The sequence below is a fragment of the Brachionichthys hirsutus genome, chromosome 20, assembly GCF_040956055.1.
Source record: "Brachionichthys hirsutus isolate HB-005 chromosome 20, CSIRO-AGI_Bhir_v1, whole genome shotgun sequence".
Classification (NCBI taxonomy): Eukaryota; Metazoa; Chordata; class Actinopteri; order Lophiiformes; family Brachionichthyidae; genus Brachionichthys; species Brachionichthys hirsutus.
Genome location: NC_090916.1, coordinates 9017711 through 9074956, shown reverse-complemented (window position 1 = coordinate 9074956; position 57246 = coordinate 9017711). Strand labels below are relative to the sequence as shown.

The window sequence follows — 57246 nt, the reverse complement described above, 5'->3', positions numbered from 1 at the left end:
CCGTGCAGAGCGGATCGCGCCGCTCGGAAGCAGAACGCGGCCGGAGCTACGGCGCCCCGGCAGGGAAGCCGCGCCACGCAGGATGCTCCTCCCGCCCCCACATCCCGTTCCGGCGGTCCTCCTTCCGATATTGAGCAATGTGAGAACGGCGGACAGGGAGGATCTGCCGGGACCACCGGTTACCCCGCCTCATCCGAAACCATCACCCGCAAAGTCCGGGTCGCCCACAGACGACCCTTAAAGGCGCAGCTGAGCTCGTTGAGGGCGGCGCTCAAGCCAAGCTTTTGGGAAATGCACGAGAGGATCAAGAAGCGGGAGCTGGAGAAAGTCCAAAATGTGCCCAGGTAAGACTCTGGCATGCTTAGCCCCGCCTCCTCCGAACAGAAATGGTTGTTTCATCGTTTTTAAATCTGTGGTAGGAGGTTCGGCGTTCAGCTGGGGACGCCTCCGTCTGACGGAGAACCGCTGTCAGAAGGTTTCCACTGGGAGTCGGTCCCGGGCAGTCCTCCAGCCCCACAGGAAGCGGCGGCGCCGCCCCCGGGCGGAGCAGATGATGAACCGCACACGGAGGAGATCGGTGCGTCCGGCGCTCCCCCCGTGAAGGACGAACCAAAAACCGAGGATGAATATGACGAATTCAGAATCCGCGCTAGATCCCAAAAAAGGATGCGCGCAGGAGAGACGGTGAGTTCTACTCGGCGAGGCGCGGCTCACGCCTCCGGCTCGGATTCGTGTTTGATTTGGTTTTACTTCTGCTCCTCCAGCCTGAAAACCAGAGGCTGAAAAGGAAGAAGTCCGACGCGGGTAATCCGGATCGTAACTATGGTGCGTATCGCTTCAACGGGAGCCGGATCCATCATGAATATTTACACACACACATTCCGATCAATGACAGATGTCTGTTTCTACAGACGCGAGTGAAATCGATCAGCTATTGGCTGTCTCTGTGAGGGAGGAGGAGCTGAGCTTCTCCTTGCAGGATTTGGAGCAGTCCCTGATCCAGGCCCGCAGCACCCTGCAGGCGGCCTACGGCGAGGTCCAGAGACTCACGCTGGAGACGCAGCAGGTAGCGGCGAGCCCCCCCCCCCCCCCCCCCCTTGTGGCGCCCGGCGAGTTCGTACTAAACGACCTTTCCTTCCGGCGTAGTTCGCGGCTGAGATCAACAGTCTGAGAGCTCTGCGCATCGAGATCCTGCAGAAGCTGCGAGGTCCGGTACCTTCGCCCGCGGCTTCAGGCGGCGTCGGGCTGAACGTCCTTTCAGGAGGGCACGCCGGGGAGTTCCTCGCCTCAGAGGCGCCCGCCGCCTCCTCGGCTCCTCCTGCCAGCCGGCCGGACCCGGCGCCGGCCGCGGAAGTCGCGGCGGCGCCGTTACAGGAGTGCGAGACGAGGTCGGAGAGCGACGACGCTAACGGTCATTACGAGGATCCTGCCGGAGGGGGGTCTCAGCCGGACGAGGGTGGGGGGAACGAGAGCGACCCCGACCTGCTGGCCATCGACCTCGAGGAATCCGACGGCGAGAAGGCGGCCCCGAATGTCCCCGCCCGGCGAGACCCCCTGCAGGGGTCTGTCGGCGTGGAGTCGGACCCTGCAGCCCCACAGCAGGAGGACGCGGCGAGGTGGGGGGTCGCTTCGGACGCTGCGCCGACGCTCCTTCCAGCAGGAGGCGCCGCTGCTCCTCCTACAGGTGACGATGAGGAGGAGCTGGCCGTCGGAGCGTTCCAGAGCCACGCGGGCCCCGTCTACGGGCTCCAGGTTCACGAGGGTCTCCTCTACACGTGTTCAGGGGACGGCACGGCCCGGGCCTACAGTCTGACGGTGAGTGGGGGCCGGTTTAACCCCCCCCCCCCCGTGAGCCATGTTTGTGTCTGTTTCACGTTTGTTTGTGTCCAGAGCGGAGAATGCCAGGCGGAGTTTCAGGGTCACACAAACAAAGTCAACTGTCTGCTGGCGTCGTCCCCGTCCCCGTCCCCGTCCCCGTCCCCGTCCGACGCGGCGGGACGACTCTTCACCGGGTCCAACGACCAGACGATCCGCTGCTACGGCCTAAAGGTACCCGGCGGGTCCCAGAGGGAGGAGCCGCCGGGCGTGACGCTAACGCTGGGGTTTGTCTCCTCCTCCAGTCCCAGAAGCTCCTGGGCCAGATCTCCCTGCGGGACAACGTGTTCTGTTTGCACATCGCCTGGGACGTCCTGTTTGTGGGACTCGCCAACGGGTCGGTGGGCTGCCACGACGTAAAGGTGAGCGGTCGGCGTTCGCCGCGTCGCCCGGGGGGGGTGACCGACCCGTCTCTCTCTCTCTCTCTCTCTCCTCAGACCCTGAAGCAGCTGGACGTGCTCGAGTGCCACGGCCCGCGGGCCGTCAGCTGCCTGGGCTCGGCGCAGGAGGGCGCCCGCCGGGTCCTGCTGGTCGGCTCCTACGACGGCACCATCAGCGTCCGGGACGCCAAGAGCGGCGTGCTGCTGCGCCCCCTGGAGGGTCACACCGAGACGGTCCTCTGCATGGCGGTGAGATGAGCCTGGGCTCGGTTTGAAGATGAGTCGTGGGTCCTTCACGCGTTCCACTTCCTGTCTCGCTTCAGATGGTGAACGACTTGGTGCTCAGCGGCTCCAGCGACGCCTCGCTTCACGCCCACAACCTCTACGTGAGTAAATCTGCAAGTGGGCGAAGGCGGTTTGGATTTATTTATTTGTCTGTCTGTCGTCACCGCTGGTTTTGCCTTTTATTCCCAGACGGGGGAGCTGATCCGGGTCTACAAGGGTCACTCCGGCGCCGTCACGTCCATCGCCATAATGGGAACCGTGATGGTGACGGCCTGTCTGGATAAGCTGGTCCGGGTTTATGAGCTCCAGGTGTGTGTGTGTGTCTGTGTGTGTCTGTGTGTGTCTGTGTGTGTCTGTGTGTGTGTCTGTGTGTCTGTCTGTGTGTCTGTCTGTGTGTCTGTCTGTGTGTGTGTCTGTGTGTCTGTGTGTGTGTGTGTGTGTGTGTGTGTGTCTGTCTGTGTGTGTGTGTGTGAGGCCGTAGCGCCTAACCCTGAATTATCTGTTGATTTGCTCTTCGTCTGGTCCCAGTCCCAGATCCTCCTGCAGGTCTACGGGGGCCACAGCGCCGTGTTGATGTGCATGGCCGTCCACAGGAGCGTGGTACGTGGGCGTGTCTCTGCGTGGGCGTGTCTCTGCCACCTTTACGGGTGATTTCAAACATTCCCCTAACGCTCGTCCGTCTCGTCCAGATGTACTCGGGCTGCTCGGACGGCAGCGTTCAAGCCGTGAAGCTCGACTTGATGAGTAACTACCGCTGCTGGGTAAGGCCTGCCGGGGGGGGGGAGGGGCTAGGGTTAGTGCTGCAGGTCAACCTTTGACCTTCGCCGTCTCTCCAGTGGAAGGACTGCCCCCTGATCTTCGGCGTGGCGGCGCACCTGCTGGAGCACCTCCTCGGAGATCACGCCGACCCCGGCCTGGAGGCGGTCACGTGTCACTGGAGGGGCTGCGGCGCCGTCTTCGCCCCGGCTGAACAGGTAGGAACGGGCGCTGGGTTGAGATCGGACCCCCCACGGCGTCGGGATCTAACGCGCCGCCGCCGTTGTTGCTCCTGCAGGAATTGCCCGATCACATTCGGCGCCACGTGAGGGACGACGGCGAGGTTCAGCTCTGAGGGTGGGAGTTTTCATCCGTCGCACGTGGTCTGGATGGCGTTCACTTCCTTCTATTTTTACTTTCACAGAATGAAACCATCAATTTTCTTATCAAGTGTGTGTTTATTTGATTTCGGCTGAATTGGAGTACGTGCAGCAATAAAAACGTCCGTTCCTCCGTTCTGCAGAAGGTTTTTTATTCCTCGCCGTTCGTTTGGATCGTTGAATCGTTGCGTCACCACGCTTCGTGCCAAACGCTGACGTAACGTGACGGTCGGGCTGACCGTCGTTCGGGAATCGCTTTTGCCGCTGATCGGAGGTCAGCCGCCTCCAAATACGGCGAGAAAAGGCGACGCGTTGGATTCGTTACGTCCTCGCCGACTCGGCGCTCTGCAGCGGCGATTCTACGAATACATGGTCAGCTGAAGCCACTGGAAAGATCAAAGGAAAGATGAGCAAACGGGCTTTCAAAACTACTGCGTTGTATTACTGCTGTACAAATATACGATACCGGTACATTTACTTATGATTTATAGCTTTGAGTTTTAACGGATCCAGTCGGGATAAAGGGAGGCGGGTGAGAAAAGATTCTTCAGATCCATTCTCCTTTTAGAACACGAACAGTCGGGCTTTGATCTAAATCACATTTAAGGGCAGGAGGAAGTTGCGCACTCGCGCCTCTAGTGGCCGACGCGGGTACTACAAAAACAAACAAGGGAAAACATGACTTCCTATAAAATATAAAACTTGGATCTTTTTTTTTTTTTTTTTCTGACTTGCCTCGCGTATAGAAACGTTTCATCTTCATGATATATCCTAAACAGGACGTGCCACTCCGTTCCTCCACTCACCTCCAGGACGTTGAGCTTGATGACGCCGTCCCCGTCTTTGTCGAAAGCGTTGAAAGCCCCTGAAAGAATCGCAGGAGATGATCCGCCCCTCCTTGAAGCCGCTGTATTTGCGTTGAGAGCCTGGCGGCGGAGGCGGCGGCGGCGGCCTGTACTTACTGAACATGCCCTCCAGCCTCACGAAGCAGCAGATGAAGCTGTCGAAGCTGATGAGCTGCTCGTCTGCGTAGCGCATGGTGATGATGTCATACAGCTGCTTGTTGAGGTGGAACCCTTGGATTTAATCGGGGCGTAGCGACATTTTAGGATTCTACTGTCCCACCGAGGACCATTCTAGCGGCGCCGCGACCTCACCCGCGTCGCTCACGGCGTTCCTCATCTCGAAGCTGCTGATGGAGCAGGCCTCGTCTTCGTCGTAGCGTTTGAAGATGAGCTGAAACGACACGAGGAGAGGAAGGCTGAGCGAGCGGCCCTGGCGGTTCGGCGCTCGTGATCACGGGGAGCTGAAGGTGATCCCACCCGCCACGCCTTGATCTTCTTCCAAAGGTGCTTGAACTCCTGCAGGTTCAGCTTTCCCGTCCCGTCGGTCTGACCCAGGGGTCGGTTACGGAGAACCCGACGCCACCAGAGCGGCCAATCATGAAGCTGCGTTTTAGTTTAGTTGTAATTGCAACCAGCCCCTCTGGTCGCAGCGGCTGCAAGGATACGTCCATCAGGGCGATCATGCTCCGACACGTCTCCAGGCTGAAGCCTTCCGCTTTTATTCCCCCGTCTGGGAAAACGACAACAATCAGCTCGGAACTCTAAAAACGACCTTCATCATTTGAGCCCACCCACGTTTGGCGAGGACGTTCTTCATCACCGTCTTGAGTTCGCTGGCGCAGATCTGCATATCCTGATGGCGAGAGGGACAACCTGTTGCCCGTTAGCTGAAAGGTTAACCCCCCCACCCCCCCACGCTGTCCTCGTTATCTGAAACGTCCCTCTGAACTCACCTCACCAGAAATCTTTTGATAAATGGCTCTGAAATGTTTTTCTTCTTCCGTCTCCTCTTCAGGTTGGAGCAGTTTCCTCTGAACATGTAAGGAATTTATTTTAATAACTTATTTATTTGCTTCAGACAGACGTAAGGAGCCCTGCGTAGCGCTGCTAGCAGGCCCAGCTCACCGGATTATGTAAAAACCAAACTCATTTGTGTGGTTTGGCTCGTTTGAGACTTCGCCCACGACGGTATCGTGTGTCTGCTGCACTATAAATAACACCTTGCATTTAAAGATGAACTATCTCTGGATGCATTTCCTTATCCACCCAGAGTGAAGCACACAGGGGGGGGGGGGGGGCAGGAGCTGGCCGGTACACCGAGACCATGTGGGGGGAAACAGGTGCAGCCGAGCCACATGAGACCCGCTGGCTTCAAACCGCAATTGTTTTGTTCCCAATGAAGCCGCTCGACCCGGAGGCGGTTGCTTTTCGTAGCCACGTTTCACACACTCCAGACGTAACGACAGGGCAGGGGTCGCCTGAGCCGTTTGCTGTGTGGCTGCAGAGTTTTTGCCTATCCATACACGGCGGGCTCTCGCAACGGACAGGTCACCTTCGGTTTCTTCTTGTCCCCGCGAATCCCGTCGTGCTCGATTTCCTTGTTGGCTCGTGCTCTGTCTGACACGAATACAATAGGCTGGCATGTAGTGAAGGAGGGAGGGGGGGGGGGGTTATAAAAGACAAACAGAAGAGAGGTGAACATCAATGTAAAGCGACTCCGCCGTTCACGAGCTATACGGATAACGGAGACGGACGTGACGGCGGAAAGACGAGGGGGAAGTTCGGAAACGCGTTACCTTTTCCCTCTTTTTCTTGTCTTGCTGAAGGCCAATAAGACAAGGAGGAAGAGAGGGATGGAATGAGAAGAAAAGGTGGGGAAAAGGAGTATTTCGGTGAGTTAGTCTGGGGCGGGGGGGCAAAGAGTGAAGTGAAGTGAAAGTCATGATACAGGACTGATGTGGACAAGACTTAGAAAGTGAAGCTGCTCCTCAGACATGAGACGTTCCTTCACATCAATCAGAATGATCAATATCTTCATCAATCATGCTGCAAACCTGCATCTGCTCGGAGCCAATCACGTTCTCTGCCTCCCTGTGAAGAGAAGGAGACGCATGATGTTCACTGACGGGCTCTAGTTCTTTACACAATCCCCGTAAATAGCATCAGGCCGGCGACCCCCAGGGATCCTTACTCGGACGTGCTCTGCTTCTCAGAGAAGACCCTGAGGATGAACTCTCCCTCTTCGTGGGGCTCGAAGGTCGTGGGAATGACGACGTACTCCCCCGGGGGCAGGCGGATTCTCTCCGTTACCTCCCGTAAGTTGATGTACGTCTTGCATTTAGCTTTGGAGGCTGTGTACAGGAAGAAGTCCTTCTGCAAATGTTGGTTCTGTCCACGCATCTATGGATGGAAGGAAGTCAGAGGAGATGTGAAATGTATTCCTAAAATAAGGAAAGTTGTGAAAGAGCATGGAAGGCTCAGGACTTTTTGAGGCCTCTCCTGTCTATAGAGTCATTTTTACGATGATGCTAGCGGCTTGTTAGCTTAGCTGACTTCATAAACGTCCGTCTCCGGGACAGCCATACCTCCTGCGGCACCTGCGGCGACAGAGACGTTGGTTTAAACTCGCCTCCCGTGTTTCATTTGGAGAAAATGTCGGCGATTTAACGCGTCGCGGTCGGCACCTCGTAGATGGAGAATCCGATGGTGAGGAATCGCGGCCCCTGAAGGCGCTGCGTCCTCCGGCCTTTCTGCATCAGGGCAACGACGAAGGTGCAGGTCGCCTGGCCGTCCTCCGGGTCGTCGTCCTCCTCAAACAGCTGCAGCCGGTACTGAGGGTTGGTCCAGAATGTGTCTGTAAAACAACAACAACGAGGAATCCTGCGCGAAGGTTCACGTGAGAGAAAACCGATGAAGACGACTTTAAAACGCCTACTGGGGCAGTTCCTGCAGCCGCCGGCCGAGCTGCCTCTGACCCAGCGACCCTGGTTGACGGACACCGTCCAGCTGTGTCTCTCGTCGCCCTGCAGCGTGTCGGGCGTCAGGTTGCACATCTCCAGCTTCGTAAAGTTCCTCTTGAAGTCATCAAAGGACATCCTGGAAGGAGCATCGAACCGGATTAAACGCCGCCGCGACGCATTTTAACTTCCCCTTGTGATCGAATGAGGTTGTATTTAAATAAACCCGAGCCTCAGGTGGGATCTTAGCTTCATGCTAACATGCTAACGCCAGGAATAAGTGCGTCATTAAAAATGCTTATTTAATGCCAGATTTTCAGATGACGTCATCACGTATGTTCGTAGATCCAGAACCAAATGGACTCACCAGAACTCGCTCGATTCTACCGTCTGCTTTTTCAGGTTCTCCTTGTCTGCGATGGAAATAGTCGACCATTCCCCCGAGCTGTGGTGAGACCAAACCAGCGTAATTCAAAAATTATTAATAAACATAAACAGAATGATTTGTTATAATCCGAACAAATATCTCTTTGTTTTTTTCCAGACGTTAGCAGAAACCTCCGGCTTCTGAGGTTTTTACTTTGGGCTCCACGGTCCCTTCCACAGGACGCAGCCCCAGGGATTACGCAGACGAATCAGACGAGTTTTGCCGTCCTTTTCAACCGCGTCGCACTGTAAACAACAAACAAACTGTCAACAATTAGAAACAACAACAAACAACCTGTCGACAAGTTCCCAAAAGTATTTACAATATTGGAAAAACTAAATTTTGCATTGTTAGCAGCAAGTGGACAAGTTTACCTCCGCCAGGCCTATGATGGAGTAGGCGTGTCCTTTTACCAGCCCCTGATTGGTCTGAGCCTCCACCTCATTGGCTGAAAAAATCTGATCAGTCGGCAAAATTAAAGGTTAGGATTAGGGTTAGGGTTTTTCCCACGCCTTAAATATACGCAATAAATGAGTAGATTTACAGAAAATCCTTTGAAAAGGATTTAATTTATGTTATTTAGGTCTGTGCTATTTGAAACATGTTGTGAGTTGAATCCATCATCTATTAGAACAAGAACTACAACCAAAAACCTTGCATTTAGTCACATTCTTTCCACATGATGGATGATGGCGTGTTTTCCCACCCACATCGATGGAGCAGCCCATCAGGGAGCCTCTCTCCAGCGCCTTCTTCATGATGCCGTAGAGGTCTTTGGGCGCCTCGGGCAGGTCGAAGAACTCGGTAACTCCTCCTGTGAAGTCCTCCATGGCCTCCAGAGTGTTCCCCCCTTTCAGGGCCTCATAAGAGCCGTGCAACCTGAGGGGAAAGGAGGTCAATGGTTCTCCCAGGCTCGGATTTCTCACAGTCTCCGCATCCAATTTGTGAATCGTGAGGATGGAGGAGTGTGGGGGTGCAAAAAAATCAAGATGATTTCACTTGACACTAATAGACGGCGCTTACTTTGCGTAGGCTTTCTCCAAAAGCGGGCCCCAGAACTCGTTCTTTCTGAAAGACTTGGTGAAGACCAGGCGGTTGTTGCAGGTGGGGAGGCGGTCGTCCACGACCACGTCGATCCATTCTCCGTAGCGCCAGAACTACAATCAGAATGCACGCGTTATTCTGGAGAGGTTTGGTTTTCTTACATCTCTTTCTAAAGACGCCTTTGAACACCTGGAAATGGAAGATGCCGGCGTAGTTCTCGGTGAAGCTCTGGTCCGGGGGGATCACGCGGTACAGGAGCTTCTCGTTCACCGTCAGGCAGGCGATGGCGGCCAGCAGCCAGCAGTCACCTGGACAAAACGCTCCATCCAATCACATCGCTTCCGGTACACGCATCAATTAACAGACTATGCGTGCAGCCTTAGTGAGACGCAGACAATGATTTCCTGGGGGTCCGTGAACGCATCGTTCTGGGCTGCTGCACAGGAAGCTCCTGGACACTCGAACCAAAACAGCAAGATCCCGGGCAGCTTTGACACCCCTGCTTAGAAGCAGCAATGGTGCTGAAGTTACCGAGTTCTCCCTGGCAGATGTCTGTCCTGCTGGCTCCGTCGACAATGAACTGCGGGTTCTCACAGATTTCCTGTGGCAGAGAAGATGAAGAAGAAGATGAAGAAGGCACTGATTTGATTGAAATTCTCTTTCAAGGCTTAATATTTTACCATTCTTTTTTTTTTTTTATTAAATATTATTCCTAACCTCATTCTAGATCAGATCCAGAAGACATTTTTCATGATGGTTCATATCGGACCCCTTTATGACTGTGATTTTACAAGATAGGATTTTTCGAAAAAACCCTCCATTATAAGTAAATGGAAAAATCCAGTTTCTGGATCGCTCTCAAAATGTGATGGGATCTCAGTTAGACCCATCTTCGGATTTTTATTCATCAAGATCCATCCAACAGTTTTTCCGTAATCCTGCTAACAAACGCCGTCAAAAACGTAACTTCCTTGTCAAATGAGTCTGATCAGGCTGACCACGTCCGGTAAAGATGCAGCCTCCCGTTCCGAATTTAGAGCGCGCCCCACTGTTGACCCCAGAATGGGATTCAAGTATCACTGATACCAGCCGGACCTGCATTAGTCATCAAGCAAAAAAAGAACCTTCGTATTCATCCCAAATAGATTTTGTTTATTAAACAACATCAAATTGTTGTCAACTTTTAATTGTAGGGGGGGGGGGGGGGGGGTCATTTGGACCTGATTTTAGTTTCTGTAAGTGAAAAAGAATTAACCCGGCTGGCTTAACTCGCTTGGAATAGGACTTATTTCATTCAAGAGGCAGCCGTCTGGCGATTGTAGAAGGTGACAGCCCGCAGCTATGCCTCCACAAACATGCAGCCATATCAAGTTAACACCCGACCCATGCGGAGTGCAGGAAGTGATCAGATACACAGACATTACTGCTGTACTTATAACTCGGTATAAAGGATTAGATGAGGAATCCACTCACCGCGGGTCGCTTCCACTCGATCCTCATGGAAGGTTTGTGGCTGTAGAAGAGCGAGGAGTCGTTTGCAGGAAACAGAGGGTCTTCAAAAACCACCTTCTTCTTCACATATTTGTCTCGCAGTTCCAAAAAGGTTTTGAGACGCTTGGCATCCTTGACGGCTTCATTTCTGCTGAGAATAGCAGAGTAGATGGAGCTGACCCCAGCAGGAGGGTAGTCGGCTTTGTCATCCGGCTCGACTGATGCCTCGCTTTCAGGAAGCACTCTCGCTTGGGTATCTTCAACAACGGGCTCCTTCTCATCCCCCATCTTATCAGTGAACGGCTCAGTCTCTGCTGTTCCTGTTTCAAAGTCAATTTGTAATAATTAATGTAAGAAGCGAAAGACACACGAGTCCCTCCTGATTTGCAGAAACGGAACCAGAGGAACTTCCTGAGTCTAATCTCTTTTCACTTTTAGTTCCTGTATTTGCTGGGAATACTATCACTGCTCATGAGCAGTCACCAACTGACGGCTTGCCATGCCAACGTTCTCCCAATCACTGTGGGGTCTGGACCTAAATATAGGCCTCTGTGGAGCAGGGGAGGAGGCTCCTTGAAGGGACTCTTCAAAAGGGACTCTTCAAAAGCCCCCAAAGGGCCTGCATGTAACTCAAGACATGAGGAAACGCCTCAGTGGAAATGTTAAATATTCGCTGTGGTGCAGTTAGCACGCACTATATGCTTTTATGTATGTGCCTCTGGAATTAAAAAGGCCCACGGAATAAGATATAGGTAATTTCTTACTATATACGCTCTATTTTATTTTAAGGTGCAGGATATGCATCATCTTGTGAAATACTGGATTACTGGATAATTTACTTTAATTATTTGCGTTATAAAAGAAAAGTTGACTTTCAGTTGCTTTAAAGCAGGTGCGATGTCAGCTGGCCTTCATCATAATTCAGTGACCTCATTCTTTGTTAATCTAAGATCAGATCAGATAAAGGTGAGGCTGAGAAGTGAGAAGGTTGCTGGTTCGGTGTGAACTCTATTTGCAGCCGCTCTTTTTTGTCACTTTTTGTCAAATTATGAGAACATTTCTCCTAGTTTCTGCTACTGCTACAGCTAATAACAATTTTTTTACTCAAACAATAATATCCTAGACTTCTATTCTTGTGATGCATTCACCTAAAGTGCTATAGTAAAAACATTTTTATAGTATGCGGTACATCCTATTCGAGTGTGGCATTAAGATTTTTTGAACTTTTAAAATATTTTAGAACAGATCTATTTTATAACAGATCTATTTCTCTGACGTAACGGAGAAAACAGTACCTACCTAGGTTATTTTTAACGCGACAGAAAGGGGGATGACAGAACCTACATCTGGCAACCTCACTCGCATGTGACGTCACCAAGCGCGTAGCGCAGAGCAGTGTGGAATCTGGAAGTTGTCGCCATCATTCCTGGCTAAGCGTTAGCCTAGCCTGAAGTCAGTCCGTCGTTGTGTTTGACGATAGAAAGATAGCGGCGGAATGAGTCCGTTTTTCCTTTTTCTTTAAATACTAAGACGTCATTAATCGGCAAACGCTTGTAGGACCGTGTCAGTATTGTGTTATTCACACTACCCGAGGCTAGCTAGCATAGAGTCGGCTAAGGGCTGTCGCTAGCTAGCATAGAGTCGGCTAAAGGCGGTAGCTAGCTAACAGCGAGTCGGGTAAAGGCTCTCGCTAGCTAGCATAGAGTCGGCTAAAGGCTCTCGCTAGCTAGCATATAGTCGGCTAAAGGCTCTCCCTAGCTAGCATAGAGTCGGCTAAAGGCGGTCGCTAGCTAGCATAGAGTCGGCTAAAGGCTGTCGCTAGCTAGCAGCGAGTCGGCTAACTCCGATCTGTTAGCTGGCGTCTGTAGTTTAGGACGAGGTCTGCGTGCCTTGCTGCTGGTGAGATGGTATTCGGTTAGCTCGGGAGCTAGCATCACGAAGCTAACAATTGTAGCTGCTGCCTGAGAAACCAGGACAATCTTTTTCTTTATCGAACAAAGTTAACTGCGTAAACTGGAGCCGGCGGCGTCACATCTCCCGTCTTTAACACGTATGTTTGAATTCACAACACATTTTAATTCTATTTTCTGATAACTGCTGTTAGCTAGCAACACCTACAAGTACGTAACTCGTGACTTGGCGTTGTGTTTGTTTTACAGCTAGCAACTAGCAGGATGTCTGAAGGAGACACCAGACAGCCTCCTGACGCCATCCAGGACGGGAAGCCGGACGCCGCTGCAGCTCCAGCCGCTGGACAAGGAGTGGCATCGGTGTCTCCCCCTGTTTCCATGGTGACCCAGCCTCCAGCTGCTGCCGCCACGGAGGATGAGGAAGAGGAGAGCGAAGATGAGTCCGAGATATTGGAGGAAAGTCCGTGTGGACGTTGGCAGAAGCGCAGAGAGGAGGTGGGGGGGGGGTATATTATTTATTATTTTATAGGTAGGATATGATGTTCTGCCGCTGCTTTGCTTCCTGGTCCAATGGAAACCTGCAACCTGTAGAAGAACACGTGAGGAAGATGAAGCTTGGACGTTCCAGAAGGATGAAGATCCCAAGCAGACCTCAGAGTCCGCCTAGTTCCTGGATTAGTTCCAGGATCACGTCTCTGTCGTCTGACAGGAACATTCCAGAACTGGACGCTTGTGTCCCCGAGGGACTGATCGTCTCCTTGCCTCTCCCACCCGAAGGTGAATCAACGCAACGTTCCCGGCATCGATAACGCGTACCTGGCCATGGACACCGAGGAAGGCGTCGAGGTGGTGTGGAATGAGGTCATGTTCTCGGAGAGGAAGAACTTCAAGCTGCAGGAGGTGGGTGTGTCCCGCCGCCGTCTGGGGGGGAGGAGCCCGCTGCCGTTCTTAACGATCGATGCGTCTGCAGGAAAAGGTCAAAGCTGTTTTTGACAACTTGATCCAGCTGGAGCATTTGAACATCGTGAAGTTCCACAAGTACTGGGCCGACGTGAAGGAGAACAGAGCCAGGGTGAGGAGCGCTCGTTTCGTTCGCCATTGAAGCGGCGTGGGCTGCGGCGTATCGATAACGGCTCGCGTGTTCCGGGGCGCAGGTCATCTTCATCACGGAGTACATGTCCTCGGGAAGCCTCAAGCAGTTCCTGAAGAAGACCAAGAAGAACCACAAGACCATGAACGAAAAGGTGCGGGACGCGTCGCCGCCTCGCTGCGCCCGATTTAGAACACGAAGGCGTTTGTGACGTGGAGCTCCTGTGTTCATGTCTGACAGGCCTGGAAGCGCTGGTGCACGCAGATACTGTCTGCTCTCAGGTGGGTCCGACAGCGGTACCGACCCGTCTGGGCCCGCTGCTTGCCTCCGTTAACATCCTCCTCTTCCTCGTCTGCAGCTACCTGCACTCCTGCGAGCCTCCGATCATCCACGGGAACCTGACCTGCGACACCATCTTCATCCAGCACAACGGCCTCATCAAGATCGGCTCGGGTAGGGACCGGCGGGAGAGGCGGGTCGGACCCGGCGGGTCGCTTCTTAATCGGCCTTTTCCCCCTCAGTCGCTCCGGACACCATCAACAACCACGTGAAGACCTGCCGGGAGGAGCAGAAGAGCCTTCACTTCTTCGCTCCGGAATACGGAGGTAAAGTCCCCGCCGCCGTCCCCGCCGGCCTCCGACGCGTTTCCGTTCGCTCGGTGGATCCTCCTGATCGGCACGTTTCTGCCTCCAGCGGTCGCCGACGTCACCACGGCCGTGGACATCTACTCCTTCGGGATGTGCGCCTTAGAGGTGACGGGAGTTCAGTTCTGTGGTTCCGTTCGTGTCGGTTCTGCCCTTTATAGTCCTTTCACCGAGGTCACTTCTGTCCCCGCCTCTGTCCCCGACCGTCCCCTCAGATGGCCGTGTTGGAGATCCAGAGTAACGGCGAATCGTCCTACGTGTCCCAGGAAGCCATAAACAGTGCCATCCAGTCCCTGGAGGACCCGCTGCAGCGGGTGAGTGAGGGGAGGGGAGGGGAGTGGGTGGGGGGGTGGGGGGGGCAAACATCCCGTGACCGAAGCTTCTCGTCGTTCAGGAGTTCATCCAGAAGTGTCTGGAGGTGGATCCCGGGAAACGTCCCACAGCGAAGGAGCTGCTGTTCCACCAGGCGCTGTTTGAGGTGCCGTCACTCAAGCTGCTGGCCGCACACTGCATCGTCAGCCACCAGCGTGAGTCCAGCGCACGCGCACGCACGCACGCACACACACACACACACGCACACACACACACACACACGCACGATGACCGCCGCTTTCTGCTTCCCCAGATATGATCCCAGAAAACGCTTTAGAAGAAATGACAAAGAACATGGACCTGAACTTGGTGATTGTCGAGACCAAGAATGGAGTTCAGATGAAGTAAGTCTGTCAAACATGAAAGGCCAGACTGGACTTGGGTTCCATGGGGGGGGGCGTGGGGGGGTAATGATCCGTAGACCTGAAGCTTCAGCGCTGATGACGTCTTTCTGCTCCTTCAGGCTCTCTCAGTTTCCTGCTCTTGAGCTGGACAAATTCCTGGAGGACGTGAGGTGAGGAAACCAAAAAGCGGAACGATCGGGTGTTTGGAAGCGGCGAGTAGCCGGCTGGAAGGCGGCCGACGATGAAATCGTTCTCACCTTGCAGGAACGGGATCTATCCTCTGACCGCGTTCGGGGTGCCGCGTCCACAGCACCCTCAGCAGGAGGCGGTGAAGTCCCCCATCGTGCCCCCCTCGGTGAAGACCCCCACCCCGGAACCCGCAGAGCTGGAGACCAGGAAGGTAACGAAACACCAGCGGCCTAGATAGGAAGGGTCGTTCTTCCTGCTCCGCTGCGCCTCCGCCGACCTCTCGCTGGTTCCTTCCCGCAGGTTCTTCAGATGCAGTGTAACATCGAGCCGGTCGACGAGGGCAACAAGCATCACGTAAGTGCCCCGCCTCCAGATGTTGAAGTCGCCACAACGTTTCAGCGTTCTCACCAGATGTTTCCTCCCTTCCAGCTGACGCTGCTGCTGAAGCTGGAGGATAAACTGAACCGACACTTGAGCTGCGATTTGTTACCGAGTGAGTCTCTTTACTTCTGCGAAGATCTTTGGCATGCGCCCGGAATCAACGCGCTAAAGTCTGTCGCTGCGCAATCGCTTCGGGGGGGTCCTTCCTGCCCCGTGAAACATCTGGAGGGGGTCCTTCCTGCCCCGTGAAACATCTGGAGGGGGTCCTTCCTGCCCCGTGAAACATCTGGAGGGGGCCCTTCCTGCCTGTTTTTAAACGTTAACTCTCCTCCTTTGGCGTTCTGCAGACGAGAGCGTGCAGGAGCTGGCGGTGGAGCTGGTCCAGCTGGGCTTCGTCAGCGAGGCGAGTGGACTCCATCATCATCATCTTCACCGTCGTGAGGATAGAACGGTCTCTGAGACGATATTTAACGCCCCCCCCCCCCTCCCCTCCCTCCCTCTTTCAGGGCGACCAGCCACGGCTTACGTCCGTTCTGGAAGAGGCCTTCTCCAAGTTCTACAGCCGGACCGGTTCTCTCAATCCGGTGACCGTTTCCTCGTAGCGGCGGGCTTGCCGGGCCCCCCGGTCCAGCGCCACCTCGCCCCCCCCACACCCGCAGGACTAGCTTCATGCTTCGCCTCTGATTTGCAGGGCAGAGGAGGACGAGCCGGTCCGGTTGCAGGTCCCGCAGCGTCCTCAAGAAGGGACAAGCCGCCACTAAGTGGTCTCTGCCGTCGCGTCTTTCGTTCTCCTCCCATCAGCTCCTCTTGAAGGAGGAAACTCCGTCACCGCCCGAGTTTGTTCCTTCAGTCGGTATTAAAACTGTATTTTAAATGTTTTTTTACTTTGAGCTGTTAAATAGTTGTCTTGTGTGGAAACAAAGGATTCCGTGCACGCTCCAGTGGGCGGGGCTGACCTCCGTGCACGCTCCAGTGGGCGGGGCTGACTCGCAGTGTTTTCCCACCCAGCAGAGGCGACGGCGCTTTTCTGCGCTCCCTGCGAGGAAGGTGGAGGAAGTCGTTCGTCATGCAGAGCTGGGAATCGTGCCTTCATGGCTGAGGTGTTGTCGTTCTCTAATTTGGCTTAGAGCGTTTTATGTTTGGGGGGGGGGGGTCTCTGCGAGTTTGCACTGCTGTACACCTTTTATTTTTTATTCTGATTGAAGAAGCGTGGTCTGATCCCTGCTCATCGGGTCTAGAGGTCCTGGCGTCCCTGCAGCCATCTTGTCTGCCGGACGCTCTTTGTCTCTGCAATGCTTTCACCCTTTTTTTCCGCTGGTCCTAAAATTAAACGAATACGTGGGCACTTCAAATGTTTTTCTCCTGTCGTCTTGTTCCTTTTACGTTTGCGTCAAACCACCGGGTTTTGTTCTTGGTCCAGCGAAGTTACTGCATGACTGACCAAGACTTTCATTTTGAAAATTAAACGTTGGGTTGCTGTACATTAATTTATTTTTTAATTGCAGACATTTTTGTTTTTTTAAGGCCAAAATAATGTTTTAATTCCACATAGAGAAACAAGACAAAATGCAATTCTTTCAAATATTTATGTAAAAAAACCATCCTTGCGCATCACGAGTGAAATCTCTACGCTCAGAGCATCGCTTTAATTATTTGTTCAAAATGTTAAGAAACTGTAGCCCTTGTATATTCATGTACTTGTCACAATGTGTGCTCGAATAACAGTTGAATAAAACACATTTCATGCTGACAAACACGTCGCCGTACAAAATTACAGCAGTATAATAAAAGTACACAAGACTAAAAAATATTTTTCATAAAAAACACCATCGAAACACGGGAAATGAAAAGCTACCGAAACAGCGACATCCAGTTTGCGTTATTCAGCTGCAGGGCTCCTCAATTCTGTACAATGAATCCCCCCCCCCAAAAAAATATACAAAAACAGTACATAGCACTTCAATTCAAACACAGTACTCGTTCACATTACATTTGTTTTACTTCCCAGCCTGAAAGTAATGTATATAGGCACAGTAATTCTATCCATGAACCCACGTTTGGCCTGTTCCTGTTATTCACAAGTCGAACTCTTCGCCTCTTCCAGTTTAACCTTTGCGATCGTGGAGAGGAAATCCGCCGGAGCGTTTTGCTTTCCAATCGTCACTTGGAATTACTCTCGTGTTGAAGTCTTGAAGATTCATGCAGAAAAAGCGTCTGTTGAACCGAAACGTTTAAAGTCGGATGTGATCGCATGACGTTTGAATTTGAGCCCAACTATGATCCACTATTTACAGGCACAGACGAGCATCCGGTTAAGGCTTTCCTTCAGAGTGTGGAACGTGTCGGGGCTAATAACATTTATGCTCTGGAAGAACTGAAATGCATTTTGAAGTTAAAGCTTTATTATATCTTTAACCGCCGTAACTCCAAACCCCCAGTAGAATAACTTCTCACCTCTGGAATTGATTTGAGGATGAATTAAACGATTAAAACAAAGGTTAATACTAGATGCATAAATAATATCGAGAGGTGCGTTTGACTCTCGTACCAGGATGCAGATTGTTTAGCCTGCGTATTGGACCTGCGAGCGGAACACAGAACGTTCTGGAGAGAACGCCGCGCTCTTCTGCGTTGCGTCTCAACTCGCTCTCTTACACTGGATGGATGCATTTCAATATAAAAAAAAGAAGAATTTCGACCCTTGACGAATCAGATCGTCGCGATGTCGTCACGGTAGCACCGTCCCTGCTGTAAAAGGCGTCCGACTTGAGGAGGATCATTCCGGCGCCGCTCGTTGCTGGAAGAGGACCAAGTTGCGGCGTCGATTAGCTCTGCGGTAAAATCCTGTTGGGCTGGTCATTTCTTCAGGCATTGGTACATCAGCGCTCTCGGATTCAGCATGTAGCGCTCGGAGTTGAGCAGCTTGGCGAGGTACTGGGGAACCGGCGGCTGGGGGGTCGTGTAGGACACGCCGGGACTGACGGCCATCACCTCGGCGATCTTCTGCTTCATCTCCCGTATCTCCCGGTCCTGCTTCATCACTTTATCTGCCGGAGAAACGAGAGGAAAACGTAATTAGGACGGTACGGAAAGACGTTAACCGTGTCGTTTGTGAACTGGAAAGGAAGAGATAAAAACGACCCCCCCCCCGTTTTAACGGGGCAACGAAGCTGCGCAGGGGAAGGAACAGAGAACCTTGCGCTAGCTCCAGCTGTCTGCGGGCGTCCCCCAGGGCAGAGAACAGGTCCAGTTTGATGCGCGTCTCGGCGCTCAGGTTGTACTCCAGATGTTGGGCCTTCTCCTGCATGGCCGACAGCGTGGACAGAAGCATGTCCGTCTCCTTCTCCACGCAGCGGTACTTCCCCAAAGCCTAAACGACACAAACGGCGAGTTAGCTCGACTGACGGGGGGGGGGGGGGGGGCTGTGCTTTGGGTCCCTAAGTAAATTTGGGTTTTCAAATTCAAGTCGTTCTGGTGTTGGTTTAGTGAAATTCACTTAAGGAGCCGGCGAGCACAGCGCCAACGGGAACGGCGCCCGAGGGCGATCTCTGAACGGCTCCGGGTGACGGAGCGACGGCGGCTGCTTCAGCATGCTTCACGGCGCCGTACACACAAAAACAACATTACTGCGTACGGATGTGATGGAAATATATTCACAGCAGGCAAGAAAATAAAATAAAGGAATACAAACACTAAATACGTCTCCACGGAAACACCAGCCAATGTTCTAATAGCTTTAGAAACACAATGAAATTAAGACGGAACAGCAAATCTAGATGATCGAAACGGAAGACAAGCAAATACTGCAGCAGTCGAGACTCACAAGACACTTAAAGTTCATTCCCAAAGAGTGAAAGGATACCTCGACATCGCTCTCTAGATCTACCACGAGACTCTCTTTCACGTGAAACTCCAGCTGCAGCTGCTTAAACTCTGTCTCTAGCTCTTTAACTCTCTTCCTTAACATTTGGGTCTCACAGAGCTCCTGCCTGCTGTAGGAGACAGAGACGGGACAGTTGGGAGGAGCTGTGGAGGCTTTACACACAGAATATGTAGGAACAGGTGATGCTTGGTTTTGGACCGCTCGTTATTTCAAAGTTCGCGCGACAGAAACGTGTAAGCAGAAACGGAGGCGTCGACGCCGAATGTTTCGTCTTGGAAAGAGAGAACCGACGAAGAGGAGACTCTTCCTCCACCCGATGGAAAGCTACCTGTTGGTTAGACTCCGGGCGGCGCTGGCTGCTTCCTCCACTTTCTGGGCCTGAAGCTCAGCCAGCTGCTTTTCTGTGGAGACTCTGGCCTCCGTCTCCGCTCTGGTCTTCTTCTCCAGCATGGCGCTGCTTTGCTTGTCCCTCTGCTTGCTTTTAGTCAGACAGAGAATCCTGCAGGAGACGCATTAAAAAGCACGCTAGAGACGCAGCAGGGCCGCCGCCGAGGCCTTCGGTTTAAAAACCGAATCCGGACTGGGCATGAAATTCTCATTTCAGAATCAGAATCGGAAAATGTTGATATTGTCATACTTATGGAACTGTTACCGTGGCAACCTGTACTTACTTTGCAGTAGGATAAGATTCCACTCATTCATAGATGAGAATTCTGAGCCACAATCCACGTTTATGCGATCTTGTTATTGACCCAGCTCAGAAGTCGAGCCATAAATCCTCAGAAATAGAACGTCCGCGTCTCCCTCTCTGAGCGGACGCTGCGTGTGGAACGCCGAAGCCCGGGGGCTGATGGGGGACTCACTTGCTCTGCAGCAGCATGTTGGACTGCCTGAGGAGGGACACCTCGGGGCTCAGGCTCCTCTCACTGTTGCTCAGATTGCAGATGTGGCTTCTCAGCTCCTGTTCGCTCTGCCTGTTGGTCTGCAGCTCGCCCCTCAGCCTCCTCAGCTCCTGCTCCAGCCTGAGCTCACACGGGAATAGAACAGAGGGCTAATGCACCTTCACGCCGTTTTCACCGGCTCTCACACCTCGGCCTTTACCTCGTCTGTTCTGCGTGGTGGTTCGGCGCTGCCGCGGCGCCCCCGTCCCGGTTGGGGCTGACTGTTTTGGAGCTGGATCTCTGTTTCTTCTCCGTCCTCCCCGCAGGTGGGGAAGGATTGCTTGCCCTTCCTCCGTGGGCTTTCGGCGAGGAGCCTTTAGCCGCCCGTGTGGCTTTGCTTCCTTGCTCGTCCTGAGGTAGATTTTCTAGGATTGGGGATAACTCTGGCCCCCCCGTCCCAGAGAGGACCGGATCTCTGGATTCGCCGGGTTTCGATGACGATGTCCGACGGTTTGAATCAGCTGACCGTCCCTCCGGCGTTCCTTTCTCCGTGGCGGTCTCCACGCTGCAGATCTGGAGGCAGTCCACGGTGTGTCCCTCATCGTGGGTCAGGGCGGCGCCGTTCTGACACTGATACTGAGTCGCCTCGGGCTTCACCTTCCACTTTGAGCCTGCGAGAAAACGCAAATAATGATTTTGCAACTCAAACGTCACGGCGACCGAGCTGCCGAGGACGAGCGCGGACTCACTGCCGCTGCCGTCTGCGCCGGTCTTGGGGTAAACCTGCAGGCCTGGGGGGAGGGAGTGCTGCAGGAGGTGCATGTGGAAGTCGTTCTCGCTCCGGACTGATTTCTGAATGCGCAGCTTAAAGATGTTGGTGAAATAACAGGCGGCATAAAAGCCCAGATACACGACAGGATAGCCGATGCTGAATGCGAGCACAAAGGAGGAAAACGCAGCGTTAGAACACGTAAGAAAAAAGAGAGACGCGTCTATCTACAGTGATCAACCAACCAGTGTGCGGCGAAAAGGTGGGACAGGTTGGCGTGAGACGTTTTCAGGTCCTTGAGTCGAAGCGAAGCCTCCGAGTAAACGAGCAGGATCCACAAGGACGCCGTCGATATGCAGATGCCTTTCTCTGCAGACGCACGAGAAAGACGGGTGAAGGCTGCTCGGATAAAACCACCGGCGATTCAGAGCGACAGGCAGAAGACGAGCCGCCCGCTCACCTGTGTGCCAAATGTAGTTGAACAAGACGTAGGTGCTCGCCACGAAGAAGAGCCAGTGCAAGGGAACAAAAATCAAACAAAAGATGTCCAGCGTGAAGGCGGCGCAGACAAAAACGACGCAGATGACCTGCAGACACAGGAAGGGGATTCTGAGGTTGCTCTTCTTCACAGACAAAATGCTTTTGAAATGAAAGAAATGGCGTGCGCTGGAAACCTCTCAGAGAACGAGCCTTTAAGTTCAAAGGTGGAAAATAAAAATCGACTTTAAGCTATCGTTGAGTACCTGGTTGTTTGTCAAACATTTTAAGAATCAAAACTGAACAGTCTCTGAGCTAAGCTCCAGAGACATCTTTTTTTTTTTTATGGCTGGGGGGGGGTTAAGATACTCTGATACCACTTCCTGCGTGGGGCGTGGCTCTCGTGCTCACAGCGTGACATCACGCCGCCGTCGCTCTCACCAGCCCGTGGCAGTGGAACGTGGTGTACACGCTCCCGAAGAACAGCCAGCACGGCCACAGATACTCCAGCCTGAACTCCAGCACGAAGTCCGCCAGCAGCACCAGCGTCCACATCGTCAGGAACTTCAGGACGGTGTAGGCGCTGCAAAGACGAAGCGGGAACGCAAGAAAAGAACGTCTCTCTTCACGCTTAGGCAGACGAAAGCCTCTTAGAGGCGACGCACAGATGACAGTAAAAGACTACAAATCCCACGTTTAAAACCTAGAATTGAGCAGCTCCGCCTTAAAAATAGCCAGCGTGTCCTCCCGAACAACAATGGCTGTTTTACCAGGCAACCAGGAGCCTCCTTTGTTCTGCTCGTCCACGGGCTGCCATCACATCAGCCCTTCTTTGTTTGGTAACCATGGCGATATTTCATCCGGAGGAGGGAGGGAGCACCAGAGCATCCCACCGCACATAGTTTAACAGAAATTACGGACACGATGGCTATTTGAATTTGGTGTTTTTACAATAGACAACAAAATGCAGGCTAGTCCGTAATTGGGCATTTTGGAATTATGAGAACCGGAAGTCCATATTTCAGAAAAAAGCACAGACACACACACACACACAAAAGAAAAACACTGATTCTTTTTTACATGTTAAAATCTGGGTTTTAATTTACATCCCAGCTACTATTTATCCGCAATAAAGAGAATCGACCGACGGAAGGTCCTGAATAGATGACGTCTTATTCCGAACACAATCACAACAAAGCGGTGATTTCATTGCCTTTCTGTGCGAAACAAGCCGCTTTCCTCACACCTGCCGTCCCACCTGGTGTCAGGCGTGCGCGACGTGAAACACACAGGACAGGTGCGGTTCCGGTCCGGAAAGCAGCCCGACGGTAACACGAGTCACGGCTCAGCCATGTCCGAAGGCCGTGAAAAAGCTCCGGAGCAGGTGAAATTCAAACAAAGACGGCTAACACAACAGAAGCAGGCGCGCGCGCGCCAGGCTCGCGCGGCGCTAGCTACCTCTCAGACGGCTAACACAACAGAAGCAGGCGCGCGCGCGCCAGGCTCGCGCGGCGCTAGCTACCTCTCAGATAGCTTCTCCGTTATTTTCAGTTTTTTCATCTTCCGTAGCCTGCTCGCGTCCACGTAGCGTTTCTTCATCTTATGGCTTCGACTCCCTCCGTGCTGGTCGTTTTTTGTTTACCCCGCAGCAGCGGCAGCAAAGAGGAAAACGATAAAGACCCTCCTGGTGGGAGACGACGTCAGCGATGACAGGCAGGCGCGCGGCGGTTCTGCGCATGCGCAGTGGATGTTCTACCAAGGAGCGCGTCAGAAGAAAAATCAAATACCTGAACTACAGAGGATGTTTCAGGAATTATGAATATATACTTGTTTAACCATTTGAGTTAAATTATATACTTTTATTATTACTTTCTTATTATTATTATTTATTATTTTATCATTACATGTTCAATCGTAACCTGTCAGCTTAGCAAACTACACCTAAACACTTGAATAAATATTTTTTACTGGACGCAAAATGTAAAACTGCCTGCGAAACAAATTTGCTTATAAATAGCAAAAGAGAAATGATGTATATGACGGCCAAAATGTCACGGTCAACTTCTTCTGAGGAGAGACAAACGGTCAAATAGTATTTTGTACGTGTGTCGAGCTGAATTTGTAGAGAGAACATCAAGATATCAGACATTTAAATGAAAACTATATCCAGTTCATCCATAGCAATTAAACACCTTCCAGAACGCAAGGCAGGATTTCGATTTTTTTACAGAAAGATCTGCCTAATCTTAGTCTTAAATCTTAAAAAATAATATATGCATCCCTTTTCTGTACTTGCTTATCCTCTGTGGCTTCCAATCTTAGCTTAACCTTGTAATTATCAAGTTCAAGTGTTGATATCATGATATATATTCCGACCACCTTATCATAACCTTGCCACACAAGAAAAACATAAAGAACACATTGCATGCTCAGGCATCACGGTTATCATAAAGCACACATAAGTAGACCTGCAATGGTTCCGTAATTATCACAGGTGTCACCTTGAGCAAAAAACGTTATCTTTTCATCGTTTGTTCCCTGAAAAGGGTGCCCTTGAGTTTCGTGTTGGTTTGTCACGTGTCTGTGTGGTTTTTGTGTATAAATACGATCTGTTGGGCCGGGACGAACACTCCTGGACACAACCTCGACGATGAACACTTTGAGCTTCGTCTTGGCCTTCGGGCTCTTCGCTGCCCTTCAGGTTTATGCAGAACCCTCGGCGGTAAGAAGGAGAAAACGTCCTTTCTAGAATACAATTAGCGTTTGCGTAGTTCTTCTTTAATTAATACTGTACATTAAAAATGTTAAATCTATTTAGTAATTAGGCCCGAGCGCCTATACTAGGCGTAAGGGGCTATTGCTTTTGCAACGCAGAAGACGACAAGTTGACGAGCGCAGCTCGTCAACTCTCGACAAAGTTGACGAGCGCAGCTCGTCAACCCTCGACAAAGTTGACGAGCGCAGCTCGTCAACCCTCGGCATCCAACACACTCACGCACACACACACCGACACTCAACAGCACACACACACACACACCGACACTCAACAACACACACGCACACACACAGACATCGACAAACACAGTTGACGAGCGCAGCGAGTCAACTGTGTTTGTAACTGTCTTCCGATGGTTGACGAGCGCAGCGAGTCAACCATCGGGCGACCAACACACCCACGCCCACACCCACGACACTCAACAGCACACACACACACACCCCGACACTGAACAACACAGACACACAGACACACACACACACACAAACACGAGTTGACGAGCGAAGCTCGTCAACTCGTGTTTGTGTGCCCCCACAGACGCGTAGCCCTCGTCGAGACCATTCCGAAAATGTATTTTGTGTAGAAATCGCATACTCAGAAAAAAAGTTATATTGTTTTTGCAAAAATTCTTTATTCTTTTTCTTTTTCTTTTTCTTTTTCTTTTTCTTTTTCTTTGTTCTGCTGTTTAAACGGCAATTTGACCCCCTGAACATGCTCGAAAACTCACCAAACTTTGAACCAAGCTCAGAACCGGCGAAAAATTAATTATTTTATGTGTTTTAAAATTGGGCATGAAAAAGTGGCGCGCTAGCGCCACCTACAAAAATCACAATGCATTGTGCCTATGGGGGGTCCGACGCCAACTTTGTCGGACAGCCACGAAATTCGGTACACACATGCGTCAAGTCAGGGCAAAAAAAAAAAAAAATTATGGCCACGCCCCCAAACACACAGGAAGGCGGCCATATTGGATATAATTTTAAAAACTGCAGAGTCAGCGTTTGCACACACACACACTCCAATCCAAACCAAATTTTAAACACTTATTGACCCTTCCTACTTGGACACTTTAAAAGGGAAACTTTGACAATCAGCCTTACAGCGCCCCCTAGAGAACGATAACAAAAATTGAATGGGAATTAAAACAATACTTTGCCAGAAATGATTGAAACTTACCAGAAAAGTCCCTCATGTGGTCCCAATCAAAAAACACAATCGTAACCATGTTGTTTTTACGCTGTTGCCATGGCGATGGCAACCCCTCCTATGGGGAGGGGTCCGACGCCAACTTTGTCGGACAGCCACGAAATTCGGTACAGACATGCGTCATGTCAGGGGAAAAAAAAATGTATTGTGGCCACGCCCCCAGACACACAGGAAGGCGGCCATATTGGATTGAAACTCCTGATGGCAGATAATCCAAATAACGATTTGACTAAACTGTAAGCTACTAATGCAGCTCAAATCTAAACACTTGTGAAGCACTCAGGACAAGAGCGGCGTGCGTCAGCGGGTCAGCTCAACGGCCTGTCGGCCGGCGAGGGCCTACAACGCCGCTTGCGGCTTTAATTGAGATTCTTTTTTCTCTCATTGCTGAAACCCATAACTGAAGGCGGGTGAGTGTTTCACCATCATTTGAACACAATCTTCTCTCTGATTTTGTATTTTTCACTGTTTATTTAATTTCTTATTCGTGTGCTGTTCTGGTCTCCTATTCAGAGCAAAACGAGATTGTGAACAAGCATAACCAACTGAGACGAGCTGTTTCTCCTTCTGCCAGCAACATGCTGAAGATGGTAGCGTGTCTCACTCCATCTAGCTTCCGTGTTTAGAGGTTCCGTGTTCTAATACTTCATGATCCTCTGCATCACACAGAGCTGGAACAAGGAAGCAGCGGCCAGCGCTCAGAGATGGGCCAACGGATGCCTGCTGGACCACAGCCCCCCCAGCAACAGAAAGATCAGCAGTACGTTCTTTTTCTCTCAGCCACACTCTTGTTAGATGAGCAAGAACACCTGGGGTCATTCCTGGAGCTTTTCAAACCGTTGGAGGACTTTAAAAGTCACAGTCTCCTTTCATTTGCGTGTGATTTCCCAATAACTGGGTGGAGCGGGTCTTATAGAGGTTTATCTTTGCGTAAGTCTCTCTATTCCTCCTCTTAAACGCTAGCTAGCGGCTGTGGAGAGAACCTGTACATGTCCAGCTTCAAGGACACCTGGAGCAACGCCATCCAGTCCTGGTACGATGAGAAGAAGGACTGGCGCTACGGCACAGGATCCATCAACAGAGGCGTGGTCGGACACTACACCCAGGTGTTCAATCTGACCGAGCGATGAGTGACACGAAAACCGAACAAGGACTACAAAGGCGTTATATAAACTACAGTAATAATTCTAGATTGCATTTCTTGTTCTCTGTGCAGCTTGTTTGGTACAGGTCCAACCAGGTCGGCTGTGCCTTGGCCTACTGCCCCAACGCCCGCTACAAATACTTCTATGTCTGCCACTACTGCCCTCCGTAAGTAGACAGCGTCCCGGTACAACATGTCCAATGACTTATATGGTCACATTATGGAATTTGACATGTGTTGATAATATATTTTTGTAAAAGTTTTAATTTTTCTGATAAATCTGCAATTTTGTTTACCTTAGTCCTGATGACGAGTAATCCTCGAATAGTAAAATAAAACGTTTTATCTTCTCCGACGACGCTCATAACAATAACGTGAGCCTTTTGTGTCCAACATTTACAGCGGTAACCTACAGTATGCTCGCCCCTACACATCTGGACCGTCTTGTGGCGACTGTCCTAACGCCTGTGACAACAAACTGTGTAGTAAGTAGAAATACTGCAGATAAAATACATGCTGAGCTCGTTGGTAGCTACCTGTAGCTATTAATTAGCTAATTTGAATCTGATTTGTGGAGAGTGTGTGAGCGTGTGTGTGAATGAATGGATGGATTTGGAATAATTATTTCAGAATTATTAGTACTTTGTTTTAACTTTTTGGAGGAGGCATGTCTTGAAAGATCTTTGACACCGTCCCTTGTCTATTTTCTCTTTCTCCTCCAGCCAACCCTTGTGACTACGCCGATAAGTACTCTAACTGTCCGAGCCTGAAGACGCAGTGGGGATGCAGTAACAATGACGTGGCCTCCTGGTGTCCCGCCTCCTGCAAATGCACCAATGAGATCATTTAAATGTCTGCATTGGCTCCAACGCATCAGTTTCAATAAATATATTCTCAGCATCACTGAAGCTTGTGTCCTCTGATTTAATAATCTTCTTCTTTTGGCGTGTCCCCTGAGGGGTCGCCACAGCGACCCAACCTTCTCCACCTCACCCTGTCCTTTGCATCGTCCTCCCCAACACCAGCCACTCTCATGTCCTCCCTCACTACGTCCATGTATCTTCTCCTGGGTCGTCCTCTAGTCCTGTTCCCTGGCAGCTCCATCCTCAGCATCCTTCCACCGATATCGTCCCCGTCTCTCCTCTGGACATGTCCAAATCATCAAAGTCTGGTCTCTCTGCCTGTCTCCAAAACGTCTAACCTTCACTGTAGTAGTAGTAGTAGTACTATTTCTTTTTTACAATTACGATACACATGTAGAACTCATGACCATGCAGGGACAATACACTCTGTCACAACACGCATATCACTACGCATTTCATCTGTATGTCCACACCCTCTCGTTGACCTTCCTCTCCAGAGACAATAAGTTCTTTGTCACTAAATCACACGGTATTTTTCTCATGGGGTATTTTTCTCATGGACAGGGTGCTCTTTACGACTCCCACCCTGTCATCACACCCACATGCTATCGGGAGATAGATGACAAAGGTACATCTCACTACGCATTTCACCTGTGTGTCCACACCCTCTGCAGCAGTCCTGGGCAGAGACAATAGGCCCTTCCCTGTCATCTTAAACCTCATGGTTACTGGATATAGGTCACAATGCACACATCAGCACATTTCCCATATATCTCCTGCATACGCAGAGCATTCAAAAACGTCTGTGCTCTTTTCTGACAGATTAAACATTGGGAAGTCACAAGGAGGAGGGGGCGGGACTTAATTGCTTTCCTATTTTTTTTTTTTTTACGATTACATTTATATGACGTCATCACATTTGGACACAAACCCTGCCTAATATTCTCTCTGAACTACAGTATGCTGTAGAAATTCTGAATAGGCTTGTTTAACCAATTGGGTTAATTAAAAGGCTTTTTCTCATATTAAATTCATGACAGGTGACGATAGTTTAGCAAACTACACCTAAAACCTTGAATAAATATTTTTACTGGATGCAAAATTTAACAACTGCCTGCTACACAATTTTTCTTCAATATCAAAAGAACAAGGGTGTATATATATATAACGGCCAAAATGTCACGGTTACTTCACAGTAAACTTCTTCTGAGGAGAGACAAACTATCAGGTTGTGTTATATGATATTATATAATCTTTATATATGTATTTTAAATACTGTGCATGTGTGTCGAGCTGAATTTGTAGAGAGAATATCAAGATATCACACATTAATGAGAAAGTATATGCAGTTAATTCTCTAGGTGATAAGAATTTTAGCATTTATCTTTTGATCTTTGCAAATAATAATTACAAACATACACCTTCCGGAACACAAGGCCAGATTTCAGCCGTCTGGAGAAAGAGCTCCATCAGACATTCATCCCTTTTGTGTAGTTGCTTATCCTCTGCAGCTGCTAATTTACTTTAACCATGTAATCTTCATGTTTGAATTTAAATACCATGTTCTGTTTCTCGTAACCTTGTCACGTGTCTGTGTGGTTTTTGTGTATAAATACGATCTGTTGGGCCGGGACGAACACTCCTGGACACAACCTCGACGATGAACACTTTGAGCTTCGTCTTGGCCTTCGGGCTCTTCGCTGCCCTTCAGGTTTATGCGGAACCCGCAATACCCGCGGTGACGGTAAGTAGGAGAAAACGTCCTTTCTAGAATACAATTAGCGTTTAATATATATATATATTAAAATGTATTCAGTAATTCAAATTATTTTATTTTCTCTCATTGCTGAAACCCATAACAGAAGGAGGGTGAGTGTTTCACCATCATTTGAACACAATCTTCTCTCTGATTTGGTATTTTTCCAGACCACGAAACTTCACTGTTTGTTTAATTTAATTTCTTATTTATTTGCTGTTCTAGCGTTCAATTTGAAGCAATACGAGATTGAGGGCGTTCAGAACGGGGGAAAAGCTCCTCGTGCTGCTCATGCTGCTGCTGCCCGTGCCGGCAGCATGCTGGTGAAGGTAGCGTGTCTCACTCCATCTATAGCTTCCATTTAGAGGTTCCGTGTTCTAATACTTCATGATCCTCTGCATCACACAGAGCCCGACCAAGGGAACAGGGGGCCGCGCTCCGAGACAGGCCGACGGACACACGCAGGCGCACAGCACCTCCAGCGACATAAAGACCAGGATTGCGCGTAAATGTCCGTCTACAACGCGCGGAAAGTCATGCGATAGGGTCGAAGCTGTATGCCCCGGAACATGTATAACACGGTTAAAAAAAAACCTGAAAGAGTTTGACCAGCGAGGACGCGTGAAGAGCATCAGTCAATACGACGCATGTTGAGGAATGGGCACGTTGCACGATTAGCGCGTCCGTGACCGCTAAATCCGGTGCCGGTGAAGAGCGCAAACAAAGTCACTTCACTTCACTTCACTTTTATCGGAGGGCAATTTGTTTTACAGCGTATACACACATTTTCCCGTGACCCGCAAAGCGGAAAAGCAGAAGAAAATGGATGGATGGATTTGGAATAATTATTTCAGAATAATTATTATTTTGTTTTGACATTTTGGAGGAGGCATGCCTTGAATAAGAGTCTTTAGCTTTGGAGAGATCTTTGACACCGTCCCTTGTCTATTTTCTCTTTCTCCTCCAGTCATAAGCTATTAAGCCTGAAGACGCAGTGGGGATGCAGTAACAATGACGTGGCCTCCTGGTGTCCCGCCTCCTGCAAATGCACCAATGAGATCATTTAAATGTCTGCATTGGCTCCAACGAATCAGTTTCAATAAATATATTCTCAGCATCACTGAAGCTTGAGTCCTCTGATTTAATAATCTTCTTCTTTTGGCGTGTCCCCTGAGGGGTCGCCACAGCAACCCAACCTTCTCCACCTCACCCTGTCCTTTGCATCGTCCTCCCCAACACCAGCCACTCTCATGTCCTCCCTCACTACGTCCATGTCTCTTCTCCTGGGTCGACATCTAGTCCTGTTCCCTGGCAGTTCCATCCTCAGCATCCTTCCACCGATATCGTCCCTGTCTCTCCTCTGGACATGTCCAAACCATAAAAGTCTGGTATCTCTGACCTTGTCTCCAAAACGTCTAACCTTCACTGTCCCTCTTAGTGTCTCGTTTCTAATCCTATCCCACTCCCAAGGAGAACCTCAGCATCTTGCTTTATTTAGTACTTTGCTTCAGCGAAGGGGGGCGCACGAGAGCACACGGGTTCATGCGGGCTGCCGTTCATTTCCGCAGATAAGTAGAGCGGCAATTTCAAAATAAAGTCCGCAGCATGGAAGATAACGTGAACATTTATCAAAACTCGTCTTCCAATCAAAAGGGATTAATAAAGGAAGACCAATGCGTAAAGATCAGATGGAATATCTGGAGTGTATTATGGAGACTATTTGTGAGCGCTGTGGCTCAAGTTATTACATAAATGAATATTCTGAGGAAGAAAACACACAAAAAACGACATAATACGCAGCGCTCTGATGTTATACTCCGTGCTATTTCCTTAATGAGCGGACTTTAAAAAGGAAATTGACTTTGGCTGGACAAACAAGCCCGCAGAGCCAGGCTGCGCTTCTGGAAACTCGGGAGGAAGGAGCACAACAACGTGCACGCTCCTCGGGGTGCAGCGAGGAGGAAAAGTTAATTCGACAAGGATTTCCTATAAATGTCTGCCAAACAAACAAACTGCAGTTTGAGAGCCACGCCTGCTTAATCTGGTCCTTCCCCAGGAAAGCCTGCCCCCCCCCCCCCCCCCCTCGGGAGGCGTGGAGCCTGGTTGGGATCCACCCAGCCTGGATGTGCTTCATCTCTTTAGTCCTGCAGCAGCCCCCTAAATGTCCTCATTACGCACACAGCACTTTGCCAGTGACTGACTACTATAAATATGTTGCGGGTTTGTCCCGTTTGGATCGAACAAAGCTGCCCTTTCTTGTTCTTAAATTGCCCCACAAATAAAGTGTGTGAATTGAATTGAAGGAGCGTGCGCGATCACACGCACTGCGTCTGCGTCGAGATGAGCTCCGGTTGGTGGGATAGCCAACTTCTTTCGTTGAGAATAAACCCTGACTTTCGGCGGGGGGGGGGGCTCCTGCGTCCATCGTGCGGTGGACTTTCTTGGGGCGCGTCCTGGAGTTGATGCGGAGAGGGGGGAGATAAGTCGATGCCCCCCCCCCCCCCGTCACTGCGTTCCAGCGATAGCAGAGGTCTTCAGCTGTGGCTGGACTCGATAAGCGCTGCTGTGCCATCCTGTGTGTGTGTGTGTGGTGGGGGGGGGGGGGGGGGGGGGGGGGCATCAACGGCGAGCCAGAAACATGTTTACGAGCGCGGCGTCAGTTTATCTCGCTGCACAGTCGAAAGACGATTAGTGCGCACAAACGCTGCGTCGTTAAAGGAGTAGAATCCACAAAGTGGCCTGTTGGAAGTTCGTGCGCTAAACACTGAGCGGATCTGAACCGCTCCAGATGGAGTTCGTGGCGCGTTTCCACTGGTGCTTCGCTTTAAAAGTCAGAAAGAGTGTGAATAAAGAAGGAAACATTCAGCAGGAAGGTGGACGTGCATTCCCAATAGTCAGGAAGACGCTGAGACCCGTTTAATCAGCGTGCACGGACATTTAGAGGCTGTTAGACTCTATCAGAGCCCTGCAGACAGACTCTAACAGAGCCCCCAGACAGACTCTATCAGAGCCCTCAGACAGACTCTAACAGAGCCCCCAGACAGACTCTAACAGAGCCCCCAGACAGACTCTAACAGAGCCCTCAGACAGACTCTATCAGAGCCCCCAGACAGACTCTAACAGAGCCCTCAGACAGACTCTATCAGAGCCCTCAGACAGACTCTAACAGAGCCCTCAGACAGACTCTAACAGAGCCCTCAGACAGACTCTAACAGAGCCCTCAGACAGACTCTAACAGAGCCCCCAGACAGACTCTAACAGAGCCCCCAGACAGACTCTAACAGAGCCCTCAGACAGACTCTAACAGAGCCCCCAGACAGACTCTATCAGAGCCCTCAGACAGACTCTGGAGCTTCCAGCAGAAAAGATCATCATTTCTGTCCTTTTACTCATTTGAGTTTATATTGCTGCGTTTTTTTTTATGCTTATTATTTTTTCATAGTGTTTGATATCATTATTAATTCATAATATATGATTGCTTGCGCTCCGTTTAATGTCTTTCAACACACAACTCATCTTAGAAGCTCCATAAATCATAATCTGACCCGAACATTTGCTGCGGGGCGGAACATTCCTGTTCAGGTCTGCTCGGCATTAGACTGAGAGTCAGAACCTGGAGGCTCATTGTTTCAGTGTGGCACGTAGCATGAGATTCAGCTAGGAGGATTGTACTTTAATTGTGTCATAATGGATATAATAGCTCATCTTGGAGACGAGGAAACCAGCCAATGGCAGCAGAGTATTCTTACTACACAGTGAATGCTTGATCTTAAAGTGTATTTTACTATATTTACTGTATTTAAAGTTCATTTACTATCCGGTAACTTCCCGCTGTCACGGAAAAACGCATCGCTGCAGGCGTTTACGCACGAGGCTTCGGATGCGTTGTCCTCGCGCTCCTCCGCCACGCGCGCCCGTTGCGCGTCCCAAGGTAACACGATACAGCTGCCGGTAAATCCCCGGCGCACCTGTTTGCCATTCGGTTTCTGTCAGCCGGTTTCAAACAGCGCGCATCCGGGATTGTGGAGGAGGAGGAGGAGGAGGAGGAGGAGGAGGAGGAGGAGGGGGATGTTATGAAGATGCAGCCACGATAAGGGCGTTTCTCCCACTCCACGCATTCATCGTGGGATCCATCCCAGCGTGCGCTCCTACCCCACGTGGAGCTACTCCGGATGCGCACGTCGTCACCCTTGGAACGCTAAAGAGCCACCGCGGCGTAAACACGATGGCGGCTCGTGATTGTTCTTGATTGCAACCATCTAACATGCTGATTGACCCCCCCCCCCCCCCCCCCGCAAAGCTTTCCCTCCGGGCGGGTTTATCCGGGTGCAGCCAACGGTTCCTCTCCGCGTTCCGGGACGCGCGGCGGCTTGGCGCATCAGCGGTGGCGCGCAGGGCGCTGCAGAGGAAGGACAGGACTTGGTCTTACTTCTAGTGTTTGGTTCTTGAGGATGACCTTTGACATCGGGTTTCCATTCCAGTCTAATCAGATAATTCTGGATTTTATCATTCATTTGGGATTTTCCAAAATTACCAAAAGAATGCCTTCTCTACTGCACAAGTGCACGCATGCGCGTACATGTTTGTGTCGTGACATAACTGCATGCTCCGCCCGATTAACGAGCCCAAAGCTCCTCGTTCCGCGCCGCGCCGCTAGCCGCCGTCTGTTTCCGATCAGCCGCGCGTAACCGTCACCGTGGAGGACCAAGCGAGGGTTCGCGCTGGGGTGGAGGCCTGAATCACGCATGCAGGAGGAACCCTCAGGAGGCCGGCCCCGGATCATTCCCGTATGGAGTCCACCTTTACGCGAGAACGAGCCGAACAAACCCAAATGGAGGAATGTGATGAGCCGGAGCGGGATGATGGAAGCGGCGCGGCCCAGTCGTCCCGCCGCCGTTAAAGACTACGGATTAATCAGGAGAAGCAGCGGGGTCGTCCCCGCGGTCACACGCACGTTGCGTGACGGCGCGCTGTTTACCTTCCACCAATCAGCGCTCTGCCGTGGAGTTAATGGTTTTCCTGGAATGTGGGCGTCACGGGAAGGCTATAGATTAAACCTGATGATTGGAGTCGATTTCGGTGTGTGTGTGTGTGTGTGTGTGCGTGTGCGTGTGTGTGTGTGTGTGTGTGTGTTTGCTGCCTTGGATTCTTCAGATTCTGAGAGACTATAGAGTCAACACAACGTGTTCCTATTAGAGCGACATGCAGTTTATTAACAACATGGGATTAGGATTAGGATTGGGAACAGAGACAGCAGTCCTGCATCAGGCTCTTCGCTCTGATTGCTGGAGAGTTTATGGGGGGAGTAGACAGTCGATGCGTTCTGGAGGTGTCCCCTGCACATTGTCCCGTGAGACGGAGGAGGTGTCCCCTGCACCGTGTCCCGTGAGACGGAGGAGGTGTCCCCCACCTTGTCCCGTGAGATGGAGGAGGTGTCCCCTGCACTTTGTCCCGTGAGACGGAGGAGGTGTCCCCTGCACCTTGTCCCGTGAGACGGAGGAGGTGTCCCCCACCTTGTCCCGTGAGATGGAGGAGGTGTCCCCTGCACATTGTCCCGTGAGACGGAGGAGGTGTCCCCCACCTTGTCCCGTGAGACGGAGGAGGTGTCCCCTGCACCTTGTCCCGTGAGAAGTCCTGCTGGGGCCAAAGAGCTCGGCACATCTGTGTGAAACACAGACTAACATCTGTTTGTGGCGAGGGGGGGTCACAGAGATTAAAGCATAAACAAACAAACAATAAACAACAGGAAGGTTGTTGGTTTTAACCCATAAAGGTCACATGAGGCCTTTGACAACAATATTTTAATCAGAAGTAACTGTACTTTTACTGAATGTATTTTTATACTACATTACAGATAAACTACTAAAACATGAAATATCAACAGAGCCCTAAAATCAAATATAAAGACAGAGTAAATGGATTAAACGCTCCTCCCTTTAAATGTGTGTTTTTCACGACATGCAAGAATCTGACAATTTAAGTCAATAAACAGAACCGCCATTAAGTCTCCTCTGTCTGCTCATCGAGGTCATTACTTTTGTTATTCCTTTTTTTGTTTTTTTGTTTTTTCCCTTCCGACATCCAAAGAGGAAACCCATCCCCGTCCAGGGGGGGGGGGCATGGGGGGGTGTCCACCTCGCCAGCCTCGCTCTTCTGTCTCATCATTGGTTACTATACGAGACCGGCAGCAGTTTAAAACCCGACATCACTTTCTGCCCTCCCTTCACACAGACAGTCAGGGTGTGTGTTTGTGTGTGTGTGTGTGTGTTCGTGCGTCGGAGTGTGAGAGATAACCCGAGGATGCCTGCAGCGTACGCCACCAGCATGAGGCTGAAGTTCCCCATTGTGGCCTTGGCTTTGGAGATTCTCACCATCATCCTGTTCGGCGTGTTTGTGGTCTATGACGATGGGAAGCCTCACGGGCACGACGACGCGCACGCCAATTCATCTCACGATGAGCAGCAGCCCATGGATCTCTACCCCAGTAAGTCCACCATGCATGCGCGGCTACCCGCGGCCCCTCCCGTGACGCCAAAGAGAGGCTCGGCCCTGTTACTGCTGGAATACAGCAAAGTGTTTGTAGAAAAGGTAAATGAAAAAAATAAATAAAGTAATTCAACAGTAAAAATTCCAAACTGTGGCTTTCTAGAATTTAATTTTGAAGTTTTGAGGCTAAAAATATAAATAAATCATTTTTTCATGGCTGTAAAATTCCAATTGCTTGCAAACAGAGATGGAAGATTGTGTTTCCACGGCGGGTCTGCTGAATGCGTCATGGGGTCGCGTTCACGGTCGATTCACGCAGATAAAAACGCGCTACTCAAGAAGAGTACTCCGATAAACTCTGGCTCTCCGGGGCTAATAAAATATGTTTAAAAATGTATAATGAATGAGGTCACAGGACAGGAATATAGGATTATCCCATTTTGAACCGGTATGTCAAGGTGGCGATTTAAATATGAGAAAATAATAATAATAATAATAATAATCACAGGAACTTTAATTATTCCCTAGAAGGAAAGAGGGCAGGTTTCAAAGGCCTACAAGAGTTGACCTAAAAATAGATTCATTTAAAAACAAATTAATAATGTCATAAAATTCTCAAGATATAACAAAATATAAAATTATTAATACACTGTTTTGTTTAAATTAAGTAAAAAATAATAAACGCTAAATAATGTTTGGGGTGGTTTTTTGGTTCTGGGGTTGGGATTAGGGTTGGGGTTTTACAATTGCTTTCTTCTCACTGTCGCCCATCGCGAAGCGAGGGAAGTCTTATCATTCACTTTAAAACAATATCTTTATTCTCATCCACTTGTTTACGGCTACATCCAGGATGCAGCAAGGGCCAGGAAATGCCCCATTAGAGGCAGATCAAGGGAGAACTTCTCCTGATTCCCATCACACTCTGGGGAGGGGTGCGGCGCGAGCCACGTCAGACTAACAGATGTAAAGGAATGTTCAGCCTTTAATGTGGCCTGATGCATGCAGGGAAAAATATTCCACGTTTGTCTTAGTCCTATCTAATCTGAAGGATTTCTTTCTTTCTGCTTTGCGGAGGACGATATATATTTTTTTCCACTGTAAGAATTTCAACATGAAGCAGAGGATAAGTCCCAAACACATCCCAAAGTCTCTGCTGGAACTTATCATTTGACTTTCTAACCCGGCACGAATGGACAGGTCATTTTCCCAGAATTCCAATCATAGCCTGATTGAATTGCTTTCAGTCCATAAATGACTGATTTGTAATCGACGGCAGCCCCCCCCCTGTAAAAGCATGACTCCTAATTGAAATCCGTGTCCGCTTTTAGCCGAGGCCCCGTTCGCTTGTCTCTCCTCCAGTGTTTCAGGACGTCCACGTCATGATTTTCATCGGCTTCGGCTTCCTGATGACCTTCCTGAAGAAGTATGGCTTCAGCAGCGTTGGCGTCAACTTGCTCCTGGCGGCGTTCGGCCTGCAGTGGGGGCTCCTCATGCAGGGCGTCTGGCACCTGGACGGCGGCAAGATCAAAGTCAACATCCTCAAGTATGGCCGCCTTTGACGACGCCTCGGTTGAATGTCTTTGCTTTAACCCCCCCCCTTTTCCCATCTTTCTTCCCCATCCCTGCAGAATAATCAACGCTGACTTCAGCACGGCGACGGTGCTCATCTCCTTTGGGGCCATTCTGGGTAAAACCAGCCCGGTGCAGCTTCTCATCATGACCATACTGGAGATCACCATCTTCTCCATCAACGAGCACCTGGTGGCCACAGTCCTCCAGGTGAGTCCGTGCACGTTCGCGCTCGGACTGATGTTTGGGCAGGAATGAAACGCCTGCCGGTACTTTTTTGTTGGGCAGGCCAACGATGTCGGAGCCTCCATGATCATTCACGCTTACGGCGCCTACTTCGGTCTGGCTGTGGCTCGGGTCCTTTACCGACCAGGATTAAGAAACGGGCACGAGAATGAAGGATCTGTTTACCACTCTGATCTGTTTGCTATGATTGGTAAGAGGAGGGTGCACTTTAAAGGACACACACACATTATATACATATACACCTGTAGTCTGTAACTTCACAGCTAGATGGCGGTAAATCCTCCATGCTGGCCCTTTAAGGTAGTTTATTAATGGTTAAATCGATCATTTTAGGGTTTGGTTTGGTTTTAATTTTCCTACATTGGTTTATTTCCTTCATGTGTGTAACGTCTGCCCCCTAGTGGACACGAATAACACTGCAACATGACCTCATCGTTGGCCTTATTTACTAAGAAATACAAATACCAAATCTATAAGTGCACAATCCCCACTGATGATGCAAACGCGTTTACTGCGCTCTACCTCAGGAACCGTCTTCCTGTGGATGTTCTGGCCCAGTTTTAACTCGGCCATCGCTGAGCCCGGGGCGACGCAGCTCACGGCCGTCATCAACACCTACCTCTCCCTGGCTGCCTGTGTGCTCTCCGCCTACGCCGTCTCCAGCCTGGTGGAGCATAAAGGGAAACTGGACATGGTCAGGAGACCTTCATTAGAGTAACTATAATCAGAATATCATATCTGACAGCATGTTCTTCCTGCAGGTGCACATCCAGAACGCCACCCTGGCCGGTGGCGTCGCGGTGGGAACCTGTGCTGACATGAGCATCGGGCCGTTTGGGGCGATGCTGATCGGATTAGTGGCCGGCATCGTCTCCACCCTGGGCTTCAAGTACCTCAGCGTGAGTGTGAACGGCAAACGCGCGCAATGAGGAGTGAATTTGGATTAAATCTCACTCTCGCTCCTCCAGTTTGAGTCTGGCGTCAGACGAATCCTACATATTACAGTGGTGCATATTTCACTTTTTTTTTAAACTGAGCCTCTTTCTATGTAGCCCATCCTGGCGTCCAAGCTGGGCATCCAGGACACCTGTGGAGTCCACAACCTGCACGGCATGCCTGGCATCCTGGGGGGGCTGGCTGGCATCGTGGCTGTGGCTCTGGGTAAAAAAGACGGGTAAGGATCGTTTCACCCATCGGGGATCTTGCGCATCTGTGTAAGCAATCTGCTTCAGTTGTGACCCTCCTGACATCCTCCTCTTCCTCCTCCTCCTCCTCAGAGGTAACGCTGCCATGCAAGCTGCTGCCTTGGCCTCATCCATCGGGTTTGCTTTGGTTGGAGGTTTTCTTACAGGTATAATTGAACATTTCTACGTTCCTGAGCAGCAAACAGAAAGATAAAAGCAAAACAATCACCTGATGTTCTTCCCTTATAGGCTTTATAATGAAGCTGCCGTTCTGGGGACAGCCTCCAGACCAGAAGTGCTACGACGACTCGATTTACTGGGAGGTAAGTAATCCCATTACTTGAAAAATGTATCTCTGTTTTCTTGTGTTTTCTGCATCGAGAGAATGATTTTGAAAACGTTTCTTTTGCAGGTTCCTGATGAAGGGGAGGAGAACGAGGAGAGTTTGGCTCATGCCGATCACTCCACGAACAAAGCAGAGGCTTGAAGGCGTGAATGATGATCAGCTAATCAATGTTCTTCATCACAGTACAAATTTAGATTTTTAATTACGCAGCGCAGTGAAATGATTACAAAATACAACCAAGAGGATTTTCATTCTTAAAAGAATTAGCATATAGATTTAATCTCATATAGATTTAAAAAACAAACTGTGACCTGCACTAAATTTAAATGAGAAGCCACAAAGTAAACATGACGGGTCACAGCACAGCGCCACTCCTCCCGTAAGCTTCTTCCATATAGTATTAAAAGTATTAATGTGTGTTTGAAGATATTAGTATTCGTGTATTTTCTGTTACTTTCTTTTATATTTCTATATGTATTTTTTCTGAGGCTTTGGTCAAAAATAGGGAGCCAAACCCGCTTTGACCCGCCGGTCAAAGAGGGGCCCTCTGGAGCCCAGTTGAGAGCAGCTCCACGATCAGAGCCTTCTATTCACAGTTATCGTATCCCTTTATACATGTACATATAGCTTAGCTTTTAACTGGATTGACAATGTCGGTTTTATCACGCTCTATTGATTGATCCATCTCAGGACGGGACTGCAGGGCTACATCAAACTGACTACAATTAATGCTAATTTGGTTCGCCAAAGGGACGAACACTGAAACACATCAGCATTTTGCATTTTTTATACTGTGGGCATGTGCTCATATTTGTATGTTATACTAATACTGTCATGGTAAATATGTTTTTGTACAATATCAACGTCCATGTGTGCTTTTGTGCTGGCTGCATTTTTAATGAAAAATAAATTTATATGAATTTAAACTTTCTTTTATTATTAAATTCAGCCTGGATCATCATCAAATTAAATATTCAGTGTACGTATAAAGTTTTATTTTGAAACAACAGCTTATGAAAAAAAAAACCTTTCCCGAAGTCCCGCCCACAACACTGCCCGATTGGTTGCACAGCCAAAATCCCACAGAGTCTGCGGCGGTGCATCATGGGATACAAAATGTCGCCTCTTAATGCTGGCTAATGCTAAATTAAGAAAAAATATTAGAATAAAAATACGTTTTACTCTCTTCGGCGGTGGCTGTGCCAATATCTACTTATCGAACATATTAACTTGATTTTTATTGCGTCATGGTAAGTCACGAAGTCGTTTCTGTTGCTGTTATTAGATGATTTAATAGCTTATGGTCAGTTTAGCGTTAGCTTCCTAAACGTAGTACTAGTATTCCTAAGGACGGGAGAAAATCAGTTACCAGATATGTAGCTTCAGTAGCTTCCATAACGAAGTATATTCTTAGAAACATATATTTATTTGCCTGCTTTAAACATCAATAGCATGTTTCACGTTTAAAGCTAGTAGCTAGCGCCTTCGTCCCAGGTCGCAGAATTAATGGAAATAGAAAAAACCTGTTCCTTTACATCCAGGAGGAGGTCACGTACGAATTAATTTTTGCATAAATATTTCTCTGTTCATAGTCGACAAAAGCGGAGTCCATAGTTTCCGGTTCTAGCTCCCGTACAGATGAGCGGAGGCGGTCGAGCAGCAGCGGTAAGAGCTATTGAGGCAGACATTAATCTATAAAAGTATCTCTCTTCGGGTGCTTTTGTTGTTTTGTTTCCTGTCTATATGCAGGATTACTCCCAAAGCCAAACAATCTGCTAGATGTTTTGGTGGTTTAGTTTATGTCTTCTGTATCTTTTCAGAATAGCTGCAGTTCTAACACTTTTGCTGCTAACGTTATGGATTTTGTTTCTGTCTGTTACACATAAACTATGGAGGAAAGGTAAAGCTTGGGCTCCAGCTCGCTGACATTGGTGCAGAATGTCGTGCTGGTAGTTCACAGTTTCGTGTTGTGTTCAGGGACAGTTGGTCGTCATTGAAATGCGTCGTGTTGTTTTTATCCAGGGCGAGAAAAAATCAAGCGGAAACGTAGCCGTAGTAGATCTTCCTCATCCCCTTCCAGTTCATCGTCATCGTCTTCGTCAACATCCTCCTCCTCTTCATCGTCGTCGCGCTCATCCAGCAGCAGTTCATGTAGCTCCAGCAGTAGTGGTGAGTGTACTTTCAAAACTAGGTCTGTGTAGCAAAGCTTTTTACTTCCACTGCTGAATTTTATGACGAAAAAAATATTTCATTTCATCCTGTTTTATTTTTTATTTTTTTATTTTTTTGCTGTTTCAGAGTCCCGCAGTAAATCCAGAAAGCAGTCTAAGAAAAGCAAAAAGGAGAAACAACACAAAAAAGTACTATACTATAAATACTTTTCTTTGAAATGTACAGAAATATTTTTTATAGTCACCCAATAAAAACATCCAACTTGTTTTTTCCAGAAAGGGAAGAAAGAGAAACGACAGAAACGTAAGAAAAACAAGAAAGAAAAAGAAGAAGAAAACTCAGGACCAGTGAAGATCTCAAAGGTCAAATCACACGCTGCTGCTGCTAAGGCAACTTCTTTATTTGTCTCGTTTTGACTTAAAGCCTCCTTAAACTTTTTCTTTCAGTACTTGAAGGACCGGAAAAAAGGCAAGTACAGCATGATATCAGGGAAGAAGATAAAGATGAAAGTAAAGAAGTCAAAGAAAGATAAACAGGTAACTCACCCTTTTGTCAGGAAGCGGCTAAAAGTACCTCGTCTCACGAGTATTTATTGTGTGACAGCGGGATAAAAACCGAGCTGAACTTCTGGAGTTCCTGAACTCTACTCTGTGATGGCGGCGGCGGCGCTCCGGCTCGGACACGACAGCCAAGCTCAGGAAACAACCACCTTCCTTTTTCCAGGAAAAGGAAGAAGAGTTTTCTGAGGACGAGTGAACGGACGCTCGGGGGCTGGGGGGGGGGGGGTGGAGCAACGGGGCTGCGTCTCATTTCACGAGGCGTTCGGACCACTGCTTGTTTTCTATCTTTGCCCCGCCCAGCTGGACCTGCGTCTGTTGGAAGTTGACGCCGCGTCCTTCATTTCGTCGCAGACAAACAGGAGATGAAAGTGAAAACTCCGAGAGGATTGAGTGGATCTTTTTACGTGTTCAATTAGTAAAACAAAAAAACTGCGTGTGTGCGTAACTGTGTCACTGACATTCTGAAAATCACTTCAGCATTTCTAATCCTTGAAATGGAAAGTACGATCCCTCTCGACGCCGGCCTGGAATAACATGTGGAATAAACATGTTGTGTTCTGTTTGATTTCTGCTGCGTGACGAACGTTAAAGGCGAGAGAATAAACTGCTGGAAAGGTTCCGCTTTGAAACGTGTCCCTCTGGAGATCTTTCTTTACGAGCCGTTGCAAATGTTAGCGCAGTGGAAAAACGGCTTTCAGTGGGCCGACCTTGGATGAAGACTTCCTGTGAGCGCCGGGTGGCGCGTGAACAGTAACGTTTTTACGAGACTGAATGCAGTTGTTTTTATACACATATACTCTGTCAGGATAAATCCATGCCACACATTCCTCCTGTTCCAAACCAGGAGCTTTAATCTGTCTCTACAGATGCTGCAAGAATCTCACGCAAGGTCAAACATAAAAAAACATCAAATGCTGATCGGTTTCATACTGATCATGAGGTTTGTCGTATCCCCTCTCAAATGTCCCATGTTCCGCAAACGCCCCACGTCAGACGACCCGGCTTCCGCCGGCTCCTTTGGACCTGAGCTCGGGCATGCTCCACACCCTCTCCGCCCCTCTCTCCACGTCCTCCGACACGGTCTTGACGTCATTGAGCCCCGCCCCTTCCCGCGCGGCGGCGGAGGTCAGGCCCACCGTGCTCCCGAACGGGTTGATCTTGATGCGGGACCTGAAGTTCATGAGGGACACGCTCACGGTGCGTTTGCGGTCCCACTGGCGTGCGAGACGCTGCGCCTCCTGCTCCTCCTTCAGCTGGTCCAGAGTGTCCAGGAGGACGGAGCGGAACAGGCCGGGCACCTCCTGCACCTCCGGCTCGTCGGTCTGCATCGCCTCCCGGAACCTGAGAGGAGGACGCGAGGAGGAGCAGCGATGAAACGCGTCGACGTTTTCCTTCCGCAGATTATTCCGCTCGAACTCTGGTGCCTACATTACCCACAATGCGATGTGCGCACTGTCTGTTGAAACCAACCTATAATTAAATCTTGAGCAAGGAATAATTAATAATGTAATAATTATAATGAATCTGAGTCACTATATCTGTCAGAAAGCATTTGACTAAAGACAATAAAAAAGTTTTTTCAAACTCAATTATTCCAAATTCAAATTCAAGCTCCGTCTGAGCTTCAGAGGAAAGTCGTCTTCCTTGTGCGACGATTTAATCTTGTTTCATATCGTTTCATGACTCGTAGCGGAGAATGAATGAAATAAAAAGAAAACTAAACCTTTAATAAAGAAGGAGAACCGTCTTCCGCTGTGTGAAACGATACCCCCCCCCCCCCCCCGGACGGCGCCCACATCACCCGACCGGGTCCCTGACCTGAGGATGGCCACGCCGCAGCAGGACGGCGGCACCCTGGAGCAGAGGTCCTCCAGGCGGAGCCTCTCCCCGGTGCTGATGCTGCAGGGGCAGCGAGGCGGGCTGGCCAGCCAGCTGTAGTCCACCCCGCTCTGGAGGCGCCGGTACTCGCTCTCCCTCTCCCTCTGCAGCCTCCCCGCCTCCTTCATCTGCCAGCCGAGCTCCAGCAGCAGCGTGTCGGCCACCGCGTCGGCCGGGTCCCGCCGGGGGCTCCGGTGATGCGGCTCGGTCCAGGTGAACCAGGAGGCCATGGTCTCGCTCTCCTTCGCCTCCTCCTGCCTGGAGCAGATCTGATTTAGATTTGGGTGGTCGGGGGAGGGGAGGGGAGGAGACACAAACTTTTTTACTTATTCAACAAAATCAAAAGCCATTTAAAGGTCATAGGTCAAATGACCGATTGATGGAAATCATCTGGTTGTGACTTTCTCGGTTTTTAAATCCTCCCGTGACGCTGTTCTTTGTCCCTTCATCTCTAAAACGTTAATTCGGTTCTCCCTTCTGCTGCCGAGCTCGTCCTCCGATGGGGGTTGGATTCTCATCATGAGAAAATGAGCCGACGGAATGAGATTAGATGCAGCAAGATGGAGTCAGGACGCATCCGGAGCCGGTCGGCCTGCAGCAACAGGCCTGCCATTGATTTCAGTGTGGTTGGAAAACATGGAACAATCAACAGGAGGGATTTAACTGTAAGATATATAAAAAAGAAAACGCACAGATGTCTTGTTTGGTTTAACCATCAGATAAAACTCCCGAAATGTTCGATTCACTGTCAAGCAAGGCAAGAAAAAGTAGAAAATGATCAGATTTACAAATCAGTAAGAATAAAGCGAACATCACGTGATCGATTCTCTGCTTCACTCCTTGTTGCAGATTTAAATTGGATATCAAATGTTTATTTTTTTCTCCTTTGATGAGTCAGGAATGATGAGCCTTGGACGTTGATATATTTCCGTATATGCGTAAAGAAAAAAACTTTCTTTCAGGTTTAAACTTTCTTTTCACAGAATCATCCTCAACATTTCTTTTTTTTTTTTTTTTTTTGCGTGAAGATCAATAAATGATTCACGCTCCCATTGCCGTGACGCAAAAAAAAAAAAAATCGATCTGCATGCAAAGCGAAGATCGAGTCTTAGCTGTTAAAAAAGTAAACATTTTCTTACCTCTTCTTCTGTTTTGGGAGTTTTTATTTCATTAAAGCAGAAACTGAACCCCCTGAAAGCAGAAGTGGAGTCCTCAGAATCCTGTCGCGCAGAGAAGACAGAGAGCGGCGGATAAATGGATTCCAGTCCCTCCTCCTCCTCCTCCTCCTCCTCCTCCTCCTCACCGGCCTGCCCTTACTTCACGGCCCCGGATGGAGCGGATTGGCCGTTGCCATAGTTGCGCGCGCGTCTAAGCCTATTTGTCCATAATAAGCTCCATCAGCTGAAGGGGAGCGATGAAGAGGAAGATTAAAAGGAAAGAGGGAGGCAAATCAGAGGGGGGAGGGGGGGGGGGGGGTCAGCCGGTGTAAATTAACTTAAGATAAATTAGATTTAGTCCGGAACGGACGCGCGTACACACGCGCGAACACGCGTGCACCTGGAGACGCGATAATTTAAGAGGAAATGATGATGATGCGCAGCTGAAGAGCGCAGCAGCGCTGTAGGTGGATATCAAGGTTGTTGGTTTATTCTGAGTGGGGGGGGGGGGGGGCAGCTCATCTCATGTGTTGCGTCTATATCCGCAGTAAAACCCCGTCACAGCTCCTCCTCCTCCTCCTCCTCCTCCTCCTCCTTTAAACTCTAAACCGTTCAGTCAGAGCAGAGCCAACAGAAATGCAGTGGTGAAAATTATTCTGTTATTTAAATCCAAGTTATTTAAATGCTGTTCGAACCCGCCCCCGCCCCCGCTCCGGTCCCGCCTGCGTTATAGAATCTGTGGTTCTGTTGGGTTCTCTTGTGGTCTTATAGATCCACTTGATGAGTCCATATCGGGTTTAGAAGGCAGAATGCAGGACATCTACGCCCCCAGATTGGATTTGAACCTGTGACCTTCTGGCTGTGAAGCAACAGCGCTAACCGCTGCGCCTAAACAAGGACAATAAAGATTTATTTTGAGGATGAATCGTGTTTATTTAAAGGCCTGAAGGAGGAGGAGGCCTGGAGGCGACAGAAGGATGGAAGCAAAGCCTCACCGTAATCCGAACAGATGACTAATCCTCCAAAGTGATTCTCCAACCGTCGCTGCGTGTGCGTGCGCGCGCGCGTGCGTGCGTATGTGACAATTTCAAGTGTTTTTCTAAATGAATACTTTGATGTTTAAATAAAAATTCAAGTAGATTTTCCCCCTAATTTTTTTGTAAGAATATCTATCTATCTATCTATCTATCTATCTGTCTGTCTGTCTGTCTGTCTGTCTGTCTGTCTGTCTGTCTGTCTGTCTGTCTGTCTGTCTGTCGTTATAGATCAGTCCCAGATCCCTTGTCAAACCAAACAACCCTTTGTTGAATCTATTATTGGAATCAATCTGCGTTCAACGATAAATCTGCTCCATCAAAGCCTTAAATATCCGCAAGTAATCACATCCACCACTAGTGGGCAGCACCGTTCCTGCTGCTGAGAGTCTTCAGCTGCAGCAAAGCAAGATTGAGTTGTAGTTTGTTTTAGGGGCCTTTTTGTTTTTCTGTCTGATATTATAATCCCCAAGGATTAAACCCTTAGAAGGAGAACCGTTGTGGAGAACTTGTTGTGAGAACCTGCCTCCACACCTCCTGAACAAATATTCATCTGTGTAAATATACAAATTCCTCAGGCTACTGGGCTAAGCTATAACATAACAGCAATGAACCCGGGGGGGGGGGGGGGGCAGAAGAACTGACAGGGGAGTGCAGAGAAATGCTGAAACAGCACAATCATGTCTTGTCCTGAAAAGAAACGCAGTCAGCTGACTGATCTTTGTTTGGTTGTCAGACTGGTTCCCGTCTGCACCAGTCACCCGGAGCAACAGTCACATGATGCCAATGTTTGCATGACCTCAAATCACGCAACATCTCCTGTTATATACATATATATATTTAAACTCTTTTTTTTTTTAGATATTTATGCAAAGAATAAATGCAAAAGAATGGAATAGAATAGACAAAAGGTGTTTTGCTCATCAGAATTTTCAAGATGTAGCGGATTAGCATTTTTTAGCCGACAAAATTTATCAAATTCAATGTTGTTGTTCCCTGAACAATTCTTAACTTTATTTTGTTAGCTTGTTTTGCTTTTTTTTGCACTTCATCTTCCTCTGTGGCTCAAAAAAGATCTTCTGTCAGGAGGCCGTGAAACAACACGCACGCTCTTTAGCTTCTGAGTGGAACCGAAACCTTCTCATGAAAGAGGAAGTTGAGGGAGAACCTCTGATTTCCTGACATCCCGTTTTTTTGGGGGGGGGGGGGCTTTATCTGGTCTTCCTTTACAACAGCTGTACCACCTCTGACCGGTCGGAGCTAATGGGCTAGCACTGGGTGAATGTGACACGACAAAGCGAGACGTCCCTGGTTGGATCAGCAGATCAATATCGCTCAGTGGGGGCTGTGATTGATTTCAGAGACGCAACGTTTCATCAGCTTAAAGCTGATATGGTCCGGTCCGGTCCGGTATGCACGACAGAGGCCAGGGAAATAAAAAATAAAGACATTTTTACCAGCCCTGTGATGAACTGGCGGCTTGTCCAGGGTGTACGCCGCCTCTCGCCCGTAGACTGCTGGGACAGGCTCCAGGAGCTCCCGAACCGGATTCCTGAGTCAATGAATAAATGAATAAATTATACCCAAAAAGGTTGTATAATCACAAATGAAAATATAAACTTTATGAGAAAAATTCACATTAATAAAATAAATAATCAATAGTGTTCTGAATAGTCATGAAAAAGTTCCTAATTTGACACAGTTTTGAAAGAAAGCTTGTCTCTTTTGGTGCTAGGTTAAAACAATGACCTTTTGACCTCTTTGAGAACTGGCTCTGGTTGTCTTTTGCAAACAGACAGAAGAAGAAGAAGAAATCAACGACAGCCGCAAAAAACATACGGAGTCGTAGCGATAAAAAAACAATCTTCCTTTGCAGTTTGTTTGTTTGTGTTATAAATAACCAGGACTATGAAGGGTTAGAGCGAGGTGATTTTTATTATCTATCGATACGGGGTTAATGGAGCCATTTCAATCCGACCCACAGGGGGCGCCGCAAATATGAAATATCTGTAGATAGATAGATAGATAGATAGATAAATTCAAGCGACAGAATTTCACAAATTTCTGCGTTTTTGTTTATTTTCTGCCAGTTTTGACCAAAACATGATAAAAAAAACATCCAATCGATCGGAAATGAAGTGTGTGTGTGTGTGTGTGTGTGTGCGTGCGAACACGAGCTGGAGGTGGACGAGGTCATCTGGAGACGAGCTGTAAATGTTTGATCAGTCACTCATGAGGAGTCGGCAGCTTCACTCCTAACGTTCTGCAGTCGTGCTTCAGACCTGTTTGTCACCTGTCGGGCGACGGCTCGCACTCACCTTGGCCTTCCAGTTCATTTATTGTTTGCCTTCTAAATGATCCTTCCAATATTTGCTGAGACATTTAGAACTGCGGTCGTCGCCAATGGACAGATCAGTCATCAGAGTCAAATTTGAATTTCTTCATCATCACGATTCAAAATGTTTAAATATTGCGACATTTTGGGATTCGTCAGGGCGCGGGACCGAGCGTCTCTGTTTGCCGATCGCGTTATCAAGGGATGGGAGAGCGTTTGCTTTGCGCACCTTCTTCTGTTTTTCCAGGCGTCGTTATCACTTTTCATTTTATCAGTGGTGAATTCATTCCTGCCGTTTGAACCGGATCAAAGTCTGGGGAGAACGATGAGTCAAACATTAGCCCTGAAGTCTTTTTCCGCGACACCTGGATTCCCAGAAGTCGAGGAAACAAGAGGTTCGATTGGTCACATCGATTCTCCATCAGTACCTTTATCCGTTTGTCATCAATATATTCTAATTTAATTTGTTGCATTTTGTCTCGAATTAAAAAACAAACATTTTCTCTCCTATTTTCAGTCTTCACGCTACGCTAAGCTAATTTCTTGCTAGCAGTAGCTTCTAAAACACGGCTGTGGTGTCAAACTTCTCATCTAATCTAACAAGACAGTTTAAAAAAAATGTATTGCTGAGGTAGTGGCTAATATTCCAGGCCTCCTAATCTCAGATTAAAGGTTCCATGGTCAGATTAAAGGTTCTGTGGGAGAGGACAGCGCTGCAGCAAAGCTCAGGGAGATTCAGGAATCCTTCCTACGTTTCCACTCAGAAGCTACACCCATATTAGCTTAGCTTAGTTTAAAGGCCGGGAAGAGAAGGAAACAGCTAATAAAACAGATCAAATGTTCCCGTAACTCATAACGTTTCCTAAAGACCACTTGGAAAAACTGTTTTTAATATAAAAATGGATGCTTAGATAACATTTGAGTTTTAACCGACCTTTAAGTCGACCTCCCACTTTTGAATCCAGCAACCTTTAGATCTCTGGAGATGTTCTTGATTAGGACTCATTAACTTCACAGTAAAACGTGTTTATGCTGGTCTCTGTGAAGCGAGGATCGCTCGCTGTTTTCACGCGAGGCTGCAGAAAAGGTGCAAAGAACACCTGACTGGGACAAAGAGAACAAACGCAGCGCTGCTCTGTGCCCGGAGCGCTTTGTCCAGAGCGCCAAGGGGCCCGGCAGCGCCGAGGAATGCAGGCCAGAGCCCTGTGCTTGTTGCCTTTGGAATGCCCCGGGGGGGGGGGTGCTCTTGCATGACCCCCGTCCAGCCCGTCGTTCACACCCAGCAGCCGCCACTGGGAGTGGACCGCAGGCGTAGCCACGATCGCCTGCTGCTCCACACCGGCGAGGAGAACGTAGTTCTGGATTTACTTCCAACCGGAACTAAAGCCTTGGGCTGAAGACATCCTCTGAAGCGTCCATTGGAATAAACAAACATGCAGGCGGCGTTACAAAATGGACCCGAGTGAGGAGGACTTCCTCGGTCTAATTTAGATCTCATTAAACTCTGAGTGCGATCCGATATTTTACCCCCCCCCCCCCCCACGAGCAGCTAAAAAGGTGAAGCACCAATTGGTTTTTATCAACAGCCATGTTTTATTCGTTTCACAGTGACACATTAAACTGGTACTTTAGATATATAGAATATCACAAAGTCGACACGTCATATCTAAAAAAAAAAAAGAAAAAAGTGTTTCAAATTTTCAAAGACTTAAGTCATAAAAGACAGAAATACATTTTCTCATGTTTCATACACATTAACGTGGGAGTGGGCCGTCTTTAAAACACAGTCTGTGGCGATGAGTCAAAAGGCCACCGATACAGCAAAGACACCCTGCGCCCTGTCATGACCCCCCCCCCCCGCCACTCGCGTTCGATGGCGCCGCCGCCGTTGAGTTGGGTCCCACCGGCGTTTCACTACAGCAGGTTTTTGTTTTTTAAAGAGGCAAAGTGAGAGAGGCGTCGATCAGACTTCACCCCCCCCCACGCAGGGTCGTGAACAGAACCGAGTCGACGCCAGAAGAAAACAGAAGCATTCCGAACGACAGCGCTGGTGTTCCGTCACCCGAACAGAACCTACAAATCATTTCTAATAAATACTTAAATTAGTACAAACACAATATTCTTCCATTCAGGGAGGGGGGGGGCACCCAAAAAAACCTAAGAATAAAAAGGGAGGGGACTTTGCCAACAGGTCCATGGGCCATCCGGCTCGCATGTGTTCTGTAAGTCCTTTTGGGGTGGGGGGGGGGGGGGTTCTCAGACCCCCCCGGTCCTGCAGTGAGACGCTTTGGCACAGAGACACCATGGGACGAGATGACATCACAACACGGTGCTAATGAGGGACACTCATGCAGGCCTCGTCAGTGACCCCCCCCCCCGGTAGAGAGGAGGAGGAGGAGACACTGGAAGGGGGGGGGCGTCCCGCGTCTCCTCGCTATCCCCCCCCTCAACCTCACAGAGAGGATTCCACCTCCCTGGCGACGGCGGCCGCCTCCTCGGGGGTCTCGCTGATCACCTCCAGGACCGAGGCGGCGGCGCAGGCGGCCTTCCTGTCCGAGCCCGGGTTCTGCTTGTCGGCGGCGCCGCAGCACAGCTTGGGGGCGCACTGCGTCCGGCAGGAGAGCTCGCAGAGCGAGTCGCGGGACTCCGAGCTGAACGTGACGAACTCGGGCTGCACCGTGGTGGCGTGGATGCCCTCGTCGTGGAAGAAGTCCTTGATGCGCTTGGCCACCTCCATGTACGCCGCGGGGTCGTGGCACTTGATGTGCGCCGTGGCGATGATGCGGCTGCCGGCCAGCTGCCAGATGTGCAGGTCGTGCACGGCCAGCACGCCGTCCAGGCGCAGCAGCTGCTCCTTGAGGCGCCGCATGTCGATCTGCTTGGGCACCGTCTGCAGCAGGATGAGCGCCGACTCCTTGAGCAGCGGGTAGGTGGTGTAGAGCAGGACGCCCACCATGATGACGCACAGCGTGGGGTCCAGGTACAGCACCCAGCAGGGGCCGGCGGCCGAGGGGCCGTCCGGCACGCCGACCAGCGTGCGGTTGACGTGCCGGTGGTCCGTGGCGTGGCTGTTGATGCACGGGTTCACGCACGTGTCGCCCGCCTCGGGGCAGGGCCGCCACACGAAGTAGAATATCAGGGCGTTGACCACCACGATGACGGAGCCCAGGGCGTCGCCCAGCACGTGCAGGAAGACGCCGCGCATGTTGAGCTGCGAGGTCGAGTCGCCGGCGTCCGCCTCCTCGTAGTCGGCGCCGCCGTTCATCTGCGGCGCCGAGTCTCTGCGGCTGCTCTCTGGAGACACAAACAGGAAGTTAAAGTTTCGGCTGAAAGTGTGTTTTTGAGGGGGGGGGGGGGGGGGGCAGTAGAACTTTATAAACTCACCGCTCTTTGACCTCTGCTCGCCGGGACTGTTGTGACTTCCAACCAGATTATTCGTCTCCTCTCCGGAAGTCCCGCCCCCAGCCTTCTGCGCCTTTCCGGCCTTGACCTTCTTGCTCTTGCCCCCGTGGGAGTGCCCGTGCCCCCCCCCCTGCCCGTGGAACATGTAGAGCCCGAGCAGGTTGACCAGGAGCCCCGCGACCCCGACCGCGGCGACCATCTGCGGCCTCTCGATCACGCCGGGCTCGGTGAACCGCTCGATGGCCTCCAGGACGATGGTGAAGCACAGCGCCGTGAGGAAGACGGCGTTCACCAGGGCCCCCATCACCTCCGCCCGGATCCACCCGAACGTGTTCTTCTTGGTGGACTGGGTCTTCTCGGCGAACCGCACCGCCACCAGCGCCACCACCAGCGCGATGACGTCCGACAGCATGTGGAAGGAGTCGGACAGCATGGAGAGGGACGCGGTCATCCTGCTGACCACCACCTCCACGACGAAGAAGCCGAAGGTCAGGGACAGCATGCAGAGCAGCCGAGCGCGGTTCGGCTCGCAGGCCATAACGGTTCCGGGGGGGGGGTAATGTATAAACCGCTCCGGGTTATCGAATCACGAGTTCAATAAGATATCAGCTAGCTAGCTCGAAGCTAACGAGGTACGCTTAGCTAGCCGGGTCCCCTCAGACAATACGACCAATGCTAACCGCGTCTCTGTGTCGTGATGCTACCCAACGACGGTAACATGGCCCCGTCCGAGCGCGAAGACGACGTCAAGTAAAAAAATAAAATAATCCAGGACGAAAGTTCGGAGCCTCGGAACCGTCGTGCTCCGACTCCCGCGGACGTGTGCCGACGAGCCTCAGTTTGCAGACGGTTGAAACTTTGCACCCGAGCCGGTAAACTTTCCACACGGAACAAGGCGCCGCGAGAACACGCCTCCGACGATTTCTATTGGCGGAGAGAGTGAAATGGGGATGTGATTGGCCGCGAGTTGCAACTCTCGGGAATGGGCGGGGCTAAAAGCGCCGGGCAACGGCGGTTGCTACACACGCTAATCAGCGACTGTACTCTCGCGATGACGGACTTGATCGCGCTATTCGTCGTGACAACTACTAGAATAGATTATTAATTCAAGCCTTTAAAATTCCACATAACCGTCAGAATTCTACCTAAAAGGAGAATTACTTGCCCTTTATATTTATTTATTTTAAATAGTTCATAAAAAAAATAATCCATAGAGGTGTTTTAGTTACCGTTTTACGTTCGCGTTGTTTTAAAGAAATTATACCAATCTTAAATTTATCTGTAAACATTGAGGCCAATCTTTCATTGTGATCGATTCAATCAGCTGTAACCTGAAAGCCTATTATTGTAAAAAAGAAAAAAGAGAAAAAAGCATCAAACGAACGTCCCTCTAATTTTCACTTCCGGACTGTTAATCAAAAGCTACTGATTTCCATGTGGGACAGCTCCTTTGCGTTGCAGCCTTTGATCAATAATCCCGTCAGCGCAGCAGCTGATTACACAGGAATACCTTGTGGGAAATCTGCATGGATGAAACGTTAAAGTTTATTCTTGATTATAATCGAAAGATTCTGTTTCAAGCAGAATTACACTTAAAAAGCTCTGTGGCGTGAGATACCAAACTAAATCTCACGTGCCTATGTAATGTATGTATATGCTGTATTGTACAATGTACCTGGTTTGTGTATATATGTATAAAAAAAACCAAAATGTATTTTTGTTCCATTCTTTTAATGCTCCGAGTTCAGGAGCTACACACACACACACACACACACTGATGGTGAATCTGCCCTATAATACACATCCACACACAGACAGTGAAGAAAACGTACTTATATACACGTAGGAAAAATATACATCCGGTATAAGGGTTTATAAAATGGACACCAAACTAAAATCTGACATTACGAAAGGATGCAACGGCAGGAATTACAGATTAAATTACGATGCAATGTCACAGCTACTGAATTATCGTATGTGCACGCAGTGATTAGCACTCCTAGCCTCGGCACATTCGGTAATCAATCCGCGGAGCCCCGTCTGCTCAGCGGATGTGGAGGATCTGCCTGCTCTTTGACTGGCAGGTCTTCTCCACCTCGTCCAGGGTTTGAGCGAGATGATTGGCCGCCTGCAGCCTCCTGACGAGCCGCTGATGGACATCGCGAGTCCGGCCCTCCTCGCCCTCACCTGCAAAGTGGACCTTCTTCCTGCCGGGGGAGATGTTCTCCTCATCTATGACCAAACAAGCGAGAAGTCAGCGATTAACGACGAGGCGGCGCGTCAGTCCCTATGATGCAACGTGATCAGGCGTAATTTAAGTCTTTATTGTGTGAAGGATTTTAAAAGTAACACAAATCAGAACAGAGGGACGTGAAACGATTAATGCTTGTGTCGGCACAGTAAATCCAGAGGCCTCGGTCCGATTCCTATACCTACGCCGTAGAACGGCGCCGGGCCCCTCTGCCGCTGCAGACGGTTGTAGTCCTTGATCAGACTCTCGGCTCTGAAACGACACGAGACAAAGCGTCGGCGCCGCGCGGACACCGTGGAACGAGGACGGATCGTTTTCCTTCAGCTGGGGGGGGGGGGGCTCACCTCAGGAACCGCTCCTTCGTCAGTCGCTCACGAACGCAAAGCTCCTGCTCCCTTTCTGCAACGGAGAGGCCAAACATTCAGACGCCGACGCTACGAGCACGCGTGGATCGATTAGCCGACGCTTACGCTCCAGCCGCTCCTCGCGCTCCTTCAGAGCTCGTTCTCGGTCCCGCAGCGCCTGTTCCCTGATTTGGAGCGTCGCGTCTGCCGGCTTGTGGGCGGGGTCGGAGTCTGCGGACCTCCTGGGGAGTCCGGCCTGGGCGCGCCTCTGCTCCTCGGCGACGGCGCTGGCCAACAGGCCGCTCTGGAGAATGGACTCCACAGAGGGCCTCAGGTAGTCCTGGGAACAGAGATGGCAAATGGACCAACAATAATATCCAGATATCGCCGGGTCAATAAATTGACTTCCGACCTTCAGGTTGAGCATTTTGCTGAGCAGCGAGTTCAGCTCCTCGGAGTATCTGTATGGGATCCTCCTGTACTTCCCCTCTCTGATCTTCTCCGCCAGCTCCTTTTGGTTGTAAGCCGTAAACGGAGGGCTGAACGGGAGAAATCCAGGAAAACCGTTTGAACAAACCGGCTGCAGGAAAGAAAATCGCCCGGAGCGTCGGCATCAGGAAAAACTTACGATAAAGCGCAGAGTTCGTACAGCAAGCAGCCGAGCGACCAAATGTCCGACTTCTCGTTGTACGACATCTGGCTTATTTGTTCCTGAAAGGACAGATAATCTGTGATCAGATTATAACCGGGAGGGTCAGGGAAACTCAGATTAAAGCTCCAAACACTCACTGGAGACATGTAGTACGGCGTCCCGACAAATGTCTTTGCGAAGCTGGTGTCGTGGTTGAGGATCCTCGCCAGGCCGAAGTCTCCGAGCTTCACGTTCTGTCTGATGTCCAGGAAGATGTTGGCCGGCTTCAGGTCCCGGTGAAGGACGGCGGCGCGGCCGTCGCTGCGTCGGTGGCACTCCTTCAGGGCTAGCGTTAGCTGGGTCATCACTCGCAGGATGAGCTTCTCCTCCAGGTAGCGCCTGCCGCAAGGAAACACTCTCTCATCTCCGTCGTCGTCAGGGAAACACAATACTTAAAATGGCACCCGCAGGCGCTCACCTCTCCCTGATGCAGCGGGCGATGAGGCTGGACAGGTCGCCGCCCTCGCAGTACTCCATGATGATGTACAGCGTGGTGTTGCTGCGGTCGATGATGCGGTCATAGTAGCGCACGATGTTGGGGTGTTTGAGCTCCCTCAGCAGGTTGACCTCTGACACCAGCATCTGCTTTTCCCTCTCTGCCATGGCGCCGTAGTCCAGCTCCTTCCACACGAGGATCTGCAAAAGCCGAAGCGACTTATTCATTCAGGAGCTCCGAGTGAAAGGGGTCCGAAAGCAAAAGGAGGAGGAGGCCACGCCGCCATCGCTCCCGTTTCACCAGCATGACGTCTTCGGACCAAACGAAGACGCTCGAAACAACTTTAACAGAGCTATTGATCAGCTAGCTAGCACAACAACGGGACAGACGCGCGGGCTACGGTAACCGGGAGATGATCGATACTCACTTTCCCATCAGATTTCCGTGTTATTTTCTGGCATCTCCCGTAGGAACCGGAGCCTATCGTGTACAACACCTCGTAATCCTCAGCACGGGACGGCATTGTTTCTCCCGACCGAAACGAACGCTAAATTACCCGGTTTAGCGCCGCCAGTGTTTCTGTATCAACTTTAATTGGATTCGTTTTACTCTCTCGGTTTACGTGTGTTCAAATGTACACATTTCTTCCGATAAAGATGATTAAATAGAATAAATAACTAGTTGTTTTTGTCTTCCTCCCCCAGTTCGTTCATTCGCGTGTCGCCGATAACAAAACAGGAAGCGTTTTTCCGTCGGTTTTAAATCGGTGCCCAAATACTCGATCGTGATTGGCCTTCTCAATCTGTAGCGTGGCTCCTGATTGGTCAATGGCAAGCAACGCCTTGCGAGGTTGCTAAGATCCCAAAGCCCGCGAGAGTAGAGCGGGTAATTATGCTTCGACTCACCACAAGGTGTCGCCAAAACAGACGATTATGTCTAAAATATAAATACCAACATAATGATGATGATGAATATATTTATTAGATAGAGTGTTAGAGTACAATAATACAAATTAAAATAACGGAAATGAAAGATTTGATTAGAATATTGTGATATTTGTACGTATTGTCTTGTGATTCCTCTCACTGCAGTATTGAACAGATGCACGCAAATATTGAGGCTTATTCCTGGCTTGCTTCAATGTCAGTAGGCGATACAAGCAATATAATTTCAATTTCCATTAATTTACAAGTATACAAATATTACTTGTTTTGCAGGATGAGTGTACAGTATGAATGCAAAGTTTATGCTTTTAATTATGATGAATGAATCCCAGGTTGTGGACTGACAGGAGACTGTGTGCCTGAGCCGGTCGACCTCTGCAAAGAGCTGGAGTATGGAAATCAGCCAGTAGGTTCCCAGAGGCTGTGCTGACGTCAGCTGCCCTGGTAAAGGCCAGGAGTTGAGGAGGGGGGGGGGGGTTACCTCTGCTGGGGTCACTGAAGGCCCAGAGGTGATTCATGTCACCTCTGACTCACCTCGTTGGAGGCTCTCATTCTCCGGCATCACACTCCAGCCTGAGACGCTGTACCGAGTGATCGAGCCACCGTTTCTGTTTTAAATACGAAGCTAAAGTCAGCATCCTCGTAATTAGCTTATCCTAAACACAAGAAACGGGGGGTAAAAAGAAAAACATCAAATCCTCAAATTGAGCACGAGTCTTTAACCTGTTCAGAACCACATTATCCATATATTTCAGCACCTCCTCCCCACCTGTGAAGCTCAACCGAACACCTGAGAGACTTCATCTCTGACCAACCGCCGCCGTCTCCGGGCTCCCCGGTGGCCGCTGCAGCGACATTCAACGCCGGCTCTCCTCTCCCCTCCTGGGCGCATTAGTGCCGGCTGACTCGAGGGCCGCCGCCACCACCTTGGCATTCATGAGGGAGCAGCCATCAAAGCGTGACATGAAGGACCCGGGGGGGGGGGGGGGTGGCAGTAGCCGTGAAATACAGTAGATCATTGCAGGTGTCTGAGGAGGAGCAGTGGTGCGTTTGAGTACAAAAGTCCCTCCGGGGACTCGTTCGCCT

General features: G+C 49.9%; 9 protein-coding genes across 9 annotated transcripts; 4 read left to right on the top strand and 5 right to left on the bottom strand.

Annotated features, from left to right (window-relative positions):
- Window positions 1-3734: 3734 nt before the first annotated feature.
- Window positions 3735-10728, bottom strand: capn3b (calpain 3b). Its single transcript, XM_068753624.1, has 23 exons — window positions 10423-10728; window positions 9481-9550; window positions 9139-9257; window positions 8929-9062; window positions 8616-8784; window positions 8280-8363; window positions 8059-8150; window positions 7846-7923; window positions 7457-7617; window positions 7206-7375; window positions 7107-7118; window positions 6713-6921; window positions 6576-6612; window positions 6318-6341; window positions 6074-6157; window positions 5475-5552; window positions 5317-5374; window positions 5187-5251; window positions 4999-5067; window positions 4834-4912; window positions 4639-4752; window positions 4483-4541; window positions 3735-4062 (listed from the first exon to the last, which is right to left on the bottom strand). Exons 1-23 carry the CDS (start codon window positions 10726-10728, stop codon window positions 4036-4038), a joined length of 2298 nt encoding a protein of 765 aa, XP_068609725.1. The 3' UTR covers window positions 3735-4035.
- A 1886-nt stretch (window positions 10729-12614) lies between these two features.
- Window positions 12615-17926, top strand: nrbp1 (nuclear receptor binding protein 1). Its single transcript, XM_068753491.1, has 17 exons — window positions 12615-12845; window positions 13128-13250; window positions 13321-13422; window positions 13505-13594; window positions 13681-13721; window positions 13799-13893; window positions 13962-14045; window positions 14134-14192; window positions 14300-14398; window positions 14479-14611; window positions 14710-14800; window positions 14920-14970; window positions 15065-15200; window positions 15290-15343; window positions 15419-15482; window positions 15718-15773; window positions 15877-17926. Exons 1-17 carry the CDS (start codon window positions 12615-12617, stop codon window positions 15970-15972), a joined length of 1605 nt encoding a protein of 534 aa, XP_068609592.1. The 3' UTR covers window positions 15973-17926.
- Window positions 17927-18226: 300 nt separating this feature from the next.
- si:dkey-12h9.6 (macoilin-1) lies at window positions 18227-22997 on the bottom strand. The gene is made up of 11 exons (XM_068753456.1): window positions 22903-22997; window positions 21822-21963; window positions 21364-21490; window positions 21149-21272; window positions 20884-21062; window positions 20355-20805; window positions 20117-20275; window positions 19582-19752; window positions 19233-19359; window positions 18566-18740; window positions 18227-18417 (listed from the first exon to the last, which is right to left on the bottom strand). The coding sequence occupies exons 1-11, from the start codon at window positions 22977-22979 to the stop codon at window positions 18227-18229; spliced, it is 1923 nt and encodes a 640-aa protein (XP_068609557.1). The 5' UTR covers window positions 22980-22997.
- A 2943-nt stretch (window positions 22998-25940) lies between these two features.
- On the top strand, window positions 25941-27356 carry LOC137909049 (cysteine-rich venom protein-like). The gene is made up of 6 exons (XM_068753457.1): window positions 25941-25952; window positions 26032-26122; window positions 26326-26468; window positions 26579-26673; window positions 26909-26991; window positions 27229-27356. The coding sequence occupies exons 1-6, from the start codon at window positions 25941-25943 to the stop codon at window positions 27354-27356; spliced, it is 552 nt and encodes a 183-aa protein (XP_068609558.1).
- Window positions 27357-35425: 8069 nt separating this feature from the next.
- rhag (Rh associated glycoprotein) lies at window positions 35426-39844 on the top strand. The gene is made up of 10 exons (XM_068753757.1): window positions 35426-35609; window positions 36971-37154; window positions 37240-37390; window positions 37469-37616; window positions 37954-38120; window positions 38188-38325; window positions 38479-38600; window positions 38704-38777; window positions 38860-38933; window positions 39023-39844. Exons 1-10 carry the CDS (start codon window positions 35426-35428, stop codon window positions 39095-39097), a joined length of 1317 nt encoding a protein of 438 aa, XP_068609858.1. The 3' UTR covers window positions 39098-39844.
- Window positions 39845-40058: 214 nt separating this feature from the next.
- On the top strand, window positions 40059-42320 carry si:ch211-22i13.2 (uncharacterized protein LOC553945 homolog). The gene is made up of 7 exons (XM_068753992.1): window positions 40059-40206; window positions 40549-40621; window positions 40979-41125; window positions 41255-41316; window positions 41404-41490; window positions 41575-41664; window positions 41732-42320. Exons 1-7 carry the CDS (start codon window positions 40204-40206, stop codon window positions 41780-41782), a joined length of 513 nt encoding a protein of 170 aa, XP_068610093.1. The 5' UTR covers window positions 40059-40203; the 3' UTR covers window positions 41783-42320.
- A 165-nt stretch (window positions 42321-42485) lies between these two features.
- Window positions 42486-43796, bottom strand: rd3 (retinal degeneration 3, GUCY2D regulator). The gene is made up of 2 exons (XM_068754019.1): window positions 43507-43796; window positions 42486-43029 (listed from the first exon to the last, which is right to left on the bottom strand). The coding sequence occupies exons 1-2, from the start codon at window positions 43794-43796 to the stop codon at window positions 42678-42680; spliced, it is 642 nt and encodes a 213-aa protein (XP_068610120.1). The 3' UTR covers window positions 42486-42677.
- Window positions 43797-50544: 6748 nt separating this feature from the next.
- On the bottom strand, window positions 50545-52032 carry slc30a1a (solute carrier family 30 member 1a). Its single transcript, XM_068753772.1, has 2 exons — window positions 51477-52032; window positions 50545-51386 (listed from the first exon to the last, which is right to left on the bottom strand). Exons 1-2 carry the CDS (start codon window positions 52030-52032, stop codon window positions 50545-50547), a joined length of 1398 nt encoding a protein of 465 aa, XP_068609873.1.
- A 1506-nt stretch (window positions 52033-53538) lies between these two features.
- Window positions 53539-55739, bottom strand: nek2 (NIMA-related kinase 2). The gene is made up of 9 exons (XM_068753844.1): window positions 55644-55739; window positions 55199-55416; window positions 54879-55119; window positions 54718-54800; window positions 54502-54628; window positions 54216-54429; window positions 54090-54144; window positions 53927-53997; window positions 53539-53726 (listed from the first exon to the last, which is right to left on the bottom strand). Exons 1-9 carry the CDS (start codon window positions 55737-55739, stop codon window positions 53539-53541), a joined length of 1293 nt encoding a protein of 430 aa, XP_068609945.1.
- Between the last annotated feature and the right edge of the window lie 1507 nt (window positions 55740-57246).

Coding starts and splice junctions, on each gene's coding strand:
- rhag (XM_068753757.1), top strand. CDS start 35,426: ATGCCTGCAGCGTACGCCACCAGCATGAGGCTGAAGTTCCCCATTGTG. Junction 37,155..37,239: donor ATCAAAGTCAACATCCTCAA/GTATGGCCGCCT, acceptor CCATCCCTGCAG/AATAATCAACGCTGACTTCA. Junction 38,934..39,022: donor ACGACTCGATTTACTGGGAG/GTAAGTAATCCC, acceptor TTTCTTTTGCAG/GTTCCTGATGAAGGGGAGGA.
- nek2 (XM_068753844.1), bottom strand. CDS start 55,739: ATGCCGTCCCGTGCTGAGGATTACGAGGTGTTGTACACGATAGGCTCC. Junction 54,801..54,878: donor CGCCGTACTACATGTCTCCA/GTGAGTGTTTGG, acceptor CTGTCCTTTCAG/GAACAAATAAGCCAGATGTC. Junction 54,629..54,717: donor TACGAACTCTGCGCTTTATC/GTAAGTTTTTCC, acceptor TCTCCCGTTCAG/CCCTCCGTTTACGGCTTACA.
- slc30a1a (XM_068753772.1), bottom strand. CDS start 52,032: ATGGCCTGCGAGCCGAACCGCGCTCGGCTGCTCTGCATGCTGTCCCTG. Junction 51,387..51,476: donor CGAGCAGAGGTCAAAGAGCG/GTGAGTTTATAA, acceptor TTGTGTCTCCAG/AGAGCAGCCGCAGAGACTCG.
- capn3b (XM_068753624.1), bottom strand. CDS start 10,728: ATGGGGGATGAGAAGGAGCCCGTTGTTGAAGATACCCAAGCGAGAGTG. Junction 9,258..9,480: donor CATCTGCCAGGGAGAACTCG/GTAACTTCAGCA, acceptor CGTTTTGTCCAG/GTGACTGCTGGCTGCTGGCC. Junction 8,364..8,615: donor TGATGGGCTGCTCCATCGAT/GTGGGTGGGAAA, acceptor CCGACTGATCAG/ATTTTTTCAGCCAATGAGGT.
- nrbp1 (XM_068753491.1), top strand. CDS start 12,615: ATGTCTGAAGGAGACACCAGACAGCCTCCTGACGCCATCCAGGACGGG. Junction 13,595..13,680: donor ACAAGACCATGAACGAAAAG/GTGCGGGACGCG, acceptor CATGTCTGACAG/GCCTGGAAGCGCTGGTGCAC. Junction 15,344..15,418: donor ACGAGGGCAACAAGCATCAC/GTAAGTGCCCCG, acceptor CCTCCCTTCCAG/CTGACGCTGCTGCTGAAGCT.
- si:ch211-22i13.2 (XM_068753992.1), top strand. Junction 41,491..41,574: donor GACCAGTGAAGATCTCAAAG/GTCAAATCACAC, acceptor TTTTTCTTTCAG/TACTTGAAGGACCGGAAAAA. Junction 41,665..41,731: donor AGTCAAAGAAAGATAAACAG/GTAACTCACCCT, acceptor ATTGTGTGACAG/CGGGATAAAAACCGAGCTGA.
- si:dkey-12h9.6 (XM_068753456.1), bottom strand. CDS start 22,979: ATGAAGAAACGCTACGTGGACGCGAGCAGGCTACGGAAGATGAAAAAA. Junction 21,063..21,148: donor CACCTTTTCGCCGCACACTG/GTTGGTTGATCA, acceptor GCTCGCATTCAG/CATCGGCTATCCTGTCGTGT. Junction 19,753..20,116: donor AACATGCTGCTGCAGAGCAA/GTGAGTCCCCCA, acceptor CGTCTCCTGCAG/GATTCTCTGTCTGACTAAAA.
- rd3 (XM_068754019.1), bottom strand. CDS start 43,796: ATGGCCTCCTGGTTCACCTGGACCGAGCCGCATCACCGGAGCCCCCGG. Junction 43,030..43,506: donor TGCGGCGTGGCCATCCTCAG/GTCAGGGACCCG, acceptor TCCTCCTCTCAG/GTTCCGGGAGGCGATGCAGA.
- LOC137909049 (XM_068753457.1), top strand. Junction 26,674..26,908: donor GTCTGCCACTACTGCCCTCC/GTAAGTAGACAG, acceptor CAACATTTACAG/CGGTAACCTACAGTATGCTC. Junction 26,992..27,228: donor CTGTGACAACAAACTGTGTA/GTAAGTAGAAAT, acceptor TTTCTCCTCCAG/CCAACCCTTGTGACTACGCC.